Source organism: Poromitra crassiceps, assembly GCF_964638095.1.
Source record: "Poromitra crassiceps genome assembly, chromosome: 6".
Lineage (NCBI taxonomy): Eukaryota > Metazoa > Chordata > Actinopteri > Beryciformes > Melamphaidae > Poromitra > Poromitra crassiceps.
In genome coordinates, this window is record NC_139627.1 from 45,852,400 (window position 1) to 45,924,488 (window position 72,089).

At 44.4% G+C, this 72,089-nt stretch overlaps 1 protein-coding gene and 1 pseudogene across 2 annotated transcripts; both read right to left on the reverse strand.

Annotated features, from left to right (window-relative positions):
- Window positions 1-2,912: 2,912 nt before the first annotated feature.
- LOC310778992 (uncharacterized protein) lies at window positions 2,913-52,369 on the reverse strand. The gene is made up of 9 exons (XM_083639473.1): window positions 52,268-52,369; window positions 37,864-37,962; window positions 37,482-37,543; window positions 32,418-32,535; window positions 22,200-22,271; window positions 20,121-20,183; window positions 19,543-19,578; window positions 13,768-13,833; window positions 2,913-7,371 (listed from the first exon to the last, which is right to left on the reverse strand). The coding sequence occupies exons 1-9, from the start codon at window positions 52,365-52,367 to the stop codon at window positions 7,361-7,363; spliced, it is 627 nt and encodes a 208-aa protein (XP_083495599.1). The 5' UTR covers window positions 52,368-52,369; the 3' UTR covers window positions 2,913-7,360.
- LOC310778745 (SPRY domain-containing SOCS box protein 1 pseudogene) lies at window positions 39,249-46,005 on the reverse strand (annotated as a pseudogene). The gene is made up of 3 exons: window positions 46,000-46,005; window positions 42,741-43,457; window positions 39,249-39,261 (listed from the first exon to the last, which is right to left on the reverse strand). The product of its transcript is annotated as an SPRY domain-containing SOCS box protein 1 pseudogene (transcript).
- Window positions 52,370-72,089: the final 19,720 nt, after the last annotated feature.

The window sequence follows — 72,089 nt, forward strand, 5'->3', positions numbered from 1 at the left end:
GATTCGAGAGCGTCTAAGTGACGGTCTCCCGTCTGACTCCCTGCCTGTGCAGGAGAGCAAAAAGGCTCTGAGTTCCGTTCCTTTTATCTGTCATTGTCATCGAAGGTGTGTCTATGTTTTTGCTGACTCAATGACTTCAATTCTGATTGGATGCTACATGATCCCTCTCCCAATGGTGGCCCTGCCCATCAACTCGGCCACCTCCCTTAGGTGTCTTGAACTCACTGATACTCTAAACCATCCTTATCTAAAAACATCCATCAACTGGGACACCTCCTATGGTCTTGAACTCAATGACACTCTCTTGCCACTCTCATCTGAAAACATGTTATGTAACAGGCTTACTTCAGCACACAACAATGCATTAATACAATTGTCATTTCAAACTTTGTGCATGTAACACAGACTATTTCAGCATACAATTAAAATCCATTCATATTGAGATTACATTTTCCACTTGGAAGTCCATAGACGCGTGTTCACATCCCTCAGTCAACACAATGCATTTCAACGATATAATACAATCCATGTTTCACGTGACATATGGTTATAACATTGTGACTTCAGTGCACACAGGATATATAGAAAAACTTTGGTGAATAGCATTTTGATTAAATAGGAGTCTCCTCTCCTCCAGTCGGCTTTGCCCCCTCGCAGGTGGTGGAGCAAAAGTTCATCCAAAGTTCAGCTTTGCCAACAATCTACCTGCAATCATTGCAATAACGTTTGTTTAGGCGTGCATTTGCCGTTTGATTGTCTGTTGCGCTAATTAATGCCACTACTCAGATGGAGTTTAGCTGGTGTGTAGCTTGTGATTCTGTTGTTTCTCCCGTCATGTAACCCTGTCACCATTATGTAGATCGCACTCATAGTGCTGCTAATTATAACACTGTAACTCGGCCTCGATGGGCGGGTCGTTTTGATGTTCGTTCGATGCGGATCCCAATGTATGACGGTTATTGTGCATAACCCCGGTTCTATGAGTGGGAGCTCTTTGGCTTTAGTCATGGTTCAAGACTGGTGTTTAAGAGTAACTGACTTACAGTTTACCTAATTATCATTTATATATTATTAGTTGTTAATTATCACTATAATTGGCCTATATAACAGCAAGCTTGGTTACTGACCTGTTTGTATATTTTATTGCCTCCTTTTTCCAGACCACACACAATCCTACTATTCCTGTCATAATGCTGTAAAGAGCCTATACTGCTGTACTGTACTGAAGAGAACTGACAACTAAACGGTTGAACTCCCATCTGTCTCCTGCCTCGTGTTTTTACGGACACCCCAGGGCGTATATATATATATATATCGGTGATCGGTAATCGGTAATCGGTGATCGGTCGATGATCGGTTGGGCAGATATTTCTCATAGGTGATCGGCAATCGGTGATCGGTGGCAAAAAACGTGATCGGTGCACCCCTAGTATCCAGGGTCACCCTAAAATGCACACAAGGAAAAACTCCAAAAGAAACCCTTGGCAGGAGAAAGAATTGGGAAAAAACTTGAAGGGGCCCGCAAACCTCCCGGGCTAAGTATTTCTAGCCCGGGAAAATCAATAAACAATAAAACACATTCATAGTAGTCAATAATTGAGCAAACTTACACAACAAATGAACAAGAATAGCAAGAGGGAAACCACAAAGTGGAAGTCAAAAATGAAAGGAGAGAGCAGGCGAGAAAAGAGAACAGAGAGTGAGGGGGAGAGAGAAATAGAGAGGGAGGAGACGCGAGAAAGAGAGGAGAGAGAAAGCGAGAGAGGAAGAGAGTGAGGCAAAGAGGCAGCATGCAGGTGTGAAGAGGCTGTTGTCGGCGGCGCTAACAGTTCAGAGGTTTGAGTGCAGCAGTCAGAGAGGTACGAGCAAAGACGATGTGATTCAAGCAAGACGCCGGTCCAAAACTCACTTCCTGTCATTTTGTCACGTGGGTTTTGCCCATGGTTTTCCACGCACACGCCCACTTTCGGCAGGTCTCAGTGAATGGTTGACCACGCCCATTTAGGAGACTTGCTGGCTGCTACCATTTGTTAGAATTGGCAGAGCCTGCGGTGACCCATCTAGTAATATAATATCTATGGTACGAGTGCCACAAGTAGGCCTGCATTCTGGGGGCCCAGTGCTCTAGTAGGGTAATTAGCCTATTTCACATTCCACCCAATTCACCCATTTTGTGTCTAAAAGGCAGGAAGTAAAACAGGTGCAAGCAAGACATTATTTAAGGTTTACAACTTCCAATCCATTTAGGTGTTCCAATAGGGCTGTAATTACTGTCTTGCTTGCACATGTTTTACTTACCTGCTTTTTAGACACAAAATGGGTGAATTGGGTGGGATGTGAAATAGGCGAATAAGTCGTCTTGCAGTAGCCAGCCGTAGTTTATTGATCTTATCGCTCTTTTCTGTAAAATACATGAGTGTAACATGCTGTGTTACCCAACACCTCCACACAATAGTTCAGATATGGTACTGTAATATAACAATACAGAGTAAACAGTGATTTATTACCCAGAATGTGCCTTGTATTTTCCCTAGAACATTATTTTTTATTTGCCACCGGGACGCCCCCGCAATCATATTTTTATACGGGAATTTCTGGTCATTACTGGTCCACAACTTAACTCAAATCAACTGTCAATAACTGTCAAACTAAATGAATCTTTTTGGATAGACTGCTGATTTTGTAAAGGTACAAAGCTGGTTGAAAAATGGCAGTGTTCCATTAAACCCCACATCCAGATGTCCAGGTCCATGTCCGGGGCCCAATCACAAAGTAGGGTTCCCACAGTAAAATGTCCACCACTGCAGGAGGAAATGTTCATAGGCAAGAGAGAATTCCAGCACAGTCCTTTTTCTTGCAATATACTTTATTACTGATATCAATCAATCAGTCAACTTTTATTATCAGACACATAGTTCATAGAAAACAGACAAACACATATAACAGTTAAAAAGAAGACAAAAGCACAGTAAAAAACTATAAAAGGCACTTATACCAGAATTTCTACATATATTTGACTGGTATCTCACAGTACTAAAACATGGATTAGTCAGCAGCATGATAATGGCATTTTGAGAAGCATTCATCAAGTAAAACTGTGGAACATTCCAGACAGATATAGCAAACATTTGCAGGTGAGGCCAATCCGGGATCATGAGCTGTAAGCAGTCCCTCAGTGAAGCCAATTAGAAGGCACAGCCCACCATCAAAAATGGACATTCTACAATCTTTGAAGGACAGAAACTACATCAATTTATATACAAACAGAATAATGCAGGGGTTTTCAAAGTGGGAGTGGGAAGCAGTTTCAGGGGAGGCTCAGTGAATGGAAGTGAAAAGATTTTACATTAGTTATCAAAATGAGATCACATAGAATACTGTCGTCTAAATGTGTGTGATTTTGGTTAAAGAGATAGTTCAGAGATAGTTTGGGGCAGTGTTGTGCAAGTTCACACTTCACCAAAGCTAGCTCAAAGTTCAGCTCACGCAGATTAAAATGAACTAGTTCACGTTCATAGTTCACAATTTTGAACTTTGAACTAAGTTCACAGTCCCCAAAATGAGCAGCTCGGTTCATGAGCAGTTTATTTTTGTTTTTTTCTTTCTTCATCATTTAGTGCATGAGTGTCAAGTTAGCCAGAATGTAAAAGTAGGCCTTCCGCTTTATGGCTTTTAAAATAAAACTCATTTGTAACCTTAATCTTAATATTCATTTCGAGTAGTGCTTTACAGCCACAGTTTCACTCCATATGTAATCTTAACATCAGTATTTTGATACAATATTTGTTGTTTCATTCATTGAAATACCTTTTTTCTCCAAAGGTGAGAATTTGAATAGCTTTATTCTGAAAGTAAATTTAGGTATTTCCGTTGCTAGTCTCTGCTGCTGTCTTGACACAGCCCAAAAACATGCTCAAGTCCACACTGCTGTGTGTCAGCTTGTGTGTCTACTCTGAGCCCCCTGTAGGCAGAGCAGAGGAGGGATTCAAGAGAAAGAAGCAGAGACAGAAGCAGCGCGGCAAAATGACAGCAAAACCGGGTTTATTCTGATTACCACACGCATGTAAACACAATGCGCAATTATCTGGGTAGGAAGACAGCAAGAAAGGGGCGCCGCGCCGTTAACTCCCGCAGGTGTGAACGATGCTCACTGTACGTTCATGGATTTGCAAAAGGCTGCGTTCAGCTCAGTGTTAATTTTGGCAGCTATTTTAGATTTAGGGGCACTTTACACAAGGACGGTTTCCTATGGTGATGGGGAATTATTTTATCGTTAGTGCCTCCCTTTTAGATGGCAACGGCGAATTTGGGCTTAGGAAATGACACATTTTGAAACCACCTTCTAGAGTGAAATTCTTGGTGACGCGAAGTTCCCGCTGAGTAATCGCTTGAGACCGCTTGAGACGGCTCATTTCAGGAACTCTGACATGCCTGCACACGCGACACACGTGATTACGCCATGGCCGGTAGGTTGGCAACCATTTTCAAAATAAAACGTCAGTACAGTATGAATGAAGTTTTGGCAACATTCAGAATTAAGCTACACTGCGGCCAACTTCAGTTACATGTTCATAACGTTACTGCTGCGAGGAGCCGTTGGCTGTACCCGGTCGGCATTTAACGTTACAAAAGCACGTCGTACAGGTATTGGAAATTGGAATCAAGGTTGACAGGTTGTATTAAGTGTCTCCAAAAGATGCAGGGCTTTTTGGTCGGGCAGCAAGTGAAATGCTATGTCATATATTGTCCTATACAACACATATGGGGGGAAATGTAGCTTTTCAGACCTGGCACTGTTCCCCAATGTGTCTAAACGTTAGCAGTTAATTTTTAGCCAACATGTTTATATATATTTGGACAAGCAACTTGTAATTATGCTCGACCCATTTCACTCAAACACAGGACAATATATGACAAAGCATTTAACTTGCTGCCCGACCAAAAAGCCCTGCATGTTTTACAGGGTTCGTACAGTCATGGAAAAGCCTGGAAAATCATGGAAATTTAAATTCTATTTCCAGGTCATGGAAGTTTTGGAAAAACATAATATCCCCCAAAGTTTTGGAAAAGTAATGGAAATTGGTCTAATAAATAATTTCATGGCGTTTATTTACGCTGTTTAAAATAATGTGTTTTGTTTAGAGCGCTTCTCCTCTGCTCCGTGGCTCACAGGCTATCATGTCCCTTGTTACTACGAGTGACACGGAAACAGCCAATCATTTAACAGACAAACCCCGAGCGTGCACCCACCCCAGCTAGTAAGCAGCCAATCATATCCATGACACTGGGCAATGTTAGTGGTCTCACCCAGCAACACACCACGTGAATTGAAACAACAACATAGAAGGAGATCAAATGAGTGCGGACTCGGAGAGAGAAGACATGGTTTAGGTTACCTCATAAAGATACATATGAATTCTGTAGATAGCCACATTTAATCATATATAATAGTAGGAAGATTGAATACATTTAAAGTCCCTGAAACCAAGTATAAATGTTTTTTGAGTTTGTCAGCCACCCAGCCAAATTTGAAGTACATTTGAAGTCGGCAAGTATGTAAAATGAGGTTTCAAAATCATAAAAAAAACTAAGCTCTCCTCTGAGACTGTGTGGCCGTGTCATGCAGAAGTGCTGCAAGACAGAGGAGCTACAATTCTCCTGCATACAGAAACCTAAGCCCTCATTCACACCATATGCCCATCCCACGCTGAATCCACGCTGAAGCTATGCAGCGCTATGGCAGTTTCATTTTGGCGTCCTTGTTAACAGGCAAAACCCTTCACACCAGCCACACGCCACGCTACGCTGCAGTAATAGTTCATAGCTTCTGTTCTATTTTTCCAGCATGCAGTGCGCTGCACCCGAGCTGCCAGGTATGAAGTCAATACAAGTTGCAATGCAATGAGTGGGGGGAGGGCAGCTCTGAGCAAGGCGCTGAGGAAAAGAGAGTGCTTCTGGTGTGACCGGTTTAGCGTGGCACTCAGTTTCTGTTAAGCGCTACTTCAGCGCTGCTTCTCAATAGCGTCTGGTGTGAATCAAGGGTTACAAAGCAAAACAAGGGCTTTGGTAAAAGTCAATAAGGAAGCTAGACTAATGTTACCTCGTAAATTCTGAAAACATGTCTGTTACATTTATATTCCAGCCTGATGCCAGCAGTGCTAACATTAGCAGCTAAAGTTATGCTACTAGGCCTGCCTGTGCAAAATTACTTGACAGTAAAGAAAACCTGATAGCTGGAATTGAACAGACACATTTTCAAAATTACCACTCAGTCCACAACATCCTCGCTAACTTTTTACAAGCCACGGGGCTTGGCGAAGCCACCCGTGAGCAACAGGAACCGCTGCTGGGCAGAGAGCTAATGATATATCGCTCCATGGCCAATGATAGGCCTACAGCACATGCACAAGTATCATCTCTGACAGGTTGGGGAGGTTGGAGACACATTGTTTGAGCTCAAATACATTTTTAAATATCTCAGCTTGACAACTGAGAACTTCCTTATGATTGATTAATGCCATATTACGTGATAAGATCTGAACATAATGAGCCCTATGCCCCGCTAATCCAAACACAACCTCAGAAGAAACAGCAAAAACAGCAAAATGGCAATATAGAGCTCAACAGTCACGTGACGCTCCGTGACGTCCAAGCCAATCGGTGGTGAACTTTTATTTGGATAATCAATAGTTTGATGCAAAACATGCTGATCATACCACACCAGGAGTATAAAGGATTCTGTGCTTCATACAACAGTATGTAAACCTGTATATGACATTCGTGAGTGTACAGGTGTGCATCTCTTGGCCAAGATATGTAAATACATTCATTTGAGATGACTTCTAAAGACTCCTAGCGCCAGTTCTTGATCTCAAGTGGTTTTCAAGTGGCTCACTATTTACCTTTTTGGCTGTTAAATTCCATTGTCCATCAGTGAGTGACTATAAAACATTTCACTTGGAGCAAAAGCAAAAAATTTAAATTAAGGGAAAAAACGAAAATTTGATTTCCCCCTACTTTTTATTTTTGTTTTTGCTCCAAGTGAAATGTTTTATGGTCACTCACGATTCAGTACGCCACTGGTTGGCTGGGTTCCAACCTTAAAACTCATTATATAAGGCTTTTTTTTAAATGTATATAGAGAAAATGGATAGGGAATTCTCTTCTGGACCAGGAGACGTCAAGGAAGGTCAAGTGACTGTTGAGCTCTCTTTAGGATTTGGATTCAAATTGTCTACAACTTTTAGATGCTTACAATTATGCACATAATACCCTAAATTACAGAGTTATAAGGTTTTTGTGCATTTTGGTTGCCAGGGTCTGCCATTTGGTTGTCCAAAGATCATCCGAAAGGCCAAGTTCAATCATCATCTGGGTAATAGAAGAAAATTCATCATTAGTGGATACATCTATAAATCTCCCAATGAAGGGTGCTACCCTGCGTCAGCATCAATATCACAAATCGAGTTTCAAGATGATAATTCAAGCGACAAGGAACAAGACCCGCCCCCACAGAAACAAAAGACGAGGGAATTTGTCGTCATGGGAGTGGTGAAATACCCCGGCGGCGTCTTTGAACAGGACGGAAAACGACTGCCAAGCATGAAGCCTACAACATACACCTCGACCAGGACATCCTTAAAAAAACTTTTTACCACCGCGTAATATGTGCTGAGAAATGAGGAACGCTTTATATCCCTGCCTCGTCTGCTGCTGGAGCGATCAAATAAAGAACGGATCAGATCAGGCATGCAAGAGGTAGGCCTACGTCTGCTCTAACGTTATTAATGAATTTGAGAAATATATGTATATAAATATATGTATATTCCTCTACTAGTCCCCTTGCCTGTCACATACGATACGGGTTGAGAGAGAGAGAGGGATTGCGGCGGGGACAGGGCGGCGACAGAGACCTGGAGAGGAAGCCGCCCCGAGAATCGGGAGTCGCCGAGGAAGAACAGGCCGGGCGGGCGCTGCGAGACGCCATGATCTCCCTGGTCGCAGTGCACAGCACCGCCGAGCCGACAGGGGTCGTCAAGAGCTATTCTGCTGTCCCTGCTAGATGCTACTGTAGCAGATCTGTGGAAGCCCGTCTGAGAGCTCTGGAAACCCCCCCCCCCCCCTCCCATCCCCCCACCTTCGCCTCAGCCCGGCCGGTTCAGCAGCTGACCCCTCACTCGGTCTCCCCTATGCAGCAAGCTGACGTGTTCCCCACCACCCAACCCACCCAGATGAATTCCCTGGCGTCTGCCACGCCCGCAGTCCCATTCGGTATGCCTTTTGTTTCTCCATGTGCCAATGTGTCCCCCAGGCTGAGGTCTCAGATTTTGCAGGGCAAAGACATTAATTTAGTTAGCATCCTCCTGTCATCACCTGAGTGCAAATGAAAAGTTACGGGTGACCCAGACGCCCCCGTCTACTTAAAATCATCCGACCCCCCCTGCCCAAAGACCTTTCTATAGGCGACTTCCTGAACACTTTCGGCATCTATCACGACGTGATATGCTCCGTGTATCCAGAGCGCCGGGCCGAGCTAGACAATTACCTGGCGCTAATAGGAGACCTCCACACCAAACATGGCAAAATGTTTTATCTATACTATAAAGCATTCTCTGCCAAAGCCGCCCTGATGATCACCCAGGCTAATTCGTGGCTATACTGGTCCATTTTGGACATGCAAATTTTCATGTTGCTAGTAAGCGGGCAGCCAGCGAACACCTGCTATTCGTGTGGCGAACCGGGGCACTCTGCACCTTTCTGCCCAATGGAGGCCTTCCAGCCGCCCAGCGCCACCCCCACTCCTCCCCAGCCCTCTCACCAGGCGCCTAACCCCAAAGAGTTCCCCCAGGCGGGCAACCAGGGTCGTGAGGTGCGTATCTATAACCCCAACTCGCTTTGCAGATATTTAAATGAAAACGTGTGCACATATCCCAAATGTGATTTCCTGCACCTGTGTAGCACTTGCGGGGACGCCCACCCCCGCTCCGTCTGCCCACAAAGGACCCGCCCCCCTCCAAACAAGAAATATTGATTTTACATTGGTTTGAAAACACCACACGTACTGTATGTGTCCCTTGTGTTTTGATTAAATAAAACGAAGCTGATTGACAATTTATTTGGTCGTGTGATCTGATCATTCTATCATTAAACGCCCATAAATAACAATAGTAATAATATTATGAATAATAATAATAAGAAAAAATAAAAATAATAAATAATAAAAATAAATAAATAAATAAAATTAAAAGCCGACACCTACATCCCCCCATCCATGCTACGTTATGTCAAGCTCAGACCTTGGACTAGCCCCTCTGCCCCCCTGTTCCTCATCGCACACCATCATCACATGTCGGGATCCCGGTTCATCCAGAACTTCAAGCGGACACCCCAGAAACGTAACCTGTTCCTCATCACACCCAGTCATCACACGGCGAGATCCTGGTTCATCCAGCACTTTAAGCGGACGCTCCACGTAACCTCCCGGCGGAGAACCACTCCAGTCACTCCTTCTGCATCGGCTACATCGGCTGCCACGCAAGGGGTGTCCTCCGCCTCCCTCCAGCAAGTGGCCCGCCGGTCAGGCTTCTCCACCTACATCTGCCTTCTCCGACTACATCCGCCGGAGCAGGCAGCCATACCGGTGGCCCAAAGTCAAGACCCCTCCTCCCGTAATTGGTGAGCATGGCAATGGGCAGTGTCCCGATACCTCAATGTCATAAACTTCTCGTTGGTGGTGCCCCCCCCCCACCCCCCCCCGAAAGTAAAGTATAGCGCCCGGTAAGGCGCCGTATAAAACCCTTAAGTCATCTCCACCGTATAATCCTCTAAGTCATCTCCACCGTATAAACCCCTAAGTCATCCCCACTGTATAAACCTCTAAGTCATCTCCTCGCCGTAAAGCCATTGCATGCCATTTGCTAAATAAAGTCTCTTGTTAAACCTTACCGACCGGTCTCTCATGATTTAAGTGAGGTTTCCATAGAGACACTGTATGAAATAGGCCACGCCCATCACAGGGGAAATCAGTCCGTTCACTCCCATTCACCAGCGTCATTTTCCTTGAATTAAACATAGCTAAAAGCTATTTGTTTGTGGTGGGCTGCGCACATAACAAATGTAAAAAATCGGCAATTAAAGTTTTTTTGTACTCCCGAGCAAAACAAGGAAGCCATTGAGAATTGGCGAGAAGAAAATGTGGATTTAGCTGTCAAGGAAGTAAGTTGGAGTGTTCATCTTCCGTATATACGATCTTTCTGTGCAACTACATGACATAGGAGAACGCCAGCGCATCTGATGCCATCTGTCTGACGTTACACCAGCGTTATTTTCATTAATTTAAACATGCCTAAAAGCTGCTGTGTGGTGGGCTGCACAGTCATAGTCATAGTATTTCACTTCAGGCCACTGTGTGGGATCGTTTATCCAGCGTTGTTTGGGCAATGAAAAGGGACACTGCTCCAGGCCAACTGAGTTCATTTTCTCGATGTACCTTTCCCTCTCCGTTGGAGGAAGTGTACTGAAATAATCTTTTGACATTATCTAAAAAGAAAACTGTCCAAATCCCTGTAAAACCCTGCAAAACTATTTCTATCTGACGAGAGTTCCTCCGTTCGCCCCGGTTTGTTTTGCTAGCTGCTGTCCTCAGGCAGTGCTTCCTTGTGTTTTCCCCCGTCTTGGGCGTGGCTTCTGAATGATGACGCGTTTTGCAGTGTCTCTATACCAAATCTCAAGCTGAGAGAGAGGCCGGCATATCTGTACTACCTGATCAGCCCGTGATGTCAGTCAAGCCCAAGCGTGACGTCAGTCATGACATCAGTTGTCCTCAGTTCATGACGTCAGTCATCGTCAGTTCATCCTAGTATATATAGTGAGGGTCCTATGTCACCCCCCACTCTGGCGGATCATAGCAGCAGCTGGCATCGCGGCTGTTCATTCCCCCTGAAACCATCCTCTGAAGTGTCATTTCACCCCACCCACCTCCCCAGTCCACCACCAACGAGTCTTGACTCCCGAAGAATCCCCCACGGGGGGGGGGGTTCTCTCTTCTAGCCCAAATAGATGCCGCCCTCTCACCTAAAGAGGAGCGCCATCTTACAAGGGAGTCATACGCCAAAGTACTTGCCATGCATGCCATTTGCTAAATAAAGTCTCTTGTTAAACCTTACCGACCGGTCTCTCATGATTGAACTACATTTGAATAGAGATAGCTTAATTTTACAGGTCTGGTACCATGTATATAACTACATATAAATGCAAAAATGTTATTGCATAACTATCGGTGCAATTACTGTGTAATAGAGAGCCGCAGAAATTAGTCTGGAAGTATTTTCCGGGTTCTTCAGTGGAAAAGTCTATGGGATTTAACATGGGGGTTTCACTTAAATGCATAAAATAAGGTCTGTGGTTAACAAAAGTTTTTGGAAACGCGAACCTGGGTTCTGCATGATAATTTTCACTAACGTGAACAGAACAACTTTCATAAATGCGTTTTTTTTAAACACGATTTTTATAAAATGCTTCAAAAGGCATAAAAGTTATTCACGTTTGTGAAGAGTATCATGCAGAACCCAGGTTCGCTTTTCCATAAACTTTTGTTAACCACAGACGTTATTTTATACATTTAAGTGAAATCCCCATTCTAAAACCCCATAGACTTTTCGACTGAAAAACCAAATGGCGGCGATTTCTGGATAAAGCCTACAAAAATACGTCATCCCTGCGGTACTCTATAGCTTTTGTGTTCATGTCTAATTAAAAATCGTTCATAGAGACACTGCATGAAATCACGGGGGAAAGCACTCCATTGACTCCCACACACCAGCGTCATTTTCCTTGAATTAAACATAACTAAAAGCTGTTGTGTAGTGGGCTGCGTAGACAACAAATGTCAAAAATAGCCATTTACAGTTTTTTTGTACTCCCGAGCAAAAAAAGGAAACCATTGAGAATTGGCGAGAAGAAAAATGTGGATCTAGCTGTCAAGAAAGTAAGTTGGAGTGTTCATCTTCCGTATATACTGTATGATCTTTGTGTGCAACACGCGACCATGCAGGCGACATAGGAGAACGCCAGGATTGGGGGGGAAGTTTTTGTTTGCCCCCGTTTTGGGCGTGGTTTCTGAATGATGATGCGCTCCGCAGTGTCTCTATACGCTGTTTGGGACCTGTAAAGTTAAGGGTTATCAAAACCTGCAGCCGAAGTATAAATCACTTTTATTTCTGTCGAGAAACACTTATCAAAAATGTCGAGCGCCCTACCATAAATCAACCTTTAGGCACTATATTGGCGCAAAGACTGGGTCTATCAGGTATCAAGGCTATAAACTTAAAAAGTTAGTGATTTCCATGGTTACCACGCATAGAGCATCTGATGTTTACTTGCGGAGCGCTTGTCTGCCCGTCTATTCACATGAGGAGTGCAGTGGATCCAAGCGGGTATGCAGGCACAGTATAGTATAGTATTATTGGACCTCAGCGCTGCGTTCGACACCGTCGATCACTCAATTCTATTAGACAGGTTAGAAAACTGGGTGGGGCTCTCTGGTACGCCCCTCCAGTGGTTTAAGACGTATCTCCAGGACAGAAACTACTTGGTATCCATTGGCAATTACACCTCCGACATAACTCAAATGATATGTGGGGTCCCTCAGGGATCCATTATGGGGCCTGTTCTATTTAACCTATACATGCTCCCTTTAGCTCTAATTATGCAAAGAAATCATATAGCCTACCATAACTATGCAGATGATACACAACTGTACATAACTCTTTCGTCAGGCGATCATGCTCCCATTGACTCACTCTGTCAGTGCATTGATCAAATTAACGACTGGATGTGTAAAAACTTCCTCCAGCTTAATAAAGACAAAACTGAGGTGATCGTTTTTGGTCCGAAAGAACGACGACTTCAAATTGCAGCCTGCCCTGAGGTTCTTTCCTTGAAGCCAAAGGACCAAGTAAAAAACCTTGGAGTTACTATCAACTCCGATCTTAATTTCAGCTCACACATTAAGTCGGTCAGAAAATCTGCTTTTTATCATCTTAAAAATATTGCTCGGATTAGGGGCTTCATGTCCAATCAGGACTTAGAAAAACTAATTCATGCCTTTATTTACAGTAGATTAGACTACTGTAACAGCCTTTTTTCCGGTCTCTCAAATAAAGAACTTAGGCAACTCCAGCTCATTCAAAATGCTGCTGCTAGGGTCTTAACTAGGACTGGGAGGACTAATCATATTACCCCTGTTCTTAAATCTCTACACTGGCTCCCTGTAGGTTACAGAATTAAATTTAAAATCCTTCTTTTAGCCTACAAATCACTCAACGGCCTAGGCCCACAATACATAGCAGATCTCCTCCCTCGCTATGAACCAACTAGACCTCTCAGGTCAGCTGGGTCCGGCCTAATAGCTGTCCCAAGGATCCACTCGAACCAGGGCAGGGCCGCCTTTACACACTGTGCTGCTGTTAGCTGGAACAACCTGCCTGAGGCCCTCAGATTTTCCTCTACACTTCCTATTTTTAAAAATGGTCTAAAAACTTTTCTGTTTAGCACTGCTTTTAACTGTTGAAATGTCTATTTATCCTATTATTTTCCTGTATTGACCAAACGTGTAGCATCTTACTGCTTTTTTGCTTTTTATTGTCTTTTTATCTTCTTTTATTCTCTTATGTCTGTAATGTCTTGTGAAGCACTTTGAATTGCTTTATGTATGAAATGTGCTATATAAATAAAATTGACTTGACTTGACTTGACAGTGTTGCTTACCATGCAGATCTCCCTTTTGTCCTTTCTGTCCTCTGTAACCTTTGTAACCGGTGGAACCTATGGAACCTTTGGAGGAAAAGGAGGAATGAAATTATATCTTAGGTGGTTTCAGCCAAGTGGTCTCAACGGCCAAAGATGTTCCAGCCATGCTGACAGTTCCCATAAAGTCAAGTCACTTTTATTGGGCAATTGCTGTTACAGTCTCAGAGGCCTCAAATGCATCAAAGGTGGAGACGCGAGTCACATGATGTGGACTCGCAGAGATTGATGCATGAGAGAAGACTTGAGACTAGGGCTGGGCGATATGGCCTCTGAAGAATATCGCAATGTTTTTCGGCTATATCGCGATACACGATATATATCTTGATATTTTTTAAATCTCTCATAAATGCTCAATTTAACCCTTCAGGCTTCATACACATTTTGACCAATGGATTTCCATGACTTTTCCATAAGTTCTTAACCTGTATTTTATGCACACCTGGGGTAAAAAAGAAGAAAGGGCAGATGTAGTGAGCAAAGATGGATGATTTAATATTCCATAGCTCTGACCTAAGCAAATCTGACATCACTGTGAACACAAACAACACTTCTGATATAATATGATTGTTTTAGTAAAGTGTATCACTCAATAGTCAATACAAAAAATAATGGCTTTTATAGAACCGAAAGCCTAGCTGCTTAGTCTGCAGATAAAACGTAAAAAATTAAATTTACACTCTTATTGGCAACATATAAGCTGAGCTGGGGCCAGTTCTATAGTGAGGCATGGAAAGCCTCACTATACGCCATCATATCTGTGTCGTTTCACTTTTGACTGAAAAATGATGCCTCTAGATTAAAGAAAAGACACCGTCTCCGTCTTTAACGTTGAGTATAATTGGGCCTTAAATGTGCGCATTCGTTTTCCTTATAGATCATGACTGCCCTGCAGCTAGCTACGTTAGCTTCACGTTACCTTGCATGTAACGTTAGCGTTAGTTGCTTTTGGAGACACAAACCCTGGATGTTTCATTTTGAGTAGGCTAATGCATGAGGTTCTCTATGGTTTACGCCAGCTCTGGGAGTATGAAGTGCTTTAAATGCGGGGACTTTGGTCACAACAAGCTTGTGGACCGCTGCCTGCCGAACTACTAGCGTTGGTAGCCACAACCAGCTAGCTAACGTTAGCCACCAAAACAGTTAACGTTAACGCCAAACAAATCCGCAACTCCTCCCCACGTTTGGTTTAACGTAACGCCAGCTCAGACTTTCCCCTAATCCCAGAAACCTTGCGGGACATGTATTGCAAATTGCAATAGTGGTTGTTTTGTTATAATTTGAAACTGTCAACAGACACACTGGAGGCGGCCATGTTTCGCCTGCTGCGTTGGGTTGGTTGGTGGGGACGCGTGATTTCGAATCGCACATAGGTTAAGGACGGGTGTGTCTGACGCGGTTTGACGCGTTTGACATATCCATGTGATTCCCCCTCCCTTTTGAGTGTGACAGAGCTCTCCCTTGAGAGGGAGAGCTGACAAGAGGAAACGTGAAGCGAGTCATGCCCGCGGCTTGAGTTATAAACAATGCGTCACAATTATACTCGAATGTTCGCGATATAGTCATTTCTACATCTCACGTGGCACAAGCCGCGATACATCGAGTATATTTGATATATCGCCCAGCCCTACTTGAGACTTGACTTGTTTTTTATTCTGGTGACTCGGCACTTTGACTTGTAGGCTACTTTGAAAGGGTTTCTTGACTTGAGACAGTGTTTCCCATACATTGACACATTTATGGTGCAGCGCCACAACCAGGGCTCAACGCTTACCATTTTCCCAAGGAGAACATGTGCTACTGAGTTGAAAAAGTTATTAGCACATAAAGAATTTTAGTAGCACAATTAAAATTTTATCCAAAACAATATAGCATGTATTCTATATGATTCTATTAATCTCTGATACGTTACAATTCAGTTTAATTCAATTCAAAGTATTTTCATGATGCAACATGCATTTATTTCCTACCAGAAGGGCTCAATACAGCTCATTGGCTATTCTGTTGAAAACCATAGCTGTGTAACGTTATCAGATAGCTGATATCAGATAGCTCATATCAGATAGCGTTAGATGGGCCGCTATCTAATAACAGACACCATAACGTTAGCCAGATTGTCAACAGGTCTTTTTGAAGACGTTAGCAAGTGGCATGCTAACGCTTGCGTTGCTAACACAAACATTAGCTGCTAAATAACTAGCGACTAACGCTAGGCGCTAGGTGCTAGGCATTAGCGACTAACGCTAGGCGCTAGCCATTAGCGACTAACGCTAGGCGCTAGCCATAACTATCGTCTGCTGCAGCGGTAGCTTTGTCTCCCGTGTACAAATCCATAGTCGGGTGACACATTTTAATTCAATATGTTTATGTGACTCGTGTCTAGACTAGTGGCGTATCATTACAGAGTAGACTTTTTTTTTCTGGCTGTCAGTTCTAAACCATTGAGATATATATGATGTCGATGTTCTAAACAGCCAGCCGAGTGACTGAGCCAACTGCCGAGCCAGGCTGGGGTCCTTCCGGTGACGAGTGGATCATATGCTTTTTTGAACGGTTCAGCGCAGTGCTGCATTAGAGCTGTCACTTTTAATTCGAAATTCGAATTTAACTTCGAATCTGGGGGAGGGGGGCATGTTTGAATGTAATTGACCTGTTCGAATTATTATTATTTTTAAATAAAAAAAGAATATTAATTAATAATAATACAAAAATATAATAATAATAATAATAATAATAATAATAATAATAACAACATTGTTTTCTAACTTAGCATCGATGCTAGCGGGACTTACCCAGCTATCGTCATTGCCTGCTTACTGCTGCTTGCTGGTACTGTAATGTTAATCCCATGTCAGAAAAAGTCTCCAGATTTGTCACGTTAGTCTCTTCTGAGAAAGATTGTCTCCAGGAGGGTCTGAAAAGTTGTCTCGAGTTGGATGCAGTTAAGTTTGTGAGGCAGTGTTGTGACTGTGAGCGTCCAAGCGAACACAGCAGCGGAGAGGAGCTGACTGACTGGACCATGAGGACAGCTGAGGATTTTTTTTAAATATTCTTTTAATATTTTATATTATATTATACCGTATATATTTATACGATGTGGTGCGGACTGCATAATCGGGCATGTCGGGCCGATGCCCGGTGGCCTGGCCTGGCCTGCATTTTTTTTTTTTTTTTTTTTTTTTATTAACCAAAATTAATTAATTAATCATTATGGAACTATGGCTAAGTTCGGCTATTAGCCGTGTCCCATAATGATTCCATTACAAACATTGCATTGCACACGTGCTACACTATGCTAGCTAACGTTGTGCCAGGTATTAGCCGTGTCCCATGAAGATTCCATTACAAAACACGTTAACGTTAACGTTAGCCAAACGTTTTTTGGTTACACAATGCATTGCCAGCTATCTCAAAAACTAATGCGACAGGATAAGGTCCGTTTGATATGTTGTTAAACGTGTTATTTTACACCGTTTGAAAGAATTAACCCACCTTGAATTCTTTGAACAGGTCTGGGTGCTTGGCGAGATTGGATGTGGTTTTGGGGACTGATGATAACACCATCTGCATTTGCCTTGAATACGAAATATTTCCAAATGCGACTGTTTGCATTCTTCTTCTCTACAAGTTGAGTTGTTGGAATCGGAACAGCCGCTCCTGCTGTACTTCCACTAGCCATTCTCTTCGCCGCACTGTGCGAACTGCCGTGTCAACAAGCTGTGAATGACTCGCGATTACGTGTGGACGTATTACGTGTGGACTAGGGGAGAGTGGGGTGAGTTGTGCCAGTGGGGAAGTTGTGCCACCCCTTGTATCTAGAAAACCATAGAAGAAATTGGTCATGTGACCACACATTTTTGAAGAGGCATCCATTTTACTCACTCTGCAAAGAAGGGAGGCAGATGGCACAAGAGCTAAGCACATTTAAGTTCAAAGTAAATTTTTTATGATCAAGGTTTATTGATTGTTGTGTCTGAACAATTATAGACAAGCTTGAAAACATTTCACACATGTGTATTAGTAAGCTACAATATGAGGCTATACTGTTAGCATGATGTTAGCTCCAAACCAGCTATATGATACAAGTTTGTTAAAATGGTGGGGATGGGGTGATTTGTGCCAAAAGCCTGGGTTAAGTTGTGCCAGTGCAGTTGCAGTTGATTTAGTGAAATTTTATTTCATTTTGTTCTTAAATGTTTAAATAGACCTTGTTGAAGAATATTGCAGTATTGGCAAGTGTAGCCTGGCTCTGTGATAGTTGATTTTGTTCATTTTGAACATAATTTTTATTTCTGAAAATGTTAAATATGTAGGTCAACTGCTGCTACCGTTTAGCCTTGTTTAACCCTGTTATAGTACACTGGACTTTAGTGTTATCTTTATTTTGTCTTGCTTTGATATAGCATTACAGTATATGAGATGAAAATGTTCTGTTTTACTTCAGTAATCAATGGCACAATTTACCCCAACGTATTCTCTCCAAAGGCACAACTTACCCCGCACCGGGGGCAAGTTGTGCCAAGAGACCACCTTTTTAAGAATAGCCATATTTTTTTAACAGTTTATTTAAGATCCAAAGGGAGTGTTCCCAGTGGTGCACAACATCCTGAAATATATTTACATATTGTAGTTGGAGGCATTACTGTCATGCCCTCACTTTAAAGACACCTCAAGTAAAAAGTGGCACAACTCACCCCACTCTCCCCTACGGGACACCGTAGTCCCGGAAGTGCGCGGGGCTGTATGCGCAGTATGTATGTGTGTTGCTCAGGCAGACAGGCTAACGTTAGCTGACGGCTGTGTCCATGTTTTGGTGTTCATTGCCAGCACTCAAATAAACTCGCCTCAGTCGCCTGGAGTTAAAGCCATGGTGGCAAACTAAACTCGGTACCCTCGGTACCATGAACAACAGGTACCGTTCAGTACCGTAGCAATGTAGTACCCACTAAGTACCGAAAACCGTGACAACACTAGAGGTAACAGAACAGCCATGTACGATTCCGTTGCCATGGATGTCCAGGTGTCACAGGTGATGCCGCCGACTCTCTCTGCTGACTGCAGTTTCGTTTTGATGCTTTGTTTCACAGATGTATACATGTTTGGGCTTATGTCTACAGTCAGATGTTTGTGTTGCACCATAACGTAGTGTGGTCACTGGTTCGAGTACCTTCAGGAGCCTTTTGAAGCCTTCAATTTTCACAACGGAATACAGGCGTATATCCTTGCATACGAAAGTTGCGATAGCCTCGGTTATTTTTAGGGCACGTGGAGAATTGGCTGGTAATTCTAATGAATCCTTCAGTTTATTTTGTTTTCAGTCCGGACGGCTTGTGTTCAGATAGCAGATCTGGGTGATGTCTCATCACGTGGTTTCGGATATTTGTTGTATTTCCGCAACACTTCACACACGGACCCGGTCGGCTGATCTTGCAAATCGCTTTGCATTTGTCAAGCTCGTTTTTGTCGTTGAATCCGAAATTGTTCCAGACATATCTGCCTTTAGTGTTGCCGGCGTCCGCCATGTTGCATGTTTTGACTTCACCAAGAGAGATCGCTTTGCGAAGAACGAGAGGCAGGAGCTGGTGGTGATGTGAGACTACCGGGGTTAAAGTTCACGGGGGGAAATAAAAAATCAATCTCTGGACATATGAATCGGTATCGAAGGATTCAAATAAAAATTGGAGAATCGATTTTTTTAACCCAGCCCTAGTCAGACACACACTCATATTTACTCACCTGTAGAACCAGTGGAGCCAGCAGGTCCTTGTGCACCTGAAGAAAACACAAAAATGAAAAAGAAGAAATGGGCAACTCTCAGTTAAAGCACATTATTTTCAGTATGGGGACCGTCGATGCTGGAAATGTGTGGCCTGCGACCAAATCATTTTAATAGGGCTGAATTTGTGTAGTCTGAGCCCACCATACAGCCGGCTGCCAGCCGATTGGCAGTCGAAAGGCCTTTTGCTGTGAGTACCAGCTGAAGATCGCTGCAACTGCAGCTACGGGAAGGGTCATAAATAACGGACAGTCCTTTAACCCGGTGCCCTGGCTAAATTCCCACACAGGCATTTCCTTCAATCATGACCACCTAATCATCCCTCGTTACTTAATTGAGGGCACATTCATATAATTGGCACATTCAATCATCAACACTCCACGTGATAGCTGATGTGTGGGGAGTGTTCTGGCGCATACTGGCTGCCGTGTATCACCCCCCCCCCATATGTGACATACTTTGGGTACTTGAAAAAGTGCTATATAAATGCAATCAATTAGTAATTACAAGCATGCACAGGTGAGTCATGAATGCGTACCTGTTGGACCAGTGTATCCCCTTTCACCTGTGGCCCCCGCTGTGCTAGGAAGCCCCTGAACACCTGCGATCAGAGCAGAAATCAGACTTGTTAGTCATTTAAGAGACTACGCTTCCCCGCCAAGACGTATTTTCACCGTCATGTGATAGATGGCTCTTTTACTCACCTTGTGTAACACTACAGCACGTCTAGAGTTGTACAGAAGCGTCCACGACTCTCCAACAAAAGCAGGAAGTAGGGCTGCCGTGATATTTACTTTTTCTATACCCCACAAATTAGAGTCTATCAAACCGTTGCGGTAACCGCAAAAAGAAAGGAAAAAAGTAATTGTCCTTATATAAAGGTTTTGGAAGCATTTATTCATCTTTATTTATTTAGTTTGTCTTTATTCCAGTGTTGTTGTCATTAATAATAATAAGACAACATAGCCTATAGTGGTCGGCATCCCAACCACGCATTTAATTCTGCAAGCACGCATTCAACAGACAACATACATGTAGGATTACTGACCATACTTGGTTACAATTGTTAGTGCTCGCCACTTGTTGCTGTCTTGGCTGTATTTCTTCACTCTGCCAAAGTCTTCGGATACTCCTATTTTGCGCAGTGACGAGCCAGAGCCGGTATTCAGAAGTGGATGGGTTGCCTTTCATTGTATCATATTGCATGGGATGAGTTGTCCTCAGATGCGATGTGAGATTTGTCGTGTTTCCTCGCATGGAATTTATTTTCTTGACACAAACACACAGTGACACACAGCCTCATCCAAATTCTTTGCTTTCGATCTTCATCGGGCAGAAAGCTGACATGCTCCCAAACGGGAGAAGTTACGTTGGGTTTGACCATAAGAGCCATGTTTTCAGTGCGGCGACTGCCAAGAAGATCAAAGCACTTTCTCCGCACGACCAGAGATCAAAGCACTTTCTCCGATCAGAAAATGTCTCGTCATAGATAGCTGGCTGCGGGCGTCCCGTTCTCCCCATTCAGCATAGTTAGCATTTAGCTGTTAGCCCAGCTTTAAGATTTAACCCCCGCAGTAAACGCACATCTGAACAGACGTCTATGTACCTGCTCTAGAGTCCCCGATCCTGTAGCCTAGAGCCGCAGCACTGTAATTTGGTGAGTCAGCCCATTGAGATATGGGGGGTTTTAGCCCACTCACATTTTGTGGGTGTTCCCACTAGGGATGCAGCGGTATGAGTTTTTGATGGTATGAATTGATAACCTTGGACAAAAATACCACGGTTTCACGGTATTGCGGACCATTTGTGTTTTTACAATAGCCGAAATATTCCCATACAGCCGACGTCGTCTTTTTAGATAGGGGAAAGTTCAGGAGGGTCCTTGCGGCTCCTCTCTACTGTGCTCTAGTCTAGGTAGGCATGCAGCCAGGGGGAGGGGCCGCGTAAGCTGCACTCTGCAAGCGACCTGAGCACTTTGTTTTGGGGAAACCGCTGATACCGTGGGGAAGGTATGATGGCAAATCTTAGTGGTTTTGATACCGTGACGTTTTCAAACCACGGTATACCTTCAAATGGTATACCGCTGCATCCCTAGTTCCCACACAGATGGACTGTATCTATTGATGAGTAGAAATTTCCATCACATGACGTGGAAACGATTATTTAAAAACGTCTTCCTTGTGTCCGGCCATTATGTCCTTCCAGTGGTTGGCACATGCGAGTGCGGCAATGTTCGGTTGGGCCAGATCATCTCCAGTGCAATGTGGAGTGGAGCATCTCATGACATGTTCCATGGTTTTGAGGTCGCCACACACACATGCATCTGAGGTTGCCATTTAAAAAAAAATCATGGACGCCTTGCAGCGTTCCTCCCCGACCCGCAGGCGGTTTAGGGTCTTCCAGACAGCCCAAGGTTGGTCAATAAATATAAAATATGATTTGCCACAACAGTCAGATGTAATGAGCGTCTTGCACCACAGCACCATCTGGTGGGGCACTGCCCTACTTCCCCCTAATGCAAAATCGCCACTGGCTGTATATTGACAAACTGATACATCAGTCTGACCTTTGTTTGTAGTATTTTGATGTTACTGAGATTTGAAGGAGGCAGCCCTACCTGAGTCTCCAGGGTCTCCTTTCCATCCTGTGCTCCCCTGGACTCCTGGGGTACCAACTCTGCCTGGGGGACCTGCATGTGTGTGTACATACACAAACACATACACACACACACACACACACACACACACGCGCGCACAGATGCACACAGGGGACCATAAAACATACTAAGGAGACTCTAATGTGTGTATGATCAACTTTATTACTGCTATTAGATATTATTTTCAGTTTACAAAGAAAAAAGGGGAAAGCAAGAAAACTGTTTCAGGATAAATGTGTGGTGGTCTGCAAAGACCCTTCACATGGTGGGAATTTGACATTTTAATTTTTTGACATTTCCATAAATTAGAAACTATCCGCTATATATAACTTTTTGAATGAATGAGATAGCTCTCACACATCAAAAGTTATGAGTATTTAAATATGTGTTTAAAAGTAAAAGGTGAGAAAATGGCATTAAACATTCCACAACATTGTATTTTCTACAGTGGCATTCCACAAAAAACATAAAAATAAATACTTTCCCTTTTGTTTTATGAAAATAATTATAACATACTATGGAGATGAAAGTAACTAAAATTTTTTCTCAAGTAACAAAAGTGTCATATTAATATAGAGCTCAAACAGCTCTCTTGATACCACCGTTGAAACTATGGCGCATTGATATGAACGGTGAACAGACCATTTAGCTAGGTGTACATTATCACTGTACATTATCACAAATTAATGGACACCCTGCAGCCAATCAGAATCGAGTATTCACCCAGACCATGGTATAAGTAACGTTAGCACACGTGGCATGGTTAATTAGTTGGTAGAAATAATAGCTAGATAGCTTTTGCGATTTATTCCAGTAACATCTTATAACAGCCTGTCTAACATTACCGGAGTTGGAGTGTATGTAACAAATGTGAACTGTGAGTGAAAGCGGCTGGATGTCCAGGCTCTTCGGTCAGAACGGCCGAATCACTGCCAATCTTTCGGCGGAGACTAAAAACGTTAGGGTTGTGCTACAACCCGGGTTTTACGAGTGAGAACGAGAGCTCTCACTAGTGCCTAGTTCGCTGCGTACGCAGCACTATGGAAGACTGTCATTTTTGCTCCAAAAATTACTTTACATTAAAACCGACCACGCCCCCTTAGGTGACGTGGTGCCCCCCTGGGGCTGACTTGGCCACCCACCTCACCCACGTGACTACGTCACGTCCAGTCAGCCCAGGGTCCGCCACTCATTTCTTCCAGCCAGCTGAGATCCGACGCACCCAGAGACGCATCGACGCAGCAAGGCTGGGTAGTGAGAGCTCTCGTTCTCACTCGTAAAACCCGGGTTGTAGCACAACCCTAACGTTTTACTTCGTTTCGAACTCAAGCTCTCACTAGTGCCTCAATTCAACCGACCTTGCTGCCGGGAGCACCCACAGGGCGACCCGAAAGGCACCGGTGAACCACGGCCATATGGCAACGTTTATGCCTAACCGAATGACATATTAGAGTGGCAACGATACTACTTTCTTGCCACCGACAGCACCGCGTGCGCGAACTGCGAACCGGACACGTCGAGACTGTAGTACCTGACAAAAGTGTGATGAGAGGACCATGAGGCCGCGGCACACATGTCCTCCACCGACACACCACGCAACAACGCAGAGGATGTCGCAACACCTCGCGTAGAATGCGCCTTGATACCCTCCTGGGGAACCTTGCCCACGGCAGAGTATGCCAACGCGATCGCCTCCACTATCCAGTGTGATAAGCGATCCTTGGAAAGGGGTCCGCCCTGGACCCTTTGCCCAAAGCAGACCAACAGCTGATCTGTAATGCGTAATGAACGCGTCCTGGCCACATAGGCCGAGAGCGCCCTTACGGGGCACAGCATGTGCAAACATCTCTCCTCACCCGAACTGAACGGCGGCGGACAGAATGCTGATAAGTCTATAACCATAGACCTATAGCTGGCATTAATATTCTTGGGCTGGTACGCCGGGTTAGGTCGCAACGTAACCCTGCGCCCATCGTCCCCAAAAACCATACAGGCCTGCTGCACCGAGAGGGCAATCAGGTCACCGACTCTCTTTCCTGACGATAAGGCCAGCAGCAGCGCGGTCTTTAAGGACAGAACCTTTAAATCGGCGGAGTCCAAGGGCTCAAACGGATGACCCGTTAGCCCGTCCAGCACCGTAACCAGGTCCCATTTGGGAAAAACGCACCGCAACGGCGGGCGCAGTTTACGCGCCCCCTTCATGAAGCGCGAGACCAAAGGGCACACCCCCCCCGAAATCGCGGCTACGTACACCTTAAGCGACTGCGGGGACTGGCCCGCGTCAAGCAAGCTTTGAAGGAAACAGAGAACTGGACGCACGCTGCAGTTCACTGGATCCACACCCTTACTTGTGCACCATCGCGAAAAAACCCGCCACTTGTACGCGTACTGAGTGCGGGTCGAAGCAGCCCTAGCACTCTGAATAGTGCGCACCACATTGTCGGGCAAGCCCTGTGCTAGCAACTGGTCCCGTTCAGGAGCCAGACTGCTAGCTTCCACCTGCCTGGGGAGGGGTGGAACACCTCCCCCTCCGCCTGGGATAGGAGATCGGCCCGCACCGGCAATGCCCAAGGGGGGCCTGCGCCAGGGAGACCAGGTCCGCAAACCACGTCTGCCTGGGCCAGAACGGAGCCACTAGAACGAGCCGGAGACGCTGTTCCTTCACCCTGTCCAACACCTGACGGATCAGGGGGATCGGTGGAAACGCATAGAGCCCCTCCCGTGGCCACGCGTTCGCCAACGCGTCGTGTCCCAACGGGGGACTGTCCTCCTGGATCGAGAACCACAATGGGCAGTGCGTCGCGCACCGCGATGCGAAGAGATCGACGCGGGCACGACCGAACCTGGCCCAAATCTGTTCCACCACCTGAGGGTGGAGGCACCACTCTGTATGACGGGGGTAGCCTTGAGACAGCAGGTCGGCGCCGTAATTCAGCCGTCCCGGCAGATAGACTGCCGACACTGACAGGAGACGGGGATACGCCCACAGGTGAATCTCCGCCGCTAACCGGTTCAAAGTCTTCGACCGCACACCGCCCTGTTTGTTCAGGTGGGCGATCGCCGCCGTATTGTCCGAGCGAATCAGCACATGGCGTCCATGTATGACTCGCTGGAAGTGAAGCAGAGCGAGGCGAATCGCCTCCAGCTCCAAGACGTTTATGTGGGACGCTCCTGAGCCTCCCACCGGCCGTTCGCCGACAGAAGCCCGCACACCGCACCCCAACCCCAGAGGGAGGCGTCTGTGCGAATCACTAACCTGAGCGGGACCGGGCCCAATCGAGTGCCCCTCGATAGGTAACGGGGGTCTGCCCATATGGCCAACGCCTGGCGGGCCTGACCTGTCATAGGCACCCTGCGATGACGGTCCCTGGCTGGATCCAAGCGCAACCCGAGGAACCAGATCTGGAACGGACGCATGTGTAGCCTCCCCAGAGGGAGCACATGCAGTGCCGAGGCCATCAGGCCCAACATGACTGTGCACTGGTGCACTGACACCGAGGAGCATAGACTTAATGTCCTCGCTGTCTGCACCGTGCGAGCCTGTCGCTCCCGCGAAAGGCGGGCTCGCATGGCCCGGGAGTTTAGCTTGAGCCCCAGGAAGATCGCCATCTGCTCTGGGGCGAGGCAGCTCTTTTTCCAGTTCACCAGGAACCCTAAGGTTTGTAGGTGATCGGTCACCACCTTGGTATGTTTCATGGCACCAACCCTCGAGCCGGCCACAATAAGAGCGTCGTTGAGATAAAGGAAGATGCGAACCCCCCTCGCGCGGAGGGGGGCCAAGGCCGTCTCCACGCAAGCCGTGAAGGTTCGCGGGCTCAAAGACATGCCAAAAGGCAAGACACAGAACTCGTAAGCCTTCCCTAGGAAGGAGAACCTCAGGTATTTCCTGTGCCTCTTGACCACGTGGACATGGAAGAACGCATCTTTCAGGTCCACGGAAGTAAAGAAATCCCCCTGTCTCAACGCGTTGAAGAGGTGGGGAAAGGAGAGCATTCGGAACGGGAACTTCCTCAGCGTCTTGTTGAGGCGCAGGAGGTCCAGAATTGGACGCATGGAGCCGTCCTTTTTGGGCACGATGAAGTACTTGTGGTAGAAACCCGAGCGCACCTCTGCCCCCTTGGTGAGGAGCGAAATTACCTCCTTGTGGAGTATGTCCAAGGACTCCCCTTCCACGGCCGTATCGTGGGTCCCGTCGAACCTGGGTGGGGCCCTGGCAAATTGCAGGGCGTAACCCTTCTGAAGGGTTCGCCGCAGCCACGGGGACGGGGAACACAGACGCTCCCAGGCCTCGAGCCTGTCGGGCAGAGATGGTCTGTTGTAGAGGTCGACCGATTAATCGGCCGGCCGATTAATTGGGGCCGATTATTGGCATTTTTAATTAATCGGCATCGGCCTGCAATTTTTTTTTTTTTTTTTTTTGGCAGGCCAGGCCAGTCCAGGCCACCGGGCATTTGCCCGACGTGCCCGATTATGCAGTCCGCCACTGAATGTGAGTCTTCTCATGCACCCATGAGCCTACTGTAACGTTACGTTTCCTCAGTCACCACCATCTTCTGCAAACACACTTCTCCCATCAAATGACAGCAAATCTAAACAGTTACATTATTATTATTATTGTTAATGTATAGAACAGTGCATGAATGAGTTCTCTGACATACTGCTCTCTCGCTATAGCCTACCAGTCACTACTGAAATCTATACCGCATAACCCAATGTATTTTTCTATTTAATAAAAAGAATAATCAAAAACATGTTACTGTACTGGCTAAGATAACATCTTATATTAGATGTAGGCCTACAGTATAATGTTATATTCGATTTTCAATGTGCATGAATGGATAATGGAAATCTAGGCTACTAGATTTCTTTAAAAAAAAATACCAACAGAAGAATATTGCACATTTTTTGGGGGCGCTACTCACACGTTTAGCTGTGTGTTTCTCATTCCACGAATGCACAATCCTTACAAGTTGTACCCCGTTGTAAAGGTGACTAATCAGGCTTTCCAACTATATAAAATACAATACCAATTGGTATTATTAAAGGGGACAAATAATCAAGCAAAATAACGTTTCCAAACTTTTTTTGAGGAGTTTATTTTAATCGTATTTTATCGAATGAAAAAAATAATAATAATCGGCATTATATATCGGCCATCGGCCGCCCTGCTCTCTAAAGATCGGCATCGGCCATTGAAAAAGCAATATCGGTCGACTGTGACCAAAGGGGGCGGAACCCGCCCCCTTGGCCATGATTATATTGTTGGGCACCGGGGGACCCGGTGCTTTGGTTGGGGAAGAAAAAGGGGGAGGCGGGACATAAGAGGCTAAGCCCCCCTGCCGGTTTCTTACGCGGGCTCCGCCTACTGACGTGCCCTGTGAGCGTGTTGAACCGGCGTAACCCCCCAGCCGTGCAGCTTTCACCGGCTGGGGGGAGCAAGGAGGCAAGGCTCTCTTTCGACCGCCGCCTGTGGACTCGTCCGCTCGTGCGGTCCCCAGGAGAGCTCCCGACCAACAATGGGCCCATGGCACCATCGATGGTGGGCTTGTCCCGGGGGCCTCTTGACGGCGGACAAGCGATCCTGGGAGAGCTCCCGACCGAACTCGGGCACTGGGCACCGATGACGGTGGGCTTGTCCCTAAAGCTACAAGCCGAAGGCTGGCCCTGAAGCCAAGCCCTGGCGAGCTGTCGTCCCCGCCGGGCGCACCGCACCGGCGAGTGACGGGTTGGGTAGGCCCCTGCTGAGTCCCGGACCGAAGTTGAGCGCTGAGCTCCAACGACGGTGGGCTCATAGCCCCCCCCCCCTTCCCCAGGGAGGTGACTAAGTACGGGGCTGGTTACCCGCTCCCCGCGCACCCCCTCGCTTTGGGGGGCGGGGGCCGCGTACCCTGGCCTGCCGTGGGACCCATGCTGGGCCCACCGCGGCTGGGTGGGGCGCGTCCATTAGGGGCGCCCTAGGCTGTCAGACTCGCTGGCGTGTGGCGGTCCGCGGCGGCGGAGGTCCCGGAGGACGACTCTGCGCGCGCGCTTGGACCTGGAACCGGCGGTCCTCCCCTTTCCGCTTGGGCATGAGGGTGCTGACCGCCGCCGAGTCCCTCTGACGCGTCTCCAACCGCTGGGCCAAGTCTTCCACGGAAGGACCGAACAGGCCCTCCGGGGAGATCTGGGCCCCCAGCAGCCTCCTCTTATCCTGCTCAAGGAGCTGGGTAAGATTTAGCCACAGGTGGCGGTGGGTGAGAACAGAGAAGGCCATGACCTTCCCGCTGTTCTGCGCCAGGCAGTCTATCATACGCAAGGCGTAATCCGTGGCCATCCTGAGCTCTGTAAACAGCTCGGGGGCGGGGTCACCCTGCATCTCCCGCAGGAGCACCGCCTGGTAGCCCTGCAAGATGGCCAGGTTGTTGGTCATGGCGGCGGACTGCCCCGCCGCCAAGTACGCCTTTTCGACCAACTTGGCTGTAAGTTGGCACGCCTTAGAGGGCAACGTGGGCCTCACGAGGTTAGGGGCCAGGTGTCTGGCCACCATATCCTCGAGGGGAGGCATCGCGGCTAACGCGAGCTTATCCCCCCCTTCTAAGGCCGACCACGGAGCCATGCCCGCGCAGAGCGGCTTGGCCTCCTGAGGCTTTTGCCATCCTGACTGCACCGCGCGAACCACGTCTATACAGACGGGCAGCAGGGGCTTCGGGCGGGCTGCCTGTGGTGCCTGGCGTGGCTGGAAATAGCACACCAGCAACACTGATTCGGGGGGCGGAGGTGGTTCGGCCCGAGCGATGCCGAGCTTCGCTGCGGCCCTAGACATCACCCCCAGAAATTGCTTCTGATAGGGCTCGTTGAAGCTAGCCTCCGAACGGGTCCCTACCAGAGAGGTGACAGCGGTAGCGCGGTCCCATTCCTCTTCGCCTGACAACTCCCCTTGGGGGGCGTCCTGGGGGGGAATAATTATGGGGTCGTAGGGGAAGAGCCCCCCCTGTTGCAGCACAGGGTCGATGGGCTCATCCCCCCAGTTCAGGATCTGCTGCTCAGGTTGGACCGGGGAGCCCTGCTCGTCAGGCAACTCCTCCTCCACCGAGTGGTCAGACCCACCGCATGCGCCTCCCTCGGGAGGTGCATGGCTAAGCCGCGGGCCCACCTGGACAAAGAGCAACGCTCTTTCACGTAGCACGGCCAGGGTGAAGCCTTCGCAGGCCTGGCAGAAATCGGACTTCAGCAGGGCGTCAGTAGCATGGTTATGCCCGAGGCAAAACACACACTCCCTGTGGCGGTCCTGACTCGCCAAAGTAGCCTCACAGCTAACACAGCTCTTGGCTGTCTCCCCCTGTCTCATGGCTGCCGCCCGGTTCATTGTGCGAGTTCAGCAAAGCTAACCCGCCAACAAGCCCCGCCGACTGTACCAGAATTACCGGGAGTTAACCGTGTAAGCTGACTAACAGTAGCTTGCAACGGTGAAGATGCTGGAGTGCTACAAGCTAGCTGCTAGCTGCACTGAGCCAACTAGCTAACTATCTATCTATCGTTACTCCAGCCGGAGTAACGCGCGCGCTCGAACACTAGTAGCCGGCGCCTAAGTACCTAGCACACGGAAGCCAACCGCACGGGTGCAAAGCTAGCTATCTGTAACAACTGGGCTAACTAGCCTATTGTTCTAGTGCTAACGGTACAAAGCTATTTTGCATGTATGCAACCTAGCCTATCAGTTTTGAGTGCAGACCTGAGTCTGCGCTCAAGCCTATCAACAACGCTACCCCAGCCGGGGAAAACGTTTACATGAGCTGCACGGCGGCAGCTAATACAACAGTTAACTGTGAAAAAGACACCCTTAGCTTTGGATGGCTTGATCCGGCGCCGCTGGTGAAGAGTACAGGATCGGGTCCCCGAAGCCTGATTTATCCCGTCCACGCAAACCTCTTGAGGTGGGCAAATCAGCCGGAACGAGCCTAGTATCCAAGCTATGTTAAAGAGCGCTGACTCAGAGCTAACCGCGGAGCTATGAAAACGACGTCCTCACACTGGCTGGAAGAAACGAAGAGTGACGGACCCTGGGCTGACTGGACGTGACGTAGTCACGTGGGTGAGGTGGGTGGCCAAGTCAGCCCCAGGGGGGCACCACGTCACCTAAGGGGGCGTGGTCGGTTTTAATGTAAAGTAATTTTTGGAGCAAAAATGACAGTCTTCCATAGTGCTGCGTACGCAGCAAACTAGGCACTAGTGAGAGCTTGAGTTTGAAACAAAGTAAAACTCACCTTTTCAGGCTACACCTGGGCCCTTTTTGAACTAACATCTTTTAATAAAATAATAATAATAATAATAATGCTACATGTTACTTATTCCTTCTCAAACTACTTCCTACATGGTGCTAGTCTATCAAAATATCTTAGCTGTCATTGATTGTGTTGCATAGTGGTTTCCTGTACTGTTGACAAATTGTGATATTGTAAGTCGCTTTGGACAAAAGCGTCTGCTAAATGCCATAATGTAATGTAATCTCATAAGGTGCGTACTATGCTCGTTAACAGCTGATGGCTGACGGCTGCGTGCTGAAGGCTGAAACGTGTCCATTGTTTGCACTGATAGCTGAGCCATTTAATTGTTAATTCCATCGCTCTGCTGGTTCCTCTCCTTTCTGCTAACTGTGGTTGCCTGTCTCTAGCCTGGATCACTCCCTGTGTGCTTCTAGGAAAGGTCTGTGTTGCAACTTGCTTCCGCGGCACGCTACTTCGTTCCGGATCGCTTTTATTTTTATGAAATTGAATTTCTCCTATGAAATTATTAACAACAGCGATTGCTCGACCAACGTGAATCTCGTCGACCAAACAATCGACCAATCGACCTGGAGGGGGCAGCCCTACTCTCAATAAACTCAATAAAACCCGCATGTCTTTTTTGCGAGTGAAAGTAATGTGTAATCTATCTGTCTAAATTTCCAAAATCCGTAGGCGTATTTAGACCATTTAGGCTCAATGAATAATAATGATCTCATGATGCGTTTGGTCGCACTGATGGAATAATTCCTATAGGCTAATAGGCTATCAATAAAAAAATAATGATAATAAAATTTAAAAAGGCTGCTGAACTGAATCGACACGGTACATGCGGGCATAGATTTAATTTATTTAAAAAAATGCCTATTTTGTGGTCACATAGGCCTATAGGCTATTGGCAGCAGAGTCGCATATCTCCATATTTCATACAAGGACTATGCTGGAAATAATATGAAGTTCAATCACATCATACAGGCCAAAAGCAACACAGTTGCAGCTGCAAAATGCAGGAGTAGCCTAGATATGAATAATCTGTGTGCAGGTGATCCCATATTAAATTGCTTAGATTAGCTATTCTGGCATGTATGGCCATGTCCAACCCAACATCATCCTCAGCTCCGTTACGCACACGGCACCGTGCGGTTTGGAGACGTTTATGTAACCTTTTACGCCAGCTTTGTGATATTTCTCCACTCACCGTTCAGCTGCAATCAATCGGCGGGGTCAAACGTATCTATCCTACTTGAGAGCACAAAAATTAATGTATAAAAAACATATTCCAAAGTAGTAAGTAGAGCTTAATTCAAATGTAGCCTGCAACAAGTGCAAGGCTTCAGTCCTCGATTAATTCAACAGGAGCCATATGTTTTTTTTCCTTTTTCTTTTTCATTTGAATGCAATGTATTTTTCATATGGGGACCATATGAATGGCAACTCGCTGTTTGCAGAGAGCTGATTGGTAAGCAAGTGGGTCTTTCATGGGTTTTGATCTTATCCTCCGAACTTAACCTGCTACAAAGCAGGTTAGCCGTAGAGCATAAGTTACTATGGTGATCTATCTTGGTAAGAAGTTACCTAGCGTCGTGGTACGGCAAACCTAGGGTTAAACCTCAAGTTACCTCGCTAAACCACTAATCTTGCTTCGTGGTATAGGCCTCAGTAGTCATGACATCATCTAACAGATCATCTAACAGTACGTATTCATGATGAGATGTACAGTAGGTATGACATCATCTAACAGTACCCCCTCTCTACGGGCGCCACCTGGCGTCCGATGAGACTTGCCACGTGAACGGCCAGCCAGACACACACACACACACACACACACACACACACACACACACACACACACACACACACACACACACACACACACACACACACACACACACACACACACACACACAGCCTCCCTTACCTGGCAGGAGGCTGATTGCAGCCAGTCTTCCCTCCAGGCTGTAGCTGATGGTGTTGACCTGGCTTAGGCCAGACCTCAGATGGCCCAGCTGACCATCTGGTCCACAGATACTGTTCACCTGAGGCATTAAAACAACTACTGTAAACAAACCAGACCATAATTAAGAAGCCTATGGTCAGGACGACTGCTTCACTGCCAATCTTTTGGCGAAAAGTTAAAACACACCTTTTCAAGCCCCATCTGGGCCCTTTTTGAACTAACATTTCTCTCTCTCTCTTAGAAAAAAAATTACTAACTAAACTTTACCACTATTCCTTCAGAAGTTGTAGTTGTCATAGACTGTGTTGCATAGTTGATTGCTCTATTGTTGACAAAAATGTGTTATTGTAAGTAGGGGTGCACCGATCACGTTTTTTGCCACCGATCACCGATTGCCGATCACCTATGAGAAATATCTGCCCAACCGATCATCGACCGATCACCGATTACCGATTACCGATCACCGATATATATATATATATTTATTTTATATTTTGTAGGCTAAAGGAAACTGCCAACATGAGACAGATGGGAGTTCAACCGTTTAGTTGTCAGTTCTCTTCAGTACAGTACAGCAGTATAGGCTTTTTACAGCATTATGACAGGAATAGTAGGATTGTGTGTGGTCTGGAAAAAGGAGGCAATAAAATATACAAACAGGTCAGTAACCAAGCTTGCTGTTATATAGGCCAATTATAGTGATAATTAACAACTAATAATATATAAATGATAATTAGGTAAACTGTAAGTCAGTTACTCAAACACCAGTCTTGAACCATGACTAAAGCCAAAGAGCTCCCACTCATAGAACCGGGGTTATGCACAATAACCGTCATACATTGGGATCCGCATCGAACGAACATCAAAACGACCCGCCCATCGAGGCCGAGTTACAGTGTTATAATTAGCAGCACTATGAGTGCGATCTACATAATGGTGACAGGGTTACATGACGGGAGAAACAACAGAATCACAAGCTACACACGAGCTAAACTCCATCTGAGTAGTGGCATTAATTAGCGCATCCGTCTGAATGGAGCGCACATCCACATAGCAGCACACTTTCGCTTCCTTCAAAGTGCCCGCGGGAACATCAATGCTTGCGTGGAAATTGTCTGTGTGTGCGCGTGCACTACCCCGACTACCACGTTAATCTGGGACTTTAATACACACGGATTTAACAGCATGCAAATGCCTCGGTAGGCGGGAGGACTGGAGGTAACTTCTCTCTGCTCTGCTCTAATCACCAGCTGATTTGTGTGATTCAAAGACGCAAGAGGTGTGTTGACAGTCTGGTGCGGTGTGTGCATGGAGGTGAGTACACTGATGAAAGCAAAGCGTGTGCTTTGCAACACAATGATATAAACGTTAGAGCACAATATGAAAGTTAAACGATAGACATTGAAGACATGAAAATGGGCTGCCTCATGTTTCTCACGTGCAGCATGATCGGCTATGCGATCGGCAAAATTAAAGGAATATCGGAAACAGCAGATCACATATTTGAGGTCCAAATCGGCCGATACAGATTGCGTGCAGATCGATCGGTGCACCCCTAATTGTAAGTAGGGCTGCACGATTTATCGTATTTTCATCGTCACCGCGATATGAAAATGCGCGATGAACACATCGCAAAAGTCACGTGTTATCGCTTTTTTTTTTTTTTTTTTTTTTTACAGTGCACCTGAACGCAACACGCAAGATACCGGCTGAATAAGTGTCCAGATGTTCATGTCATTCTGGCCAATACTCCACTTCTGTTATAACATTTCATTCTGGAATATGGATCGATTATCTTTCAATAATCGTTATGACTAAAAGGCTAAAAGTAATCTCATGTGTAAGAAATGACTGTTCTACATTGAAGTAAAAATGTAAATAATTAACTTGTTGGTTTTGGATTTTTTTTTAGCTTCAAGAGTGCATTTTTGTTCGTATGACCCTCAACACAGGCTTTGAGAATCCCGTGCCACTTACTGATACGTATGCTTAAATTAACACACTCATATTGCAAAATGAATTTAGGCCCTCACTGTAATACTTCAGAAGTTGAATTTGAAGTTCCGCATTAATACATTTGTCATTTTTTGTCTTAGATTTACCTTTGTGTGTTATTGCAATATAAAACTACATAATTGAGAATCGATTCTAGATTCTGGAATCGAGAATCGTTGGAATCGAGAATCGATTCTGGAATCGGATCGTGACCCCAGGAATCGGAATCGGATCGGATCATGGCTTAGCCGGATCGGGGGGGGAGAGGAGATGTATATATACCCCCCTGTCTCAATGCATGTATCACTCATGGTGTTGACTCATAGTCACATGATTACCCGAGGGAAAATAACAATTACAGCCGGCCAGGAAATAGACAGATATTGTCACTTGCACATTACAATAAAAAAGAGGTTTATATTACTCACCCATGCTATAAATCAGATCTGAAAAGTGTAAAAAACCGCTGCTCATGTGATCAGCGTAGCGCAGAGCGGGGCTTCAGTGTGGCGTCCTGTGTGAACGCAAATAGGCGCCTAGCGTGCATGAAACGATGCCTATATGCGTAGGCGTAGCTTAAAGCGTAGCTTTAAGCATCGCTCTAGGCATATGTGTGAACCAAGGGTTAGACTTAAAATCAGGGAAAACAATGCAACATTTCACTCACACACAAAAAAAAAAAAAAAATTATTATTATTATTTTTTTTTACATTTTTTATTTTTTTTTCGAATTTTGATTAAAAGTCGACTTTGGCCAGCGAATTTCGAATAGTGTTTTTGCTAGAAATGCCCATCCCTACTGAGAAGTCTGTCAGATACTGTTCACCAGGGCCATTAAAACAACTACTGTAAACTAGAGCCATATGAAATCCGTTTTATGTTTTTCCAAATTCCATTTTATTTTTTCCCAAATTAATTTTTTCCCGTTTTAATTTTTCTGAATTCTGTGTTTTGCTTTTTACGGTTATTTTACCATCAGAAATAGTGTCTAATATGTGGGGATGAATAAATGTCCACAATTTTATAAGATCTAACAATCAATTTACACAACAATGCACTAATTGTAACAAGTGATTCAAGTCAGAAATGCAGTAGATGACGGTACAAAACATTCTATATAATGTTATGTACATATATATAGCCTACGTTATGTAAAGTCATTGCATAAATGTGTTTTTATTGTAAAAATAAATGAAGTAAGCCAGTAAGCCAAGTCTTGTTGGAACGGACGTCACAGTGGAACCGTGTTACGGCTGCGGCTGTTACTCATCTCTAAATGATGTTAAATCTGCGAGGGATATTTATACCACCTGGATTACATATATGTTTCACATAGGGTTGTGTTTGGATTTCTGTTTTATTTGCGCCAATATTGAAATGTTCGAGAATTGCATGTTGTGTGAACAGAAACATTATTTGTATCTACCACTTTAGGCAATTTAGGTTGATTTGGTTGATATTTCTTGTCGAAATGGATTAACCTCAATGCATGCTGGGAGATTTCACATGTGGCTCAACAGCCTCTGAATGGTCTTTGTGCCTGTCTGACGCACAAGAGAGAGGGAGTGAGAGAGAGAGAGAGGCTGTCTGATGCGAGAGAGAGAGAGGGAGTGTGAGAGAGAGAGGGGGAGAGAACAGCCTCTGAATGACAGGGGCTCAAAACTAGGATATAACAACTTTTTTCCATTAGCCTTTGTGCCTGTCTGACGCACGAGAGAGACGGAGTGAGAGAGAGAGAGGTGGGGGGAGAGTGTGAGATCGGCAGAGGAGAGCTGTGCGTAAATATGCACAGAATATACGCGGCGCACTGAATAAGGCCTGGTTTTGAAAAGCGATAAGCGCTAAATTAACGCCACGGGGGAAGATATCGTTAGGCCGGTATTTAAGGCCGAAACGCCCATTCTGGCCTATTCTGGCACTGCGCCACGCCTCTTTGGCGTAAAGCGCATTTCGGGGCCTAAAACCATGTTGCTATCTTCCCGAGGCAGGCGCAAGGCACGTTTTTTTGCGTTTAACGCCAGTTTTTGCGCCTAAGGCCTGTACCAAGATAGGGACAAGTGTCTTTTCTTTAATCTGGTGGCAGCATTTTTCAGTAAAAAGTGAAACAACACAGATGGTTTATAGTGCCTGCCCCATTCATTGGGCCCAGGCTACAATTCACTGATAACTGGAACCAATGCAAAATTTGAACAGATCAGTATGACAATAAGAGTCTAAATTACTATGCCTTTTGTCATTGTGTTTTATCTGCAGACTAAGCAGCTTGGCTTTCCATTCTATAAAAGCCTTTATTTTTGTATTGACTATAATTGAGTGATACACTTTATTAAAACAATCATATTATATCAGAAGTTTTCTTTGTTTTGCGTTCACAGTGATGTCAGTTAGATTTGGTTAGGTCAGAGCTATGCTCACTACATCCATACATCTACCCTAACCCTTTTTTAACCCCAGGTGTGCATAAAATACAGGTTAAAAACAAAACAAAAAAATTATATCTCTATTTTTATTATAATAATTATCGGTTATATCGTATCGGTTATCGGCCAAGAAGAATATATTTATCGGTTATCGTATCGGCTCTAAAAATCCATATCATGCATCCCTATTACTAAGATTATATATTGAATTTCAGCCCAACTATGGCAAATTCTGCAGTATTCCACGTTTTACAGTTGATTCCATTTTTATTGGTCAATTCTGCGATTCCGTGAACACGGATTTCATATGGCTCTACTGTAAACAAACCAGACGATCACTGAGAAGCCTGCCACATATTAAATCGCTAAAGAAATAATAATAATAATAATGATAACAACAACAACATCATTAATCAAATAATCTAATAAAACAATCAAATTAAACTAGTAAGATATATGCCCACTGGAATTGTGCTAACGCTAAAGTGGAATCCACTCAACTAAACTTAACCAAACTTTACTGATCTGAAGGAAATGAAACTAAATGAAACTGAACTAAGTTGATAAGAGATAAGAGATCTGCTGAGTGAAACGGTAATGTGTCAGTTACCTTGCGCTGCAGCACCGCCAGGTCTTCCTGATTGGACGATGTCAGCTTCTCCATCGTGAAATCTTGGACAGAGACAAACAAATTAGGAAAGAGTTACATTTTCAGTTCAATTTTATATATTGATATAAAGCTATACATTTATAGCTATACCACTACAACAAATATGAATGTATATATATATATTTTATAACCATATATTTATTGGTTTTGCATGTAATTACTGTACATGTATTCTCCTCATACATCTAACATACATCAATATGAATGTATATTAATTTGAGTCCTGTTTCCCTACTCTGGACTATTGGACCCCAATAATGATGCCTCTTCATCCTATCAGTCATTATTAGGCAATAGATGTATGAAAACGTTAGAGGACTACCTTTATAGAGAAGGAAAGTATTCACTCCGGTCTGTAAGATGAGGTAAACAATAATCACGTATAAGCAGCACTGACTTGTTGGCCGCTTCGACTTCACACCTGAAACAGAAACAGAAAACGTCTGTTTTCTAATGTTAATAGAAAACACTAGAATGTCCTGCAGGAAACTTGCATCTTGATAGAGGCAGTATTCAGTAGGGCTGTGAATCTTCACTGGCCTCACGATTCGATTCGATTACGATTCAGAGGGCTACGATTCGATTCGATAACGATTATTGATGCATCGCGATGCATCTTAAATCGATGCATCACTTTTTTTCCCGAATACATGATTTTTTTTCTCACTTTCTTTTTTCTCACTGTGTGGCTACTTTTAAAATAAAATTGTTGTTTATTTTAATTATGATCCATAATTAAAATAAACAACTGCATGTACTTCCATTATATTTGATTTGATTATATAATTATTATTATTTATTTTTTTAATAATCGATTTTTGACATTTGTGAATCGATGCAGAATCGTGCAGGTCCGCATCGCGATGCATCTTATAATCAGGGGCGTCATGCAAGCCAACAATCTGAGGGGGTGAACTCTGGTGCCGCCCGTAGGGCGACAAAAAATTTGGGGGGTTGGAAGCCAGATTTAGAGGAATATCTAATTTTAAAAGAACAGACTGAGCAGGTGTAACCATGAGGCTATTTTCCAAACTGCTCAGCCTATGAAAATATCCATAATCACCAGACTAAGTACATTGCCACTGCCCAGGCTCAATGGACTTGACAAAAAAGGGAGACCACATGTTTCAAAGCAAAGTAACACAATGTTTATTTTGGCTGGTATTGCCTTTTCAGAATGTAGAAATCTTTCCTCTCAGAGGTTCCCAACCTTTTTTGTGCCAAGGACTGGTAGATACATGGGAAAAAAAGTTGCGGACCGGTTGTCAATTTTAATGGTTTTAGTTATATATATTTAATCACCAGGTGGCGACAAAGGGTAAATAACAGCCCTTTGTGTTGTACTGTATGTAGCCTATACAGTATTTATGTTTTTGTTTTAACTACAAACATACATAAACGTAAACGTGAAACTATGTTTCAACTACCACACACAGCCTATAATATTATAGCCTATGTTTATTAATTTTTTTATTTTATTTTTTACCTCTCAAAAATCTGAGGGGGCAATTGCCCCCTCAGTTACAATGGGCATGACGCTTCTGCTTATAATCGATTATTTTTGACACCCCTAGTATTCAGGGGCGTGCACAGAGAGAACCCAGGTGGTGCTTAAAGGATGGCTTTACCGGTTTTCAACCAGATTTGTATCCTTACAATGTCAGTAGTATGAGTAGATGGGCAGCCTTTACCTTCCCTCAGTAAACCCTAGGGTTGCCACCTTTCATGCAGAAAAATAAGGGACGCCACAACCACCACAGGCCCGAGGGCGGAGTAGCCAGTGGTAGTAAATCATAACTTAGATTGTTTCAAGAAAGCATTTAGATTAATACTTAAAGTTTGAAGTGCTTAATTAACAATGAACTAATACCGTATTTCCTCTATTAGTGGCCTCTACTCAATTACTGGCCTCTGCTCTAATATAGGACGGGGGCACGGCCCGCACGGACAAATACAGGCCCCTCCCTCAATACAGGCCGGGTCAAAAAAAAACAAAAAACGAAGGAGCAAAAACTACAGTGAATACGGTACTGTAAAACACAACGCATCTACCGTGTGACGTAACCGGACGTAACGCAGAGACCAAACGAACCAGACGAAAGTTTGACGTTAACTCATTCTCTGCCAAAGACGTACCCGGACGTACTTTTAACAATGGCGTTCTGTGCCAAAGATGTACTCGGACGTACTTTCATGTTTTGGCTGTTTACATTACATCAGACACTTTCCCAGCCTGTGACATTGTTTCAGGTCAAACTGATAAAAGGAACCCGCTAGTTTAGTATTTATGGGTGGAGCCTGTGGTCGAAACAGAGTCCGACCCAGAGTTCTCCGATGGCGAAGACGCCGGCGTTTTTGTTGTTGCTCCACGACGGAGCGCCAGGGCGACGAAGGCTCCCCTTCACAGCGTTCTGATCCGTCTGACACAGATGAATCGGAGGAGGAGAAATGGGTGCCACTTGGAGAGAGCAATGACGATGGTAAAAAGTAGCCTATTTTTTGTATCGCGTTTGAGATGAAATGATCACACACACAACATTCGAGTATAATTGTCACGCATTGTTTATAACTTATGCCGCCGGCATGACTCGCTTCACGTTTCCTCTTGCCAGCTCTCCCTCTCAAGGGAGAGCTCTGTCACACTCAAGGGAGGGGGAATCACATGGATACGTCAAACGCGTCAAACCGCGTCACACACCCGTCCCCAGCAACCAAGGCGAAACATGTGTCACATAAACATTTCAAAGTTTACAGCACTAACGTAGCTATTGTGTGATCTTCTGTGCTAACGTTAGTTATGAGAGGTAACGTGACAGCAGGTAACGTTACAGCACTCGTTATTCCTGTGTGTGTGTGTGTGTGTGTATGTGTGTGTGTGTGTGTGTGTGTGAGAGAGAGAGAGTGTGTGAGTGTGACCACATAAGGGTTCGTTCCATTTGTTTATGCTTTTATCAAGCTAAGCTAAAAATCCACATGGCAACTGTAAAAGTAAATTATTTATTTGATTTTGTGCACATATTTATCATACTTTGATAAATACTGCGGCCAAGCCTCATCTGTCAAGAAACCCCAGGGGCCAGACTCTCTCTCTCTCTCTCTCTGTAGCCGCTCACTGGGCGGGATGGACCGACACAGCTCCCTCAAATACATTCTCTTATTTTTTATTTTTTATTTATTTATTTGGGAAAACAAATACTGTATAATGTGTCTGATGTGTCACTGAGGCAAAAAATAAAAGGCTCAAAAGAGAGTTCTGCTTGAAACGGTGTCCTTCACTAAAAACCTCTTTTTCTCCTATTTCTGTTCCAAGGAGGGCATTTTTAGTGAAAACAAGCTAACTTCCACTGCTTGTAACTAAACAAGGAAACATGGTAGAGTTTCAGTTTTTTACAAGGGGTAAGAAGAGAGTCTCTGCTTTATTGTGAGATATGTTGTGTAATTTTATTCCTAGCACAGAATATTCTGTGGGTCCTGGAAGATCAGGAAATATGCTCAAAATCCTGGCACTGGGAGCACACAGACCGAAATGACCCTGGCAGAGAATGAGTTAAGTTTAAAGAGAGCGCTGTGCAATATGCAGCGGAACATTTGGTACAGTGTGATGTGGAATCAGCCCTTCAAGCAGAGCCTGCACGATGCCTACGACGAGTGGATAGCTGGGGACGCACTCCGACGCAGATAAGCAGTACACAGCTGGAGGTGGAAACCTAAAAGCGCCTACTCAGTGTATATATTTATTTATATATATATACACTGAGTATACAGTGGAAAACAGTGGAACAGTGGAAAAACAGTGGAAACAGTGGAAAAACAGTGGAAACAGTGGAAAAACAGTAAAAAAAAAAAATCTCCCCTCAATGCCATGCGATCGACCACACTACCTTCGCGATCGACCGGTCGATCGCGATCGACGTATTGGGCACCCCTGGTATAGGGCAAGCCGACTTAATATAGTCCAGGGTGCAATAATGATAATTGACACGGAATGTATACTTACCTGACGTATTTTGTATTTTGCTACTTAGACATTCCACTTATTTTTGCTTCTAGCGCATTTACTAGTTATTCTATGCTATGTTGTGTTTTTTTTTTCTTTTTCTGCTTATTGCTTAATATTGCATTTGAATTGCATTTACTACTGTTTATTTTATTTTAAGCTATGTGTGTTCTGTGAGCGAGCTACTGTAACCTGTCCCAATTTCCCCTCGGGGATCATTAAAGTCATTCTGATTCTGCTTCTGAAGAAATGCCAGAGGCATTTTACTTTGAAATTCGTTAAGAACGGGAAGTGGTGTATTAAGACCGGGTAGCTTAACACGGAAAGACGTCAGCATTCCCTGGGCCGTCTGGCTTCGGTCTGAAAGTTATGCAGTAACACTCATTCTAGCTGATGCTCAGACAAGCTCCATGGGCCAGGGGTGTTAGAATGGCCCCTTGCGTGGTTATTATTATTATTGTTGTTGTTACTATTATTATTATTATTATTATTATTATTATTATTGTGACTCCCGCTGGCCATTTGCCAGAAAGCGATTTCCGCTTAGGCGTCGGAAATAGGCAGGCTGAGATGCCCGGGGGGATCATTAAAGTCATTCTGATTCTGCTTCTGAAGAAATGCCAGAGGCATTTTACTTTGAAATTCATTAAGAACAGGAAGTGGTGTATTAAGACCGGGTAGCTTAACACGGAAAGACGTCAGCATTCCCTGGGCCGTCTGGCTTCGGTCTGAAAGTTATGCAGTAACACTCATTCTAGCTGATGCTCAGACAAGCTCCATGGGCCAGGGGTGTTAGAATGGCGCCTTGCGTGGTTATTATTATTATTGTTGTTATTATTATTATTATTATTATTATTATTATTGTGACTCCCGCTGGCCATTTGCCAGAAAGCGATTTCCGCTTAGGCGTCGGAAATAGGCAGGCTGAGATGCCCACTGGATAGAATAGTCAGATCACAGGCCAAATAACTTGTCAGTCAGCTTCGCTTTATTTAGTCAAAGCACGAGGGACACCTACGGTACATGTGGTGTTTTCAGAGCAATGTAAGACAGTATTTCTGTTTGGTGGGGCGGGCCGTTGCGGGCAGACGGAGTATTAAAGAGATGAGAATACGTCTGATTTTACTCGACTGGTAGATTGCCCGTTTAAATGCTGAAGTACTGATACTTTCCTCATGGGTCCTTTCGCATCCACGGGTGACTGGTCCTCCGGGGTATGCTCGGTGTGCTGTGGTCGTCCACCCCGTCCTTGGTAGAGCAGGTAGCTCTTGAGAGAGGCGGGCAGGGGCAGTCCGTGGATTCCGCTCAGGCGGTCCCTTCCTAGAGCCGCCCGCACAGAGCGCCTGCACAGGTCCATCAGAGGGAGGGGATCCGGATCGAGTCCGTTTATGTACCGGATTCGTATTTCGCAGTGTCCCCACACGGCGCTCACTGCGGGGTACACCTTCCTGCCCTTAAGTCCTCCGAACGCCACCCCTAGGTCATGTCCGTCCACTATGAAACCTAACGTCCCCTCGTCCATGTCCAAGACGACTAACAGCGAGTCTGGTATTATGAAGGTGTCGTCGGGCTCCAGGAAGGCGGGGTAGGTTCTGCCCGCGTGGTTCTTGCCGTCGTGGTAGAGTTTACACCGGCCCAGGTCCCAGCCCCAGGACTCGGTGTTGTTTCCCACCAGGACCGTGTAGCCCACCGAATGCATCGGCGCGTCGCCCGTGGCCACCCCGACCACGGCGTGGGACCACGGCGTGGGACCCCCTCTGGCGCGTGGCCCAGCTGATCTCCCACACGTGCAGTCCCTGCATGTAGCCCACCCGGCCGCGGATGGCGTCCGTGCTCTGCGCCACGGGTTGGCGGTGGAGCACCAGCTTGTTGCCGTCCTTGACGAAGCGGCCTCTCCCTCCGGCACGCTCGCACGCGTTCTTGGGCGTCCACGGCGCGGCGCTTCGTCTTCTGCTCTCCTACCACGGGCCGTCGCAGTGGCGCGCCCCGTGCCACGGGAACGCGCGCTGGGCCTTCTCGTCGGGGCTATGCTGGCAGCCTGTGGTCCGGTCGCTTCGCCAACGTCTTCGTCAGACACCTCGGAAGGCAAGTACGCTCCGTGGCCGGTCCGGAACAGGGAACCGATGTCTAAGCTGTCGTCACAGTCCATGGACTGCTCTGGCTCGGAACTCGACGTGCCAGGAATGGAGTGGGGAACGTTGAGAGATCTGCGGGGAATATCCACGGGTAGAGAAGGCTTGTGGGTGCTGATTCGGTCTGCAGATCTGGTGCAAAACAACGCTTCGGAGGACGGCTTCAAGGGAGATGGACTGCTGAGAGCTAGCTGCTGCTATGATCGGCCAGAGAGAGAGAGGTGACGTAGAACCCTTGCTATATATATGAGGATTATCTGACGTCATATTTGACGTCATAGCGGGCGTCATGCTAGGGCTTTGAATGACCACGTTATGCTAGCACTTGACTGTCGTCAGGGGATGATCGGATTATGCATGTGTGGCCTTCTGCTTGAAATATGGTCTGGAGACCTCACTACTGTTGGATTGGCAGTGTTGTAGTGAAGTTTTATTTATTTATATTGTTTAAAGATGTTACAATGTGGAAAAGCTGTGTTTTCCACCATAAACCTGCCTGAAGATGTTTATATTCTTATTGTTGGAGAATAAAGTTTAATTTTAAACTAAATTATCCTGATTCCAATACATATCTTTGCCACATGTTTGCTAACCATATTTTTAGTGATCAGTACTGCAAAAAAGTGTGTTCATCTTATGTATATATTACGCATATGTAAAGAATATCGGCCGATATATCGGTTATCGGAAATGTTTTATTCCCTAAAATCGGTATCGTTATCGGTCTCAAAAATCCCATATCGGTCGGGCTCTAGAAAATACACACAAAATGCTTGTGCATGACCATGCTATGCTGCCAAATCACAGGAATGTTCCACTGTAGCAGTAAAATGGTGCTGTATCAATCACATAAATTATACGAGACTAAGTATAAAAAAAATATGAAATGTATTTGGCAGTATGTGTACTCTATAGGGCTGTCACTTTTTCCCAAAATAAAGTTCGAACGAACTTTAATTGCCCGAAATTCGTTCGAATATATTCGAAGTTTTTTGGTTAATAATTTTTTTTTTTTTCAGTCCAGGCCACCGGGCATCAGCCCGACGTGTTAGCTTGGACGCTCACAGTCACAACACTGCCTCACAAACTTGGCTGCATCCAACTCGAGACAACTTTTCAGACCCTGGAGACAATCTTTCTCAGAAGAGACTAACGCGACAAATCTGGAGACTTTTTCTGACATGGGATTAACATTACCAGCAAGCAGTAGTTGGTTAATTTTGGTTCATTAAAAAATAAAAAATAAATAAAAAATAATAATAATTCGAACAGTCAATTTACATATCGAACACGAACCCCTCCCCCACATTCGAAGTTGCATTCGAATTTCGAATGAAAAGTGACAGCCCTAGTACTCTATTCTCAATGTCTACAGACAGATCTTTTGTCAGCTAGGTAGCTGGAGGATTTCCCGGTTGCAGGTGTGTGCATGTGGTGCTGGGGTGCTGCGCTCTCCGATGCTGGTGATGGCTGATGATGCTTCAGGAGACATGACTGAATGGGGGGAAAACGGCTCCATTACAAGAGTGTACATCATTATGTAGCAAATTAGCGATTTTCATGTACAGATTATGTTATAATAAAATGTCTATATTTATTGAATTGTCATATTTACAAAGTTTTGTGTGTACAATAAAAATGTGTTCGTAAACATACCGTACTGAAAGTCGGCTAAGCAGACGGCAGGATCTTAACTCTCCTGGATGGTCTCTCTTGGTAGGTGGGAAAGTCAGACTGGTTGTAGCCTACTAGAGAGGCACAAAAGGGGAAAGTTGGCTCAATCTCTGCAATCTAAAACTACATTACCTACAAACTACAGCCTCAATAATTACCATGTATTCTAAATGTCTCCAACTGTCTCAAGGAAAATAGGACATGATAACCTCCAGAGAAGTAGTATTCCTTCTAGTGTCATTCATGTTTATGGTTGCGACAACAACTGTTTACAAAACTAGCAGACTTACCAGAGCTGCAAACACACAAGTGAAAAGTTATCAATGGCTGCATCTAATCAGCCAGTAACTACTGTAGGCTATCTTCCATTATTTTAGTGTTAGAAGTCAAATGTAACCAATGTTTTGGCTGGCTGAGGTTAGCCTATAAGGCACAGTTGTTGTGGCTAACAGCCTCCATTCACAGGCCAGCAGATACGCCTACACCACTAACATGCATCTCTTTCATTATGTTTTCAAACCCAGCTGGCTGTATATAACTGAACAACCACAAAGTGGTGACACTTACCCATGGGTTCAGTTCATTGTTTTCTGGACATGTTTCCATGCGACAGTAACACAGCAGCTAACAGAACAGACAGGCCTCCCATGCCGACCTCCATTGTACGCGAACACAACAGGTTTCCTGCAGGCAGCTGTCGGGGCCTCGGAGGACGGGGCTGTGAGGGGGCGGGCTCTGGACGGGCCCTGTGAAGTGTTTTGCTTGACGCCTATTGGTTGGCGGCAACTGACGTAGTAAATCCATGCAAATTCTGGAACTCTGATTCGCCCTCTCCTGGGGCTCCCAATTTGTGGCAGGGGAGGGAGAGGAATGACTAGCAAGTGATTTCATACTTTTACAGATGTTAGTTAACACCTTCAAGTTTATACAAAGCACAAAACCCAATCAAAACCGATTTTCACAGTATGGGAATATATGTTTTGGTGTTAGAAGAGTGGCATCTGGGAATAAATTAAATAATTATGTGATGATGTTTCTCATAGTGATACAACGATACGTGTAACAATACGTTACTATACTGTTTTGGTGTCTGTGTAATGTTAGTCCTGATAGCTAGCAGTAGATTATGATGATAACCAATCTTTTTTGCACAATACTATTTAGCAGAACATTTGTATGTAACGCCAAACGTTACACTGAAAATAGGCTTGCCGTTCTAATATTGTTTTTGTTTTTTTTGCACACAGTGACAGCCTATCGACATTTCCTCGAGTGGGTTCTACAGGGCGAGAGACTTGGAAGGCATCGTCTATTGTTTTGCCAGTGTGTGTTGTGCAGGCGATTAGAGCCATGTACCCTTCACCTGATGGACAATACCGTGGCTTCCGGCAAACAATCCATGACATAGAAGAACTATTTGAACTCTTAGAATTAGGCATACATTTTTCATTTTCTGTAGGCTACATCTTGGACAATACCATGCCTTCCAGCAAACAATCTATAACATAGAAGGGCATCAAAACATTTTTTTTTGTAGGCTACATCTTGGACAATGCCGAACAACACTTTGAACTTTGAACTACGCTTTTTGGACATCATTTTTCTTTTTACATAGTGTTGACATATTGTCAGAACTTTTATTAAAATTTCAAATATATGTTGCTTGTAGTTTGGTTATTTGCTACTTTAAACAGTCATGCCGGTATGGGGTTGTAAAAGCTGCAGCCAATAGGTTGATATTTACATTAGGTGCAGTAGATTCTTTGAGCAGTTATTGCTGGCATCTATTCATTCTGCACCTGCATCAATACTTACTACTGTGTTAACCAAAGAAACACAAACTTTTTACTGTTGTAAAAACAAAGTATAAATACCTGGGATGCAGAGCTGTTGATTTTCACACCAACCTATAAAATGTCTTCATTTATGCCAGTAGTAGATTTGTAATAGAAATCCTACTGCATGTTACAATCCCCAAAATACGTCATTTTCTAAGACAGTGGTTCTCAAACTTTTCATCTCAAGGACCCCTAAACTGACCCAAATTAGACCACTGACCCTCATTTGATAAGATTATGTCCCAGAGCACCCCATCTGATAAGATTTTTGCTTTAGATGTTTTATTACAGAAAGTGTATGAAACCCATGACCAAAATAGTCCTACATTCTGTCATTGTGTTACTTATGGATGGAATTCACATCTGAATGAAAACATATTTGAATGATTTCAAATCCTTCACTTGCTAATCAATTCCAGCCTGTCTGAGGTCTGATTGCATAGTGCATACCCCACCCCACAGATGAGGACACAGTGGTGAGTGATGTAAAAAAAAAAAAAAAAAAATTATAATTCACAAATTGAAATTCTGGTGCCATGAACATGATATATGCCAAGTCCTGGAAAGTCAGTGAAAAGGTAGGGAGGGAGGGGAGGCTGCCCAGCGAGGTTAGTGAAAAGGTGACAAGGGCATACATAAAACCACTCAGAAATCCTCACATTTTGGGATGAAAAGGGTGACGGTCACCTAAAGGTGACTATTTGCACCCCTGCAAATCCTACGTAGTCACAGCGAATTTAGCCATAAATATATTTGTAAGGGTTACACCAGATTATGTTCCAAATCAAGCCCTTTTCGAGTTTGTTAAAATTCAAGTATATCCATAACCTTGAAAACAAGACAGGTAAAATCAAGCATTTTAAAACGAAATCAAAATGAATAAAGTATGTACATTGCAGCTATCGACAGAGCTGTAGATTTTTATTGCAAGCAGTCTTCCCTCAGTCTTCTCCGACTCTGAGCTGTCTCCGTGGCTAGAAAAGAACGTTCATAGTCATCCTCTTTGAAATGGCGACTGCAAACTCGCAGGTCCAAGCTTGCTGTAATGTACCCCTGGGCTCATTTGGGACTCGTTCTGCTAGCCATGCTAATGCTAGCTACCCAGGGTAGCTGTAGTGGTGTTTTCCAGCCACCCTTTACAGCGCTTTGCCTGTTTCCTCTGCTTCTCTCCTCTTCTCCGCCATGCACAAGCTAACTACACATTTAACCCTTGCCATTATCGTTTGATGAACAACCTAAGTAAAGTTGAGTAGTAGCAAGTCTGTGTGAATAATGTTTTTTTTTTTTTTTTTACGACAGCCAAGCGCCCGTAAAATCACCGGCCAAGCCTGCGGGCTGGGCGTGGACTTAGAAGGCCACGAGCCCAGTGCATTGTGGGAAGTGGAGGATTTATGCCCCCCACTGCCCCTCCCCCACCCCACCCCACCCCACAGAGTGGATTTTCTTCTGGCTAGGAAGCACCGATTAAAAAGATTTCAAGGGATTCCAACTCCATAGGTGCGTTACATTTAATAGATCTTAATATTCATACCGGAAAAGCCATCCTTTAAGCACCTGCCCTTTTGACCTCTGACTTATAAGTGCTCTTTTTGCAAGACACCTCCGCGGCCGACATTAGGGGAGACCAGGGACTCTTGTGGGCAGCAACATGTTCAGAGCCCCACCTCAGGGTGTGTAGTGCCCAGCCAATAATTTTGCTCATCGGAACAGCCCAGTCAATAACATCGCTAAGAGCGGATCACCTCAGTCCGCGGAAATCAAGGAAATAACCACAAAAAAACAAGGACATCAAGGAAATCACAGAGCATTTTGTGAGCTGTTTGGAGCTTATACCGCAGTGGTTTGGAGGTGTGCGTTATGTGTGTTTTACCTTTTGAAACATAACCGCTGTGAAACTATCGATTTTTTTTTTTAATCCCTGCGTTTCAATGGTTTTGTGCGGCTCGCGCTCTCCATTTCTATTTCATCCTCCCTCTACCACATAAACACAGAACACAGCAAAACAATGGCAAAGATCGAAAATACACACAGGGGCAGCATCTCTGCACATAAACACACCACCACACAATTGTAATGGTTGAGAAGTGATCATTTAGAGGGAAAACATTTGAGTTAACATTTGAGTGTATATCATATTTTTAATTAACTAGTTGCATAGTATACCTTTAAACAAATTGACAAATACTGTACAAAGGGCCTTGATGAGATATTATAGAGATGGTGATTCTGTTAATGGGTTAGGTGTCTTTGAAGGTTAATAACTTACTGTTAAAATAAGTTATATGAAAGTGATAGGCCTATGCATTTCAACCCAAGACATACATTACACATTACAGACACACACATTGAAATAATTTATCCTGTGATGCAAATATTGCAGTTGTAGCATATCTGACACAAACCAGCCTATTTCTATGCTTCTTACCCACGGCTAAGGTTTTACCATGATGGCACTCACAGTGGTTATATAGCAACTTCTTCTAGACAAATTGTATTTTAAACTTCCCACAATCCACCTTCGGTCCCAGCTAGTGTTGTCACGGTACTCGGTACTTCGGTACTTGGACGGTACTACATTGCTACGGTACTGAACGGGACCTGTTTTTCATGGTACCGAGGGTACCGAATTTACTATTTAGTTTGCCACCATGGCTTGGCTTCATGGACCCAGCCGCCGGCTAACGTTAGCCTGTCTGCCTGATCAACATACATACATATACTGCGCATACGCGTGATTTCTAACCCCACATAGGATAAGCAATAACCACGCCCTGTGGCGCCTGGATTGGCCAGGAGCAACACTGGAGGGCACGCACAGGCAGCGAAGATAATGGCTAACAGCTACAGCAGGAGCGGCTGGCCTGTCCTATTCCAACAACTCAACTTGTTGAGAAGAAGAATGCAAAGAGTCGCATTTGGAAATATCAGTCCCCAAAGTCCCATCTGCAAAAAGTGTGAAAGGGAGTTCCAAACCAAACAGGATAACACATCCAATCTCGCCAAGCAGCTGAAAGACAGGCACCCAGACCTGTTCAAATGATTCAAGGTGGGTTACTTCTTTCAAACGGTGTAAAATAACACGTTTAACAACATATCAAACAGACCTTATCCTGTCACATTCGTTTTTGAGATAGCTGGCAATGCATTGTGTAACCAAAAAACGTTTGCGCTAACGTTAACGTAACGTGTTTTGTAATGGAATCATTATGGGACCCGGCTAATACCTGGTACAGCGTTAGCTAGCATAGTGTAACACATGTGCAATGCAATGTTTGTAATGGAAACATTATGGGACACGGCTAATAGCCGAACTTAGCCATAGTTCAACATGGCATCAAAATAAATACAAGCTTCTTTCGGGTGAAACATGTCCGTGAATTAAAACTAGCTACATAAAATTGCTTGCACTCTACATGTGTGTATGTGCAGTTCTCTTTATCATCTCTTTATTTTAGTAAATCTCACTGACGTTACTTTCCATTTAACAGTATGCGAGAGATGAAGATGAAGAGGAAGGCACAAGTCGCGGAGCCCAAAAGACCACCCAGCAGACAATTCCTGATGTTTTTGAAAAGCAGAGGAAATATGACAAGAACTCACATGAAGCAAGAAAGTGTGATAGGGCATTGGCAGAATTCCTATGCATCGATCAAATACCAATATACACCGTTGAGAAAAAAAAGGATTCCAGCAATTCTGTGAAATAAATTAAATTATAATATTTAATATAATAATACAATTAAATACTTGAGGGCTTCATGTGTTGCACTGTCTGTACTCACTGCCATACATAGTTGAATGTAAGAAGTAAGCAGAAGCACATTGTTTTGTTTTAAAGTTGAAGCCTACATGCCATTTGTTCATTGGAAATGGTTGCATACTTTAATAAAGGAGAATATGTTCAAGAAATATCAGTCTGTTTTTTTTACCGTGGTACCGAAATTGGTACCGAGTACCGTGGAAATTCACTAGTACCGGTACCGACTACTGAATTATTGGTACCGTGACAACACTAGTCCCAGCTCTGTGTCCGAAAAAAAATTGCGTCACTGGCCTGTTTCTTTTGCTTCCCAACATAAAGCGAGTGTTTCTTTTTTCATTTTTTATCAACTCTCCTGCTTTATATCATCATTCTGGGCTCACAGAAATAATTTATTGTATTTATTTTCTCTGACCCTTGAACTCTGTGCTTTTGGTTTCTGGTGGTAATGTGGTGATCTAAGAATTCAAGCTTCCTCCACCATCTCCCACAGGCAGATCTCCAATCGCCATCCTTTGATATTGCCAATACCCGATGTCATCGCCCTCCCAAGCCCATAGTTTGGACAGACTGGATTGCTTCCTCCCGCAGCACTGCATGACATGTAGGACGATTAATTAGCCTACAGCCTCGGACTGACAGAGGCACAAAACTACGGTATAACAACTTTTTATTCATTGGTCATTCTGCCTGCCTACATCTAGCCTACATATAACGTTACCCTTATGGAGCTGACAGGGCCGTAGCCAGGGGGGGGGGGGGGAAGTGTGGACGATTCCAAGGGCCCTTGACTGACAGGGGCCCCAAATGGCCAAAATTTTCCGCCGACCGCCCTTCGGACGGCGGCATCCTTGGGCCCAATGTGATATATTTTCATGGGGCCTGAAATCCCTGGCTACGGCCCTGGGAGCTGAGCACAGAGTAGTTTTGCATGCCAGGCGGCACAGCATGTGGAGAATGAGAAAAAAATATGAGATGAGACAGATCAAAGGACAAGTGAAGGCAAACAGATTTGTAATTAATTAATTTAATAACGAGGCTCACTGCAGACATCAGAAATATGTTAGTAGCATTTATTCACTAATAGTCTGAACACACACTCTGCAGTCACACTGCTGCCTCACAAGCAGCTCTCAGCTAGGGAGCAGCCACACGCAGGGGACGGGGGTGATCGAGATCGGCTAGGAAAAATCAATAATCATTTCAGCCATTGAGTCGGCAATATGCAATCCGATTGCCAATTGGCACAACCCTAGCTTGGATACCAGAGTGAAACTCGATCTATCTTTGAAATTACTCATATAAGTTCTGCTTCAGGCACTCACCTCCAGTCTGGAAGCTGAAGCTGAAGAGGTTGTTGCTCTTGCTCATTTCAGACAGCGGGTTGCTGTGGCCGCCCTCCGCCTTGTACACCGACGTCTCCATGAGAACAGAGTGGCCTTCACCTCCTCCATCAGGAGTTCTTATAATGCTGCGTGATGTAAGGAAAAACCAAAATCCTCTGGGGAGGAAGTATCTGATTTGAGGATGAGGTGTTCAAAACTCAGTATAAAAATAAAAATAAACATGCAGTGTATATTTCGTAGAATGGGGAAGTTTGGTGACTGCTCAGACCCGTTTGCCTGACACACAGGCCTCATCAAGTTCAGGCCGCTTAAGACCCTGGTAGAATGACACTGAATTGTTCATGTACACTATCAATCAAAGGTTTGGATCCACTAAATGTGTCTTTTTCTTCTTTTACTATTTACTCTTCACTTTTTTTACTAAGATCTCAAAGCTAGTCAACAAATAGCCAACAGGTTCTCATTCCCAGGATGTCAAATTATGGCGATTTGTCACACCCCCTCCAGCACACACACCGGCACATCCTGGTTTCTTTATCCGAGCAGGGCGATTCACGTCTACCGCGACTCGCGGCTACCGGCCCGGTAACGTTTCACGGGAGCCACGGCTCAAATCACAGATTAATTTTAGTTAAGCAAAACAGCTTGATTGGGTTTAGGCAAGTAAAATAACGGTTTGGTTATCAAAAGCAGGTTGAAGTAAATATATATATATATATATATATATATATATATATACATACATACAAACAAACAGTATACATATATATACATACAGTACATATATATATATATATATATATATATATATATATATATATATATATATATATATATATATATATATATATATATTTTTTGCCATAGTGTGTTCTATGGTCTCTCAAAATGATTCATCACAGATTTAGAAAGTGATTAATTTGCCAGAAGCTGTGATGGAGGAAAGTGTAAAGAGAAGCTGGTCAAAAAGTTAAATTTTTAGCACAGTCAGGTGATTTCATCGCAGTAAAAATGCCATGATTCTTCTCTCTAAATCAGTCAATTAATTTGAGGATTTATTGTTGTTCATTGGTTATATTTAAGGTACAATATGAGGTCATAACCTTAGCGCAGGGGTTTTCAAAGTGAGCCTCCTCAGAGAACATATAGACAGCTGTGCCTCTGGCCAACGCAGACAGACAGTTCCCCAGCCCTATAAATCTTGTAAAATTTGCCTGAAATAGCTCCACAACAGATACAAAAATATGACCATATATGTGTTTGACGTACATACACCAAAGAACTGCCGCAATCGGATTTGTGAAGCACGCATAAAAAAATAAAAAAAAATCTTCCTTTTCCTCGTTTCTCCAATGACAGCCTGCTGAGCTCACCTCAAAAGAGGCAGCCAATTGCGGGTGCTCTGCCTCCGGCTGAAGCCCTAGTTTTGCGGATCCGCGAGTGCACCAGGGTCCACCATGGCCCGCGTGATGTAAATTTCATCATCAGACGATGAGACATCACCCAGCGAGCCAGTCATCTGCTATCTGAAGACAAGTCATCTGGACTGAAAAAAAATCAACTGAAGGATTCATTAGAATTACCAGCCAACTCTCCACGTGCCATGATCGAGGCTATAGCAACTTTCTTATGCAAGTATATACGCTTGAAATTCCGTTATGAAAAATGAAGGCTTCAAAAGGCTTCTGAAGGTACCCGAACGTGAACTAACGCTACGTTAACTACGTTATGGTGCAACGCAAACATCTGACTATTAGTGGCTCCACACCAAGAAATGCTGTGACATCATCCTACCCGCAGATCCCTAGTTCGATAAATTTGTCCCAGTTCAGCGTTATCGACCACGACATCTTAGATGAACTTATTCTTCATGCTGTCTCGATGACCTCAAATGATCTCCTAGATAAACTCCAATCAGGCTTTCGCCCCCATCACAGCACAGAAACCGCGCTTACTAAAGTCATAAATGACATCAGAATGAACACAGACGCATAGACACTGTTGACCACTCAATTTTATTGGACAGACTGGAAAACTGGGTTGGGCTATCGGGTACGGTCCTCCAGTGGTTCAAGTCCTATCTTCAAGACAGGAAGTACTTCGTCTCCATTGGCAATTACACATCTGTCCTAACTAGGATGACTTGTGGGGTGCCTCAAGGATCCATTATGGGGCCCGTTCTCTTCAACCTTTATATGCTCCCTCTAGGCCTAATTATGCAAAAAAACAAAGTAGCCTATCATAACTATGCAGACGACACTCAGTTGTATATAACTCTTTCCTCAGCTGACTATGCCCCCATAGGATCATTGTGCCAGTGCATTGATCAAATAAATAACTGGATGTGCCAGAATTTCCTACAGCTAAACAAAGACAAAACAGAGGTGATCGTCTTTGGCCCCAAAGAACAAAGGCTTAAAATCACTGCACGCCTTGAGTCTCGATCCCTGAAGCCTAAGGATCAAGTCAAAAATCTTGGCGTTATTATTGATTCCTGTTAGGATGACGTCATCATTCCTACTTTGACGTCGTCATTCCTACTATGATGTCATCGATCACTGATGATGTCATGATTCATAAGTGTCTCAATCATGCCTTCCGATGGTGATGTCATAACACATGTGATGTCATATTCTTTTATGCTATGGAGGTCCGTTCCGGCAGGCTCTCGCCAGTGATTCATAGACTCACATCAAGGACCATACCAACCTCTGCAACCTCTGCAACCTGCAACTTCTGCAACCAGCAACTTCTGCAATCTCTGCAACCGTTCCCAAACCCCGAACAGTGCAGCCCCAGCCATCAAGTCCCACAACACCCCAGCCTCTCAAGACTTACCAAGTTTCCCGTGGCCCTCAACTACCCGCGAATAGATCCACATGTCTGACACCGATCCTGACAATTCCGATCTCAACTTTAACTCCCACATTAAGTCAATCAGAAAATCAGCTTTTTATCATCTTAAAAATATAGCAAGAATTAGGGGATACATGTCCAGACAGGATCTAGAAAAACTAATTCACGCCTTCATCTATAGTAGGTTAGACTACTGCAATAGCCTTTTCTCTGGTCTTTCCAAAAAAGGACTTAGGCAACTTCAACTCATTCAGAATGCTGCTGCTAGAGTTCTAACGAAGACTAAGAAAGCTGATCATATCACTCCAGTTCTTAAGTCCTTACACTGGTTGCCAGTGTGTCATAGAATATATTTTAAAATACTGTTATTAGTCTATAAATCACTTAATGGCCTAGGCCCAAAATACATAGCTGAATTGCTCCCACGCTACGAACCGTCTAGAACTCTTAGGTCAACAGGGTCCAGCTTATTAACTGTCCCTAGGATCAAATCAAATCATGGGAAGGCTGCATTTACCCACTATGCTTCTGCTAGCTGGAACAAATTGCCCGAAGACCTCAGATCTGCCCCAACCTTACTTACTTTTAAAAATAGACTAAAGACTTTTATGTTTACCGTCGCTTTTAACTGCTGACAGCTACTATGCAAACCCAATGAGTCCTCTATAAGTTTTTAGCTCTTTTTGCAACTGCTGCGCCTGTTGCTTAATGCACTTTTTACTTTTTTTTTAAAGTTTTGTTGTGATCCTTTTAAATGTCCATTTTATTCTCTTCTTTTCTTTTTTTTTTTTTTTCTGTCAACCATTTTATGTGAAGCACTTTGAATTGCCTCTGTGTATGAAATGTGCTATACAAATAAACTTGACTTGACTGTAGACATAACCCTAAACATGTATACATTTGTGAAACAAAGCATCAAAATGAAACTGCAGTTAGCAGAGGGAGTCGGCGGCATCACCTGTGACACCTGGACATCCAGAATCGTACATGACTGTTCTGTTACCTCTCATTATATAAACAATGACGAGTGGAGCCTCATCTCTTGTTTTGATATCGAGTAGTGACTGACTGCATTACTAAAGAAAGCATTGGTGGTGGTCAGTCGAATCTGCACAACTTGCACAGTATTGTGTTGTTCAGGGTTGTAGTTTACACTGCAACACTTGTTGATTGTGGGCCAAATGGTCATGACAAAAATCTAATGAAAAAGTATATTTGTATTTTGTAACTGCTTTGGGGCGAATTCTTGATGATATTTTTTAATGATGCACCAGGTTAGAGTTCCTAGTATAATTTACAGCTTTTGTTCTGAGAATCCTTTTCATATCCAAGCAAAATTTGTATTTTAAGTTAAAGAGTAGCCTAACTAAACACTCATTTTGAAGCTATTTCTGCCAACAGCATGTTTTTTAAAGATGCAATACTGTCACCATTCTGGGAGGGGTCTTGGTCTGATTTGATTTGATTTTATTTTATTTTATTCGGCAATTGAAAAGCAATACAAAATACATCATACTAGCTTTAAAAATTGACAAGGATAAGCACAATAAAGTCTCAGACTTATTTCCATTGTGGTCCTTGATCTTGTGGCAAGATCAAGGATCTCCTTGATCTCCTTGCCATTTTCAACAGTTTCAGCCATTAAGTATTGATATTTCATATTCATTTGCTGTCAAATGTCAATATTAATACCAGTATTGATGTGTTACATAACTGGACAATCAGGTCAGGTTACAGCTCAAAAAACATGTTTTAGTATCACTAACCAAATCGATTTTGAAATTAATCAAATCGGAATCGAATCGAATCGGGATTAATCGATTCGGAACCGTGTGAATCAGAATTGAATCGATTCTTGAAATTTGAACCAATAGCCAGCTCTAATCTCCTCCATCGCCACTCCCCCACTCGCTACCTCATATCTGCCGATGCCAAGCTTCTCAACCCCATCACCAAGACCAAGTATCGCACCTTCGGGGACAGAGCCTTCGCGATTGCTGCCCCAACCCTCTGGAATTCCCTGCCCCCTAACATCCAAAACTCTGACACACTCACTTATTTCAAAAACCAACTCAAATCCCACCTTTTTAAGAAAGCCTACAATATCTGACTTCTACCTCCACATCCTCTTTCATTTTGTGACCCCTATATTTGTATTTGTTCTGCATCTGTGTATGTTTATGTTATACTGTATGTTTATTTGTTTCATGTAAAACGTCTTTGAATACCTAGAAAAGCGCTATATAAGTCATATGTATTATTATGCCTCCGCCGGCGATAGCCAGGCCGGAGGCATTATGGATCCGGGTTGTCCGTACGTACGTACGTACCAGAGGAGGTTTTTCCAGTGAGGCATAGGAGGATGGTCATCCTCTATTAGATTGGGGATTTTATATAAAAAAAAATATCATTTTTTATTTTTATTTTTTATATTTTTCATTTTTCATATTTTTTTTTTATAATAAAATATCAATCAAATGTGTTTTTTCTTATGTGCAGATGCTCATTTTTTCATTCATAATATTCTTATATGCTTAAAATGCTTCAACAACAGTGACCTGAACTGATGGAAAGGAGAGCTCCATACAGACGAGTCACTCTGGCCCTGGTCCCAGCGTGGAGTAGGTAGTTAAAAAAACATTGGCCCTGTGGGCGTTTATTTATTTGGTAATTTATCTAATGAAAAAATATGATTGGTTGAAAAACACTTGCAATTCACAGAGAACACGTGAGAGTGATGTGTTTTCCAACCAATCAGATTGAGCTGGAGCGGAACACGCCCTTAGCCTGGTGAAACCAGGTGAAACCTAATTGGTTGTTGTTGGATAGATTGCTAAGATTGACATTCTGTATTGTCCAATGCTGAATAGCCTACGTCTGAAAATCTTGTTGAATCCGCTCCATTGGAAATGCAGGAAATGAAGACCTGACAGGCTAATAGATAGATTTACAGACAGTAGCACCTATATCAGTAGCACCTATATTTTCCCCTTTCTCTTTTCCTATGTTTTATATTATCAAGCAGTAAGTTAGCTCACAAGCCAGACAGCCGTTGCATTGTATTACGCGGAGTTTAGAGAGGGCAGCGTGGTACACACAGAGGCTCAGAAGCAAACACTGGGATAATTTAACCTCATCGGCTGCACTCGCACCGGCTACAGACAGCATGGATATTCAAGTAAGTCAATTAAGTTCGAGTTATCCGGGTCTTCTACTAAATTCGGCGTCCACCAAGCAGTGCTACTTTTTCATATTATATTGTTTGATGCTGAATAGCCCGCCATTTAGCGGTCTTAAACTCGCATATTTTTTAACTGAATTTGGCAGCGCGGAACTAAACATGGAACGAAACATGCAATTTGCATGTTTCGTTCTGCGTTTCGTTCCATGTTGTTCCGCGCTGCCAAATTCAATGGAATGAAACGAAACTTGTAGCCTATGTTGGACGTAGTGAAGTGTTTTTGATTGATTTGTTCATCCATCAAACCTTTTACTGACAGACTAACTGTAGCCTAACTATCTTACTTTATTTTGAGGTGCATTACATTGCTCAGCCAGAAATTATTCCCACTTCAACTCTCTTTCTCCTGGGTGCGCCTAACGTTAAAATGCACCAGATGACAATCCATCTTATTTGTCCTCAATCTGCATTGAAAATGTGTGAAAATTCACCTTCTTGCAACAGTTGTAGCCTAAGCTAGTGGTTTTCAAAGTGAGGTCCCCAGCAAAAAGGGGGGATTAATCTATGTTCACTATAATTACATCCATAAGTAACACAATCACAGAATGTATGACTATTTTGGTCATGGGTTTCATATAATGTCTGTGATAAAACATCTAAAAGCAAAACTCTTATCTGATGGGGGACCCTGGAACAAAATCTTATCTATATGGGGGTGCGTGGTGTAATTTGTGTGATTGAATTAAACTGAAATTAAGTTTGATGTTGCCTGCTGTAACAGTGTGGATCTATAAAGCGGTCTGTAGCCTAATGATTTCTATTGATCTTGTTTCCTTGAAGGAGACTGGTGCTGCTATTGAGATTACATTAGGGTATAGGAGTGACATATTTGGGACCCGTTTCTGGCCTACCTTGATGAGGTTAGGGGCGGTGGGTGACTTGCTCAGCTGGTTTGTCTTGGCCCCTTGTATAACCCATATGCTTTTATAAGCATGTAAGCACCCTTATATGGGTGGTAGCACCATATTATAATTGTCAATCAATAGTATGCTTTGCTTTGTTTTCCAGCTGTGTCTGAGCTTTTGTTTTGTTTGTATGTTGTTAAAATCTGTCTTCAAACTGCAAAAGAGAAGAAAAAAAAACGCCCAAGCGTCCTCCCCTATTGCCAAGCTCAACAGCCGCCACTGGTACGTACGTACGTACGTCCGTATGATGTCTGTTAACGCGATATCTGAGGAACGCCTTGACAGAATTTCAAACATCAACTTAGACTCAAGGATGATCTGATTAGATTTTGGTGGTCAAAGGTCAAGGTCACTGTGACCTCTCGAACGCCATTTTCCAGCTTGTTAACGCAATATCTCATGAATGCCTTGACGGAATTTCATCAAATTTGCCTCAAACATCGACTTAGACTCATGGATGATCTGATTAGATTTTGGTGGTCAAAGGTCAAGGTCACTGTGACCTCTCAAATGCCATTTTCAAGCTTGTTAACGCGATATATCAGGAATGCCTTGACGGAATTTAATCAAACTTGTCTCAAACATCGACTTGGACTCAAGGATGAACTGATTCGATTTTGGTGGTCAAAGGTCAAGGTCGCTGTAACCTCTCAAACGCCATTTTCCAGCTTGTTAACGCGATATCTCACAAATGCCTTGACGGAATTTCATCAAATTTGTCTCAAACTTCGACTTGGACTCAAGGATGAATTGATTAGATTTTGGTGGTCAAAGGTCAAAGGCCAATGTCACTGTGACCTCTCGAACGCCATTTTCAAGCTTGTTAGCGCAACATCTCAGAAATGCCTTGACGGAGTTTCATCAAATTTGCCTCAAACATCGACTTGGACTCAAGGATGAACTGATTAGATTTTCGTGGTCAAAGGTCAAGGTCACTGTGACCTCACGAATGCCATTCCCAAGTTCGTTAACGCAATATCTCAAGAACGGCTTGATAGAATTTCTTCTGATTTGGCTCAAACATCGACTTGGACGCAAGGATGAACTGATTCCATTTTGGTTATCAAAGGTCAAGGTCACTGTGACCTCTCGAATACCATTTTCAAGCTTGTTAACGCGATATCTCAGGAATGTCTTAATGGAATTTCTTCGAATTTGCCTCAAGCGTCCACTTGGACTCAAGGATGAACTGATTACATTTTGCTGGTCAAGGTTCAAGGTCACTGTGACCTCACACACCCAATTTCCAAGCTCTGTAACGCAACATCACAGGAGCGCCTTGACGGAATTTCTTCCAATTTGCCTCAAATGGCGATTTGGACTCAAGAATGAACGGAGGCATAAGTTCGCGTTGCGGTCATTCTAGTTATTATTATTATAATTATTATGTGTGAAGCAGTATTATCAGAATGGTGGTGTGAGAGAAAAATGATTGATTGATTGCTTATTGATTGGTTGTTGATCATTATTGACTCTGTTTAATAATGATCTATAGCTGTGTCATTTTGAGTGTCTGAGATGAGTCTCGTCTCTCTAGTGAGCTGCTTGGAATAGCGAAAGCCATTCCAACTGGAGAGGAAGAGATAACATTGTGTTTTGTCTTTCCGGTACATAGAAGGTTGTGTTTTGGCTTATTGTAAAGATCAGGGTCCTGTTGTGTCTGTCTTGAGAAACATCCAATGGAAAGGTACCAGCCACCAGCCACCGGAGGGGGGCTGGAGTTTGGTATAATTTGACCCGCAATGCTGCTAATCTGGGCACAATACGCCAGAGACATTGTGACGCTCTGTACAGAGGGAATCTTCTGATGATGGAATAAAAAATCCTCCTTATTCATTTTAAAACGAGCAACTCATTTATTGATGAATCAACAAGGCATTTCATTTATTTTTGGCCATTACAGTGGTTGTAGGGTACAACATGGTAGTTTACCCCTATTGAATAAAACTAATGTTCTATTGTTGTAAAATGTGAATGTGAATGCTCAGGGGGTGTTCTGTAATATCCCAAAGCAGAAGTCGTTATGCCTCGAGGACACAAAACAAACAGCAGGATTTAAAGCTAGAGGGGAAGTTAATTTGATCACTATCTATGTCACTCACACACAAAACAGGCAATTGTGTTGAAAAGTTATGTTGGACTATCTGCTCTCCAAGGGTCCCAAAAGTAAACTGGAGCCGCTGCAGCTTATCCACCACATCCCAGTTCAAGTTTATTAATGAAAAAAAATTGTTGCATCACAAGATGAAATTAGATGTTTTTTTTACAAGTTAAAAAACAGGCAATAAGAATAAATATGATAATAAAATGTCTACAAGGAGGAGATAACTAAAATGATGGACAATGTGAGCACAGCCTCTAAGCTCTTGGTAAGAAGGACTGCTGCTGTCTTTTGGTGTGACTTATTGGCCCGGTGAACAATCTAGTAGTTCTCAGGCCATATTGGTGGTGTGGAGTTTTGAGGGCTCCAAGTAGGGAGTTGGACCCTTCCTCCAGCAGCTGCTTGAATTCCCTGGAGGTGGCTTCATCTCTTCCCTCCGCCAGGCTGGCGAATGTTCCACTTGGTAGGCCCATAATATGGCAACACCTCCGCTGTATACTTTCCAGGTCCTGAGTTAGGTTTTTGTTCAGCCCTCCCCAGACTGGAGAAGCATACTCCAAGACCGGTCTGATGAAGCTCACATAAATTTGGTACAGGACGTCAGGTGGGAGCCGTGCTCGCTTGGCGACACTCAGGTAGTGTATCCTGGGTTGGGCTTTTTTTTCTTTTCTTTTTTTTACAATTTTCAGAACAAAAACAGCTTCAAACAAAACAAAAATATACATATATCAACATTCCAATGTTAGAGCATTCTGCTATCAGCCACATCAAGTGCTTATTGTGCTTCTAAGAGATGTGTGTGGGATCCCATGCAAGGGCTCCATGAAAAGTCAGCTGGGCAAGTTACTTGTCGCTTTCAACCTCGTCTAAGTAGGCCAGAAATCGGTCCCAGATAACCGAGAATTTAACAAGAGAATTGGTCCTCAGGAACCGGAGTCGCTCCATACGTATAACCGAAACCATGTCCGTCAGCCACAGCTTAAAAGAAGGTGGAGAGGAAGACTTCCACTCCTTCAGAATGAGCCTCTTGGCGACAGTCATCCCCTGCGTCAGAGACTGCTGCACAGCCGTACTGAGGAGCAGAGAGGATGCAGAGCAGCCGAAGATGGCGAGTTCCGCCTCCGGCTGAAGGGTTATTTTATAGGCCCTGGGTTGGGCTTTTTTGATGATGTAGTTAACGTGGGACTCCTATGACAGGTTAGAGGAGAGCTGCACCCCGAGGTGCACCCTCGCTCCACGGTGCATGCTCCCTAGTCCGATACCTCACGAGTCCGAAAAAAGAGGCATTGGACAGGGGATCATGTCTATGTTCCCCGGCTTCTATGTTCCCCGGGTTCTATATTCCCCGTTTTTCACTAACCCTAAACCTAACCTCCCCCAGACCCTAACCCAAAACCATGAGGTGTCGTCGGACTCGTGAGGTATCGGACTAGGGAGCAGTCCCCCGCTCCACAGCGTGGCCATCAACAACAACAGGAGGTGGGATTGGTTGATTTTGAGGCTTCCTGAGGCTAATGACCATGTCTTCAGTTTTCAGGGCATTGGCTTTCAGGCAGAAGGTCTGGCCCCATGCAGCAACTCCTTAGGGCTAATGTACACCGCCTCTGGAACAGATGCGGTAATCTGTCAATCTGACGTATGCTGGATCCGACAAAAATAGATCAGGTGCATAATTTTTCCGTACCACATGTATCGCCCATCAATTAACACGTTCACTGCCAATGACGTGTTTTTACATCAAACAAAATCCAACGGTTCACTGCCAATGACGTGTTTTTTTTTGACGGTGGGACGTTGATCTAACCCTTTTACGTCTCCTATACCAGAATTGGAGGTATTGAATGTGTATAATCTATTTTACCGACCCACTGAGTGGCGACATGTCTCTCCACAGTAGAAAGAGGCGAGCCAAAACTCGAGGGAAAAGCGCGAGGAAGCCGTTCTCATACTGTAAAATTGATGGCGAAAACGCTTTCACTTTCGCGCTGACGCACAGCGGTGGCAATGGTGGGGGGTTCCAAGAATAGACTGAATGCACACTTTGAAACACGCACCATAAATAAGCCCAGAATCGCAAGAGCTTCATCAGAGCTCTCAACCGGACCGCCAAGAAACGAGCAAAACGCCCAAGCGTCCTCCCCTATTGCCAAGCTCAACAGCCGCCACTGGTACGTACGTACGTACGTCCGTATGATGTCTGTTAACGCGATATCTGAGGAACGCCTTGACAGAATTTCAAACATCAACTTAGACTCAAGGATGATCTGATTAGATTTTGGTGGTCAAAGGTCAAGGTCACTGTGACCTCTCGAACGCCATTTTCCAGCTTGTTAACGCAATATCTCATGAATGCCTTGACGGAATTTCATCAAATTTGCCTCAAACATCGACTTAGACTCATGGATGATCTGATTAGATTTTGGTGGTCAAAGGTCAAGGTCACTGTGACCTCTCAAATGCCATTTTCAAGCTTGTTAACGCGATATATCAGGAATGCCTTGACGGAATTTAATCAAACTTGTCTCAAACATCGACTTGGACTCAAGGATGAACTGATTCGATTTTGGTGGTCAAAGGTCAAGGTCGCTGTAACCTCTCAAACGCCATTTTCCAGCTTGTTAACGCGATATCTCACAAATGCCTTGACGGAATTTCATCAAATTTGTCTCAAACTTCGACTTGGACTCAAGGATGAATTGATTAGATTTTGGTGGTCAAAGGTCAAAGGCCAATGTCACTGTGACCTCTCGAACGCCATTTTCAAGCTTGTTAGCGCAACATCTCAGAAATGCCTTGACGGAGTTTCATCAAATTTGCCTCAAACATCGACTTGGACTCAAGGATGAACTGATTAGATTTTCGTGGTCAAAGGTCAAGGTCACTGTGACCTCACGAATGCCATTCCCAAGTTCGTTAACGCAATATCTCAAGAACGGCTTGATAGAATTTCTTCTGATTTGGCTCAAACATCGACTTGGACGCAAGGATGAACTGATTCCATTTTGGTTATCAAAGGTCAAGGTCACTGTGACCTCTCGAATACCATTTTCAAGCTTGTTAACGCGATATCTCAGGAATGTCTTAATGGAATTTCTTCGAATTTGCCTCAAGCGTCCACTTGGACTCAAGGATGAACTGATTACATTTTGCTGGTCAAGGTTCAAGGTCACTGTGACCTCACACACCCAATTTCCAAGCTCTGTAACGCAACATCACAGGAGCGCCTTGACGGAATTTCTTCCAATTTGCCTCAAATGGCGATTTGGACTCAAGAATGAACGGAGGCATAAGTTCGCGTTGCGGTCATTCTAGTTATTATTATTATAATTATTATGTGTGAAGCAGTATTATCAGAATGGTGGTGTGAGAGAAAAATGATTGATTGATTGCTTATTGATTGGTTGTTGATCATTATTGACTCTGTTTAATAATGATCTATAGCTGTGTCATTTTGAGTGTCTGAGATGAGTCTCGTCTCTCTAGTGAGCTGCTTGGAATAGCGAAAGCCATTCCAACTGGAGAGGAAGAGATAACATTGTGTTTTGTCTTTCCGGTACATAGAAGGTTGTGTTTTGGCTTATTGTAAAGATCAGGGTCCTGTTGTGTCTGTCTTGAGAAACATCCAATGGAAAGGTACCAGCCACCAGCCACCGGAGGGGGGCTGGAGTTTGGTATAATTTGACCCGCAATGCTGCTAATCTGGGCACAATACGCCAGAGACATTGTGACGCTCTGTACAGAGGGAATCTTCTGATGATGGAATAAAAAATCCTCCTTATTCATTTTAAAACGAGCAACTCATTTATTGATGAATCAACAAGGCATTTCATTTATTTTTGGCCATTACAGTGGTTGTAGGGTACAACATGGTAGTTTACCCCTATTGAATAAAACTAATGTTCTATTGTTGTAAAATGTGAATGTGAATGCTCAGGGGGTGTTCTGTAATATCCCAAAGCAGAAGTCGTTATGCCTCGAGGACACAAAACAAACAGCAGGATTTAAAGCTAGAGGGGAAGTTAATTTGATCACTATCTATGTCACTCACACACAAAACAGGCAATTGTGTTGAAAAGTTATGTTGGACTATCTGCTCTCCAAGGGTCCCAAAAGTAAACTGGAGCCGCTGCAGCTTATCCACCACATCCCAGTTCAAGTTTATTAATGAAAAAAAATTGTTGCATCACAAGATGAAATTAGATGTTTTTTTTACAAGTTAAAAAACAGGCAATAAGAATAAATATGATAATAAAATGTCTACAAGGAGGAGATAACTAAAATGATGGACAATGTGAGCACAGCCTCTAAGCTCTTGGTAAGAAGGACTGCTGCTGTCTTTTGGTGTGACTTATTGGCCCGGTGAACAATCTAGTAGTTCTCAGGCCATATTGGTGGTGTGGAGTTTTGAGGGCTCCAAGTAGGGAGTTGGACCCTTCCTCCAGCAGCTGCTTGAATTCCCTGGAGGTGGCTTCATCTCTTCCCTCCGCCAGGCTGGCGAATGTTCCACTTGGTAGGCCCATAATATGGCAACACCTCCGCTGTATACTTTCCAGGTCCTGAGTTAGGTTTTTGTTCAGCCCTCCCCAGACTGGAGAAGCATACTCCAAGACCGGTCTGATGAAGCTCACATAAATTTGGTACAGGACGTCAGGTGGGAGCCGTGCTCGCTTGGCGACACTCAGGTAGTGTATCCTGGGTTGGGCTTTTTTTTCTTTTCTTTTTTTTACAATTTTCAGAACAAAAACAGCTTCAAACAAAACAAAAATATACATATATCAACATTCCAATGTTAGAGCATTCTGCTATCAGCCACATCAAGTGCTTATTGTGCTTCTAAGAGATGTGTGTGGGATCCCATGCAAGGGCTCCATGAAAAGTCAGCTGGGCAAGTTACTTGTCGCTTTCAACCTCGTCTAAGTAGGCCAGAAATCGGTCCCAGATAACCGAGAATTTAACAAGAGAATTGGTCCTCAGGAACCGGAGTCGCTCCATACGTATAACCGAAACCATGTCCGTCAGCCACAGCTTAAAAGAAGGTGGAGAGGAAGACTTCCACTCCTTCAGAATGAGCCTCTTGGCGACAGTCATCCCCTGCGTCAGAGACTGCTGCACAGCCGTACTGAGGAGCAGAGAGGATGCAGAGCAGCCGAAGATGGCGAGTTCCGCCTCCGGCTGAAGGGTTATTTTATAGGCCCTGGGTTGGGCTTTTTTGATGATGTAGTTAACGTGGGACTCCTATGACAGGTTAGAGGAGAGCTGCACCCCGAGGTGCACCCTCGCTCCACGGTGCATGCTCCCTAGTCCGATACCTCACGAGTCCGAAAAAAGAGGCATTGGACAGGGGATCATGTCTATGTTCCCCGGCTTCTATGTTCCCCGGGTTCTATATTCCCCGTTTTTCACTAACCCTAAACCTAACCTCCCCCAGACCCTAACCCAAAACCATGAGGTGTCGTCGGACTCGTGAGGTATCGGACTAGGGAGCAGTCCCCCGCTCCACAGCGTGGCCATCAACAACAACAGGAGGTGGGATTGGTTGATTTTGAGGCTTCCTGAGGCTAATGACCATGTCTTCAGTTTTCAGGGCAGTGGCTTTCAGGCAGAAGGTCTGGCCCCATGCAGCCACTCCATCCACAACTGTCTGCATCTGACCAGGAAGAGACCCCACATATAAGCTGTTTGGTCCGCTTTAAACGCACCAGAGTTTGTTTCCTCGGATAGTCCGCTTCGTTTGGGGTGGTGTGAACGCGCAAACAAACTCTGGGGCGGAACAAACAAAGGAACTCTGGTCCGGTTGTTGTGTGAAAGCAAACCGGACTAAACACAAGAGCGCCAGTGCATCTGATGCACTCATGCAGTGCATCATGAGTAGAAGACGGTAGAAGGGAGAAAAACAAACACTGCGGTGCGCACACGTGTACTACAGTACTTGCGCGCCGCGTGACGTATGTCGTTTCTCAACAGCTTTCTCCTTCGGTACGTAGGCTACTCGTCTCATCTGCAGAATGAAATGTTCAACAGCTTGCTGCCTCATCTGCTGCTCATATTGGGTAAATTCTTGTCAAATATTTATTTGATAGTAACACCAAAGTAAAATAAATCCCAATATCGCAGGTGGTGTTGCTCCATATTGGTTTCTGTTTTGTGGATTCACTTGTGTTGTTCAGTCAGCCCTCAGCCAGGCAAGAAGCCTGCCCAAGAGGAGAGATTTCCCTTCTCTATTCTGTCCAATAGACGAGTGACCGTTTCGACCACGTGACATTGTTCAGAAAGTTTGGTGCGCTTGTGACAAATTGCTGTGTGAAAGCGAACCAGACCAAATGAAAATCGCAACAATGTTGCAACTTCACCCCCCCGAATCGCACCGACCGGCTAATATGTGAAAGCGGCCTAAGTCGTCAGTGTATTTTACAGGGTCAATGCTGCATGGCATCATACTGTCTAGAGAGTTCATACACAGTCGTTGAGGCATACACTTGGATGATGATGATGTTCCACGGCCGTGCAACGATGCAAATGCTGATGAGCCTGTTAGATATCAGCGAAGGACAGAGCCTCCATTGTATGCGTGCTACCAGGTGAGCCACCAGGACACACTAGTGTACTCTTAAGCTGGGCTCACACTACAGGATTCTGACAATCTTAGCCGATTTTGAAATCTGGCTGTGACACACACTACAGGAGAATCTTCCCAGATTATCTTCCCTAGAATCTCAAACATGCACACACTACAAGATTTGTAAATGTGGCGCACCACGCACTACAGGATATTATTAAGATTATCGGCAGGATAATCACCTTGATGCCCGGCCATACGAACCTGTTTCGTTTTTGGGGTTCCAGCAGTGACCAAAGCGCTCCGCCCCCACCTCACCTCTCTCGTTTCCTCATTTTCATGCCCGTCTCGCCAAACAAATGAATCTCACGGTAGTTACCATGCGTGTAAACAACGCGACTCTATTGTCTGTACAAGTGAGAACACAAACACATGGCCTACCAAAATATATTTCCCTGCTGCATGTCATGAGATCGGCAAAAGTTTGGATAGACTGGATTGCTTCCCGCAGCAGCAATGCCTTTTCCCCCCACACTGCCTGGCTGATAGACAGGTAGGAGATTACAGCCTCTGACTGGCAGGGGCTCAAAACTACGATATAACAACTTTTTATTTATTGGTCATTCATTGTGATATAAATGAGTGACATTTTCCCCCAAATACTCGTGGTTCTGTGCTGTTGGTATTTGGTAGCCTATAATGCATTGCCTGCAGTGCAGCGCATCAAATGAGCCGCGTCAATTAACGATGGGAGTCTCGCGCAGCAGCAGAATGATGTATTCGCGCAGATTTTCAGTCCTCAATATCAAACATGTTTGATATGATCGGGACGGCCCCGATGAGGCTTTGAGCAGATCGGGAGGCTTAAGATTGGATCTGCAAACAGCTCACACTACAAGATAATCGGTGCCGAACGTCGGGCCCGACCAAGCTTGGCAAGCTGCCAGGCCAGATTTCTCCTCCGATTCTCGGGAGGGGTGAATCGGGCATAAATCGGCCCGAAAATCCTGTAGTGTGAGCCAGTCTTTAGGGCGTTTTCACACATATTTGGGTCGAGCCTAGGCGCTGCCGCAGCAGTGAAAAGTATACAATGTTTCAATTTTCAACTAGAGCGGCTTCGTTTCACATATGATTTTTATTACCGCGCCCAGGCCGTCGTTCTCCAGAGTGGAGCGTCATGTATCCATGCCAACCAGACGGAAGTAGACGCATATAGCGTAATTCCACCCGGAAGGAAGCCCGGATGTAAACAGAACTGAACGATTGATTGAAAAGTTTATTTCTATAGGGACAGATACATAAACATAGAGCTTCCACAGGAAACAGTCTTTGTTATATATCCTGACATTTATAGCCTAAGCTAGTTTGCAATGTTTGTCCCTAGATGGAGAATGGAGAATGAACAGCAACGCCGTTTGCTCTTGGTACTGCTTTTTGCATTTTACATCGTTTGTCTCTTTCAATATCGGGAAAGTGTTGAATTTGAAAACGAGGCACGGCTGCGTCTGGAAAACAATGTTTTCATGTACTGGAGGCGGCGGATGCGAATCTCCAGACAAAGCAGGACAAGGCGCAGATTGATTCTGTTGAACCGTGAAGCCCTCACCATACGCAGATATTATCGGCGAACAGCCAGGTAAGTTGTAAATATTAACGTTTGTAATGCTAGGCTTGCTATGCCCTTGGTGGTAATTTGTCCAATAACTGTTTATTCAATGTTTGTGAACGCCGAATTGATGTTATCCTTAGAAATACAGCATTAGGACGAGCTGAAGTCGGCGCGCATTCACACATCACTCGCGCCGCATTTAGGGTTGGGTTAGGGCGACGCAAGCCGCTCCGAAACCACCCTCTCCAGCTGGACCAAGAGCGAGTGAGTTACGTCGACTACGAGTTCGAGTGGCATGTTCACACTGACCCGTGTTCGGCCCCAAAACTCAGTTAAGTCGACCTAAAACGTTCCAGTGTGAAAACGCCCTTATTAACAATGAAGCCTACTCTGTGTTGGTCCCACCTAATATCTGTCTAGTGTTGTGGATTAAAATAGGCCCTAAACTTGTGAGTAGGAGAAGTCACCGAAAACTGTAGGTAACTTCAGGCCAGTTCTGGTTTCTGTAGAAATAATTGGACTGCTTCCTCAAAACATAGTCCTTTGCATGAAGGTAAAATACCTTCCACAGGAATTACCAAGTTCAAATATCAAGAGAAGAGAAGTGCACAAAATCACTTCCCATTTGTAGTTCCCAGTTTGGTCTTTATTTGGAGTCGACTCATGACAGAATAATGAAAAATGAAGCTCCGAGCGAAAGAGAGACAGATTTTCCCAAAACTGGACATCATGTTTAATAATGTACCCATATCCAACCTCATCACAACATCAATTGTGAAAGCCCTCAGCTCAGGCTCCTTCCTGTCCTGGGACCCCCTCCTGGGAGCTATAGACAAGAGCTGGGTGTCAGTGAGGGCTCCTTAAAGAACATGTGAAACGGGTCTCAGAGAGGGTCGATGACGTATCAGACTGAAAACAAACATTGCCTGAGATGAAAGAGGGTTGAGCGGCCGGACATAGCATGTCGATGATTTGATTTGACAGTTCCGGGGACTGGAGTTGGCGTTGGCCAATCCTGGCGCTTGTATGTCTGTTCTGTGGGATTCAGCGTGCCCCTACGTGAGTGGGATCCGCAGAGAACCGGGCAACTGGCTGCCTCCGCCCGTACTGCTGTTTCAAAGTCGAGACTTAGGGCTAATGTACACCGCCTCTGGAACAGATGCGGTAATCTGTCAATCTGACGTATGCTGGATCCGACAAAAATAGATCAGGTGCGTAATTTTTCCGTACCACATGTATCGCCCATCAATTAACATGGGTGAGAGTCGATCCAGCTGTTTTGCCGGATCCGCAATGCAGCCGTAACATATCTGGTGTACATTTCCTGTTAAGAGTGCTGCTGCCATCTTAAAATGTCGGAGGGGACAGGTTAAGTGTTACGGTAAATAACGTTATTCAGGGAATGTGAGTTAACAAACCAGTTACATGTCTTTGTATTCTACATTAAACAAATGCATTACCGTTACATTAACTTATTGGCCAAATATATTAACTTTTATGCCCATGTAGGCACTAGGCAGCCATCTTGCCTGCTCAGAATTGTCTTCTCTCAATGAAGATTGATTGACAGCTGTCATGTCCTGATATGATTGGTTGAAATGGTTTAGAAATTTGTACTGAATTATATCAGCATACTGTAGATTACAGTTATGAATTAAATCCTGAGAAATTCACTTTTGATGTTGAAAAAATTTGGAAAACTTAAGAAATTACATTTTTGTGATATTTTTTGCATACATTATTAAATAGGTGCACTCAATACCCAGGGATGTGATGTAAAATAGAAGAAAAGTCATTTTTCATTTCAGCTCGATGTCAACAGACCCCCCATCCCCCCCAGCAATTCACACCCTGGGCATAGCTGTCCGTTGCCCTGGAGCAAAGATTAAGATCTAGACAGCTGTCAGTTTTAATGGCACACTGTCAGTTGTAGTGACACAGTGTTCAGGGGCCAGTTGCACCAAGTGGTCTTAACTATGCCTGGTCGTAACTCCTACATCGGTCTTACGCCTACATTCCACTAGGTCCGTGTTCGGTCCGTCTGCGCTGCGGTACGGCATCGGAGCCGATACGTTTCCATTCTAATCATTGTGTCAACTCCCACCTACTCCGCTGCATTGCGTGTCTACTCCGTCCCAGCTCCGACGATCCGGAGCTCTCCGAAAGAAATACGCAAGGCTTCTATTTTTCACGGATGACGGAGCAAAGCTGCAGCAAGTTGGGCGGAGCCAGGCATGAAATCAACAGGGCAGAGGTGTTTACAGCATTCAATATCAAGCCAGAGGACAAACTTGTATGAGGAAAAGTTCATAATTGAAGTGGAAAACCACAAAATAATTTATGACACTACCCATCCTTTTTACAAGGACAACACCAAGCAAGTCCACCCCTCCTCTGCTTCTCCAGTTGGGAACAATGATCTTCTGCCTGTTTGTCGTTGTATTTATCCCACATACAAATTCTCTCGCGCGATTTTACCGTGAGAACCTGTCGGTCTCGTCACTCTAGCTGTCTGGCGGAGCGGAGCCGTGAC

Excerpts from the sequence above, each read along its gene's own strand:
- LOC310778992 (XM_083639473.1), bottom strand. The coding sequence starts at position 52,367 with ATGGAGACGTCGGTGTACAAGGCGGAGGGCGGCCACAGCAACCCGCTG. Across the intron at positions 32,536-37,481 it reads TGGCGGTGCTGCAGCGCAAG|GTGAACAGTATCTGTGGACC; the intron begins GTAACTGACACA and ends TTAATGCCTCAG. Across the intron at positions 19,579-20,120 it reads GGGATACACTGGTCCAACAG|GTGCACAAGGACCTGCTGGC; the intron begins GTACGCATTCAT and ends TGTTTTCTTCAG.